The 66,147-nt window shown below is 46.6% G+C and overlaps 1 protein-coding gene across 3 annotated transcripts; it reads right to left on the bottom strand.

The window, feature by feature from the left end:
* Positions 1-13,320: 13,320 nt before the first annotated feature.
* LOC105498084 (ETS variant transcription factor 3) lies at positions 13,321-27,149 on the bottom strand. Of its 3 annotated transcripts, none has more exons than XM_011769926.2 (5): positions 26,919-27,147; positions 24,905-24,960; positions 24,067-24,304; positions 22,724-22,839; positions 13,321-14,936 (listed from the first exon to the last, which is right to left on the bottom strand). In XM_011769926.2, exons 2-5 carry the CDS (start codon positions 24,948-24,950, stop codon positions 13,801-13,803), a joined length of 1,536 nt encoding a protein of 511 aa, XP_011768228.2. In that variant the 5' UTR covers positions 24,951-24,960; positions 26,919-27,147; the 3' UTR covers positions 13,321-13,800. The 3 variants fall into 3 exon arrangements, with proteins under 3 accessions (XP_011768228.2, XP_011768227.2, XP_011768229.1); XM_011769925.2 differs by having other exon boundaries at positions 24,905-24,963; positions 26,919-27,146; XM_011769927.2 differs by lacking the exon at positions 13,321-14,936 and adding an exon at positions 21,993-22,369 and having other exon boundaries at positions 24,905-24,963; positions 26,919-27,149.
* Positions 27,150-66,147: the final 38,998 nt, after the last annotated feature.

Here is a 66,147-nt window from a genome sequence, read left to right as displayed (position 1 = left end):
TCCACTGGCTCCTCGACCTTCTGCCAGGGATCTGGCCTGGGCTCATGGCAGCCAGTGAAGTAAAGTTCAGGGGGGCCTGGCTGATTCCAGGAAGGTCTGTCTGGCCAGTCCAATAGTGTCAGAAGAATATCCACTCATAAGCACTCCTTGCCAGCTGTTGGAGAAAGAGGGCTCATTCTTTGCCATCCTGATGGGGTCCAATGCACCCCCATTAGAGGGGCAGGGGCCAAAGTGGTGACTGAACTCAGAGGGAGGGGAGGGAAGAGGGGCGCTCCTGCAGGGAGGGACTAGGCCCCAGGTGGCCAGAAAGGGGACAGGAAAGGAGGCGCCAGGTAAGCACTGGGAAGGAGGAAGAAATCTGATTTAAGGAGACAAAGAAGAAGAAGGAGAGGGGAAGATTAGAAGGAAGTGATGAGGCCGAGGGAAGAGGAGAGGGACCAGAGAGGGCAGGAGGAGGCCTGGCTGAGGCAGCCCTGGAATGCTGCATCTGGAGGGACGCAGGGGCTGGGGGAGGGCAGGGGAGGAGGCTGTGTGTGAGTGTGCGGAGCCGGTGGCTGCGGTGTCGGTGGAGACTCTTCATGTCCCATTAGCGGCAATGGAAGGTGACATGTGGGGATCGATACCAATCGAGGCAACAGACTCCCAGTAATAAACCCATTTCACTCACACTTCTCCACCCCTGCCAGCCCGACCCCGCAAGAGGGAGTGAGGGCTTCCCACCCCGACCCGCACCCCAGAGAGGCTGCGCTCAGAACCGTCCCCAGCCCTGGCACTGGGCAGGTTCTTGCTACCTGGCCCTGTGAGTCCCAGGTCCAGTTCTTCCTTCTTTCTAGGGGTGAGGAGGAGCTAGGGCCACCTCCCAAACCCTGGGGCTATTTCCAAGTCAGAACAGAGAAAAGCTCTGGAGTTTGTTGATCAGCTCACCCTGTGGGTGCAGGCGAAGGCGTCTTTGTACTCCTGGGTCTGTAGAAAGGCGTCTCTCCATGTGTGCCTCCGTGTGGGAGTCTGAATGCGTGTCTGTCTGTCTCTGTTAGCAGGTGTGCGTCTGTATGTCTCAGGATTCGTGTGTTCGTGGCTGGATGTCTCTGCAACCACGTATTTTTGTGCGTAGGTGTTTGTGTCAGTTTTTGTGTTTCCAGTGTGTGTTGGTGGGCAGTGTGTGCCTGTGTCCGTGCACACCTATCTCTGAGAATGTGGGTGTGTGAACCTGGGCTTGCTGTGTGTGAATCTGAGTGTGTGAGCCCATGTTTCTGGGGGTGTCTGCTCTGGGTGTGTGGGCTGTGCTTTGTTTCGGAGACTGTGCGGGGGTGTCTCTCTGTGTGTGTGTGGTGGGGGTTGTGACTGTCTTTGTCCCCTGTGCTTGTGGGAAAATGCTGTGGGCCTCTCAGTACTGGCACCAAAACCCTGCCCCAACCTGGTCCCTTGAGCTGGACCTCAAGCAATGTCCTACCTTCCAGGTGGGTGCTTCACTGTCCTGCTCTGCCTGGGACTGACAGGTTCCCCAGATGCAGTACTTTCAGTGCTAAAACTGGAACAGTCCCAGAAAAACAGGGCAATTGTTCCCCCTCTTTCCAGGCATGGACGTGAGAAGGCCAAAGTGAATGGCAGTGCGGGTGTCAGGGAAAGAAGGACGGAAGACCGGTAGGGTGAGGAGAGTGGAAGGAGTAGATGGAAAGATTGAGATATTTGAATGGAGGAGGAACTAGGGGAAGAAAAGGCTGTGAGAGCAGCAGGAGGAATGATAGTTAGATCAAAGTGGGAACTTCCCCAGGACACAGAGGGGAACTCTGGAAACTAACACAGGAAGGAAAAGAGATGGGTTGTCCCCGCCCTGCAAAACTCTAGAGGGAAGTCGTGCTGGGCTCTGCAGGGCACAGCAGCAGAGAGGGTGCCTGCCCGCCCGTGGCTGCTCATGACTCGTGCCTGCCTGCCCGTGGCTGGTGGGGTGCACCCAGACAGAGCACCTGTGGGGCTCCCACCCTCATCCACACCCCACGCTGCTCTCTCTGTCTTCTTACTGGATGGGAATGAGAGCATGGCTCAGAGATGGGACTCCCTCAGTGCCCAGTGTGAGGGTATCTGGCTTTGTGTCCTTCCCTCTCTCTGTTTGGTGGGCCACCTCCCTCAAAGACGACAGACTGGGCCCTGGATGGCCCTGGGTGATGGGCGTGGAGGTCAGGAGGCTTTGGGGAGGGAGAGCTTGGTTATGGTCTCCCAGAGTCTCTGAACTCCAGCAGGAGGGTTGGAGCCTTCTCCATCATGTTTACCATGGAATTCCCAATCCCATCTCAGTGCCTGGCACGTAATGGCCCCTCAGGAAATGTGTCTCGACTAAACTCATAGCTTTGCACCTGCTCCAGAGTGCTTTAGCCGTCCTCCTCTCCTGGAGTGAATGACAAACAGGCCCTTTTGGTTCTCTGGCTGTGCCTTCTCTCAGCCCCATCCCTCTAATCCTTCCTGCTCCTGTCTTCCCTGGGGTCTCCTGCACTGGGCCTTACAGGTGAGCACCTGCAGCTCTCATTCCTGCAGAAGCCTCTGGAAAGTCAGACACAAGCTGGCTCCAGCGGAGGGGCCTCCAGCCTCTGCTGTCCCTTGCTGTTTGGTCTCAAGGCAGCATCTTTCAAATTGCCCTGCCATTGCCCTTTGGAGCCTTTGAGGAGTTTGAGGGGTTGTCATAGCCATGAAGATTTGAACTTTGGAGGTCACACAAGGTTTTAAAAATCTGTTTTATAAACTGAGTTCTCAGTAGAAGTTTTGAAAACAGAGCTCCAGTACTAAAAATCTGTGCGGCCTGGCCTGCTCCTGACATTTGCAGGCGCCTATGCGGGAGTGAAAACAGAACACCGCTCCCGCTCAGGAGGATGTGCCCAGGACAGAGGCTCGTGCACTCCTGGATGGGGCTCCCGTCATTTGGACAGGGAATTGCAGGGTGCCAGAGACCCAGAGTGTGTGCTAGAAAGGAACGTGGCTCCAGGTGGGCCCATCTCCTTGGCCTTGAAGAGCCTCACCTGGGCTGGGGCACTGGCTGCCCTGGTCTCACTGTGGTACCCTTTGAGAATGACAATTTCAGTATGTACTTTCTGCCTCTCTGTGCTACTGGTCTGTGAGCTGGTCCAGGGCTGTGTTCTGGAAGACGGTGAGAGAACTGAATCTTGTCCAGGATCCCACCCTGTTGACTCTCCCTTGGGGACTTCCCATTTGATCTTTTGTGCAGTGCTCTTGGCTGGTCCTCAGATGGGTCTTGTCTCTTCCCTCAGACTGGGGGCTTCAGGGAGCCAGGAGCTGTTGCCTCTCAGATGACGAGCTTCCTGGAGGAACTGCATCTCCTTCTTTGGACTGGGGGGCCCTGGAGAAGGGGCTGAGTCCCCTTTCCTAGTCCTCCTTCCTCCAGGTGGAGGCCAGGTGTGTGGCCTGAGCACTAGGGGTTGGGAGCTCTTGGAGAATGGTAAGGGATGGGAGAGTGAGAGAGCTGGGTGGGAAGGATACATGCGCAGGGCTGCAGACAGGCAGAACCCAACGGGCATGGTGCTTAGTTCCAGGGGCCCCAAAAGAGCAGCAAGAGGGATGGATGCTCCTCAGACTTCATGAGGGCTGGCCAACAGCCAGGCATGGGAGCTGGGGGCACAGGATCGGGGCATGGTGAGAAGAGCACATAGAGGCTGAGGCTCTAGGCCTCTTGGGTTTGGGGTCAACCCTGGATTCCATTTCCCCTGTTCTTTTCCAGACCTCTGAGAAACTGGGATGGGCAGATATTTCCACTATCTGGAGCCAGGAAGGATTTCTTGGGAGAGGATAACTCAGGGGCTCCGAGGGGAGGCAGGTCTCTCCCTCCCTCCCACCCGCTTCCCCTTCCCCAAACACCAACCCAGGGCAGGCTAACCAAACTTTATATATATTCTGAGTTAAGGAGCCCTGTGTCAGGTTGATAGGAAAAAACAAGAGAGAGAGAAGGGGAAGCCAGGAGAATGCAGAGCTCAAATGAGAACCGAGATAAAGCAATTACCTGATCAATACGGGTGAAATTGAGTAATCTAGCAGATCAATACCACGGGCAGGAGGCTGGGGGGTGGCTGCTCCCTGCTCTCGGCCCTGCTCCCCTGCCCACCCCGGCTGCTGTCCCTCCTCCACTTGCTCCAGTCCCCTCCTTTGGGAATTCATCTCTAGGTCTGCCTTCCACCTCAGCCTCTGCAGTCCCATCCCCCAAGGTAACCCCCTGCTCCTCCCAGCCCCCAGTCTGTGCTCAGACTGCCACCCCTACTCAACTCCCACCTCAACTCCCCTCACTCATGTCCCTCTTCTTCCTTCCCAAACGGATCCCACTCTCTCAACAGCCCCACTGAATTGATGCCCCCTCTCCTGCTCCATACCCCAATACACACACTGGGGCTGCAGCTTATGCCAGCTGGAGAGCCAGCTGCCCACATCTGTGTCCTGGGGGCAGGTGTGGGGAGGTGGTCTCACTCCCTACACCAGGAAAAGAACTAGGTTTGCAGGGACCAAGTCTTCCCCCATCGGCCAGACCTGACTGGAAAGACAGCTGCACTTCTTATTTCACTTTGTTATCAGTAATACAACCTATCACGCCATTTATGAAGCATTGATGACATGCCAGGCATGGGCTGAGCTGGGCTCTGGGGGCGGGGAGCTGGGAGGAGGCCCCCGGTTCCTGCTGATGCAAAGGCGACAGTCCCCACAGTGAAAGGCACTTGTCCATCTGGGGACTGCTGGTGTTTGGAAGGGGATCTTGGGGCTGTGGCTTTTTCAGAAGGGGATTGGGGGAGAAGGACAACTTTCCCAGTATTGTGGGAACACCTGAGTTCCTGCTGGCTGAAGTGAGTACTGAAAATTCTTTGGCGACCAGAAAAGTGACAGCTTGCTTGGTGTTGAAAAGCAAGGCTGAAGCATGCGGAAAGAGCACAAAGTAGGATCACAGCCCCCGATTTACTCCATCCTCCGTCACTGCTGGACCGGAAGCTCCTGGCTGGTCAGGAGTGTGTTGATTTGACTTTATGAGTACAGAACTGGGCCTGGTATCCAGCAGGCACTCGGAAACGTTGGATGAATGAATGAATGACTATTGTTACCTGGCCGCAGTCTGCCTTGTATTTCAGTTCATTATATTGGTTTCTTGGCCCCAGGGAGCAGGGACCTCCCAGGTCTCCCAGCCACCGCCTGGCATCCAGCAGTCCTTCAGCAAATGTTTGCTTCCTGTAATGAATGACTGCCTGAACATATGTATGAGTCTCCGTCTCTGGGCCTTGAGATTGTTCCAGGGGAGCTCAAACCGGCAATGATTCCACAAAGTTCCTTAGAGAAATCAAGGGCCTCTTTAAAGCAGCTCAATCCCGACCCCCCCTTCCCGCTGTCTGTATTGCCACTGAGAGGCAGAGAGGTACCTGAGAAAAGACAGGAACTTTGGAGTCAGAAACACTCGGTGAGTCCTGGTTGGGTTACTCACTAGCTGTGTTGAATTTGGGCAATTCACTAAACCTCATCTGGAAAATGGGCATAATAATAGTACTCTCCACAGAAGGTGATTTTGTGGATCAAGTTAGTTCACACCAGTGACAAGAACATATAGATGTTCACTGTTACTTTTAACATGAGGGGAGGAGGAGTTGGTTAGCAGAGAGGCAACGTTTTTCAACACATGCAGATGAAGACTTCTTCCGGCTGGGCTACAAGTGGGAGAATAAAAACAAACTTTCCGTACCTGTTTTATTCTGAAGATAGATTGATGCCTACATACCTCAGTTTCCCCTTCACTTCCAGTTAGTTACGGAGGGGGCAAAAGTGATACAAAGAAGACACTTACATTCCGGAACACTCACCAGATTGACCACCCTGCCTGCCATCATCTGTTCATGCTTCTCTTTGAGAGACCCTGGGAAAAAACAGAAGGCAGGCTTAATGACTCTCTGTAACAGAGGGTCCCTCCCCTGCAGCCAGAATCTGGTGCTGACCTCTGCCCCCTGGAGAGAGGGGTCCTTCTGTCCTCCCCTCCCTGGTGATGCCCTGAAGGACACCAGGTGAGAGGCCAGTGGCTTCTCCCTTCACTGGCCCTTAGCTCTCTGGAACCCAGGTTGTAAGGCTTGGACTGTCTCCTAGACCAGGCTTTGGGCTGAAGGTGGGCTGGAGTTGACAACCTGATAGAACTGAGACAAGCTAGAAAGGCCTGCTGCCACCGGGTCCCAGACTGTCACTTCTTGTTTTGGCTGCCTCTGCAGGGCTCATGGCCCACTCTCCATTGTCTCTAGACCAGATCCCAGATACTAGAGCCAGGGGTCTGGAGACAGAGAGGGGGACCCCCACCCCCAATTCCGCCCTATCTCTGTATCAACCCGGGCCTAGCCTCCACTGTCAGTCACGGGGGAGCCAGGTGGGCTCACCTGCATTCCGGGAAGGCTTTGATCTTTGATCTTTCTCCTTCCTCTGTCAGTCCCCCTGGAGCCTGTTTGACCAGAGCTGAGGGGACCCTCCCCTGGGCCTGCTCACAGGTGTTTGTTCCCCCTCCTGCTGTGTTCTTGCCAGGGTGTCAACACTCCAGACTGGGACACGTGGCCTGACACCTGGAGAAACACTTAAGGTTGGGCCTTCCCCCTCCTCTTCCTATTCCGCATGTCTGATTCTTAGACGTTGCTTACAACTGTCCCCATCCTCGCCTCAGAGATTCAAAGCAGTGGGGAAAGTATGTGATCTGGAGTCAGGAGACCTCGGTTTGAATCATTAGGATAGGCCACCTGCTCTGGGCCTCACTTGTCTCATCTGTCAGACAGGGATGGTGGTACCAAAAAAAGCTGATGTGAAGTCACAAAGCCGTAGAGTCAAATAACCATGATGATGGAGTGGGACCTCACTTAAACATTGTGGTCACTTCACTAAATACTTTATGTGCATCATTTAATCCTTGAAACAGCCCTAAAACATAGGGAAACTGAGGCACAGAGAGGTTCCATAGCCCACCCGAGGCCTCACAGGCAGTAAGTGGCAGAGGTGGGACTATGGCATTTGAGCCAGTTCCAGAGCCTCTCCATTCCCCAGGGAGGCAGCACAGCCAGCCCGGGAGAGGAGAGGTGCAGGGACGTGTGGGAAACAGCAGGCCTCCTTGGGGTTTCCTGCTGTCCTCCTGCTCATCCTCTTTCTTTTTCTTTTTTTTGGGGGCGGGAACAAGAGGTGGGTGAGTGAAGTTGGAATTAGTGAGTCTGCCTGAATCCTAGGGAGGGGGCAGGAAGGGAAAGCCCAGGTGGGGTTCTTCAGGATTATAGGTGTCTTGGAAACTGGGAGGCCAGAGGAGCACCCTTAGTGGGAGGGTTCTCTATAATTTCAGTTCATTTTTCTCTGCACATTCTGCTTGAGTAGATCAATACCCTACAAATATATCCTGTGTGTATTCTGAGGGGAGGCAGGGTTGAAGGAAGGGAGGAGGGAGTACAGTTGCAGATAGAGGGGAGGAGAGAGGCTGAAGATAGAGGAGAGACAGGGAGCCATGGTAGATGCAGGGGCTGGGAGGGCGGAAGAAGGTTGTGATCGAACAGGGGCCTCAAGAGGCAGCTCCTCGGGCAGGCAGCCTCTACACTGGGGCTGGGAGCTTGACACTATACCCATGTCACTCTCCCCTCATCCCTTTGCCCATCTTTATTCCAAACCTGCATCTTCTATTCCAACAGTCACACCTCCTTCATACATCTCTTGTTATTCACTTGTTAAACATTTATCAAGCATCCTCAGGCTCCAGGCACTGGAGAAAGGCCGCTGAATTGAACCCTGCGCTGGCCTGCAGCTTCTTGACTGTTCTGTGAAAGGCCAGACAAGCAGGCAATGACAACACAGTGTGGTGAGGGCTGTGACAGGACACGCAGGAGTGCCACCTGACCTTCCAGGAAAGGCCATGGAGGCAATGACATCTGAGTTGGATGCCGCATGGTAAGATGTAATTGTCTGGTGAAGTGGGGGAAAGAAGGGTGTTCCAGGCGGAAGGGACAGAGCCAATGGGCAGTTTGTCAGCATGGCAGAGAGGCCTTGCGGCAGAGTGGTTATGAGCACAGGAACTGGGGCGTGAATCCTGGGCAAGCCGGTTAGCTCCTCTGATACTCAGTGTTCCCACAGTAAAATGGCAAGAAACACAGCTCCTACCTCAATGGGCTGTCATGAGGCTTAAATGAGTTGATATAAGTCGGTCCTGGCACAGGGCAACTGCTGTATCCGCACTGGGCGCAGCTTAGGCTTTGTGTAGTATGGGAGAGAGTGTATCCGCATGGGTGTGTGGTGAAGGATGAGGCTGGAAGGGAAATCAGGGGCCAGGTTATGAAGGGCCTGCTCAGCTGCTAAAGACTGTAACAGGGAAATCATGGTGAGTTGGTTATTTCCTAACTCACCATCAAGGGCTCTGAGGCTTACCTTTCCCCTTTGTCCTCACCCTCCAGGCCTCATCTCTTTCCTTACTTCTTTTCCAAATGCTGTCACTGTTTTCCTTCTTTGCTCAGAATTCAACTCATCACCATCCAATTCTAAGCACTGAGTGGCCAACTTAGGCTGGCAGAACCAGATGTCTGGGATTCTGATCTCAAAACTATGTGCAAGTTCATTCCTAAAACAGGTCTCCTTTTGCTTTCAGCAATGAGGAGGGAAGAGAAGCAGGAGGCTCTCCCAGCTGGAGGGTCTCATCCAAGCCCATACCCAGTTTCTTGACTTGGTTACTTCGGGGCGTCGACCAGTCAGCCCATCACTTTTCCTTTTTCTCGCCTAAATGAGTTGTCTTTTTGAGCAGATATACTGACAGGGTAGTTAGTTTCTTAGGGCAATGTCCTTCGATGGTCCTCCCTGGCTCAGCCCGCTCTTTTGTGAAATACCAAAGATGGCCATTGCTAGAATAAAATGCAATCCTTCCTAATCCATCCCAGTTGGCCTCTTCAGCCACATCCCTCACCATTCAATTCCAGCCTTCCCCAACTACTCACAGTGCCCTTTAATAGATGCCAAATTGAACACCTGGCATATTGGGACCTCCAGAAAGTCACTTTGCCTATCTCCCACGGGTGAAACGAGATTACTGTCTGGCACCATTTTTCTGAAAGTGTGTTATATGATATTCAGTACTCCACCATTATCCCCTCCTACCCCTCTGGATTCTTGTCATCTATTGGGAAATACTGTTTGCCTAGTACTGGCTTGCCCTTAAAAAAGGTGTTTTGTACTTAAACCCCAAAACACCCAGTGAAACCACCTTTACTGAGATATAATTTACATGCCACAAAATTCACCCTTTGAGTGATTGTCATTCAGTAGTTTTTGTTATATTCAAATAGTTGTCCAACTATCACTAAGTCCGAACATTTTCATCACCCTAAAAAGGAAATCTGACCTGTTAATGGTTACTCCCCACTTTACCCTGGCAACCACTAACGTGTGCTCAGTCTCTACAGATTTGCCCATTCTGGACACTTCATGTAAATGGAATCAGGCAATGTGTGGTCTTGTGTGTCTGGCTTTGACATGTACTCTTAAAGAATCTTCACAATAATCTTGAGATGGAAATTTCCACCTAACTTGGGTCTCTGGCTTCAGTTAGTTTTACCTGGTAGCAGCCATTCATTCAAGAAAATGGAAAATCTCCAGAACTGTTAAGAACCTATTTCCTTTTTATTATTATTATTATACTTTAAGTTCTAGGGTACATGTGCATAACGTGCAGGTTTGTTACATATGTATACTTGTGCCATGTTGCTGTGCTGCAGCCATCAACTCGTCAGCACCCATCAACTCGTCATTTACATCAGGTATAACTCCCAATGCAATCCCTCCCCCCTCCCCCCTCCCCATGATAGGCCCCGGTGTGTGATGTTCCCCTTCCTGAGTCCAAGTGATCTCATTGTTCAGTTCCCACCTATGAGTGAGAACATGCGGTGTTTGGTTTTGTGTTCTTGTGATAGTTTGCTAAGCATGATGGGTATAATAATAATTAAAAAAAAAAAAAAAGAAATGAATAAAGGATTCAGAATTAAAAAAAAAAAAAAAAAAAAAAGAACCTATTTCCTTACTATGTTGGTACCTGTACAATAGGAATAAAAAAGCATAAGGGTGGGTGAGCGAGGACAGACTTGGCAAATTCTCTGGCGTGACCACCCCAGCACAGTGTATGATGAACAACAAAACCAACTCTCAGCAAACATTACTTAAAAGTGTTTTCTTATTTAACTTTAATTTCTGAGGTAAAATACTTTTTTCTTTCAACTTCCATAACAAAATACAGAGCTATCAGATACCCCTGGAAAAAAATATGTATATTATACATATATTTCTATAACATTACATCATATATATAATATATATGCAAAAATTTGAAGACTTTATAGAAAGCGGAACATCTAAAAGGCACTGCACAATGGAGTTAAGATTACTTACATTTTATGTACATATACACACTTTACTCTGCTTAAGCAGGTAACTAGTGAAGTCACCGTTCACATGTAAATGTCTCATTCACAAATCCCTGCATCACAATTCTATAACTCAAAGAATGCTTAAATACCTCAAAACAAATTAACTGGTAACTTTTTTCCCCCTAAGAAGAAACCAAGAATGGAACAGTTCTTGAAAGACTGAATCAAAGTTGTCTTCTAAACAAAATAAAAATGTACGTTCCATTACTGTTTACCAAACAAAAAGCACAAACATTAATTATGGAATAAATAAAAAACAAGGGACAAACAGCCAACTGACTCTATCCACTTCGTGAGAAGTGATATACTTCAACTATTTTTTTAATGCTTCTGAAAGTTTCTTGGCCCACATAGGACTAGGGTGCAATCATTCCCTGTGTTAGTGAGTTGGGTTAAATGCAGCTTCAAAATTAGGGTGAAGGGACTTGGTGAAACGTTTATATTAAATATTTCACTCTTACCCATTCTTCAGGAAAAAAGGTGAGCTCAGCAAGGCTGGATGCCCTTAAGAGATACTTACTGTTTTCTTTTTCTATAGCTAAAAAAGCAAACTTTACACGAAGAAGCTCTTGATTAATGAAATTTCAATAGATTTATATTTGCAAAATTTTAAACATTTGGCACAGCAAAATGTGGAAAAAATGGGGGAGAAAAAAATATGTCTGGTTGTTTTCCCCCTTTTTCCACCTGCTGCTGGACAGTGATGAGATGCTCACAGAAGAGAAAGGCCTGGCTTTGCACCAGGCTGGCGACAGGTGCTACCAGGAGTGGGCTGAGGGGAGAAAAACTATCTCCCGCTCTTTTGTCCCAGGCAATGTCAATGACCTCCACATTCCCTGGTCCACTTCCTGAGCAACCCCAAGTTCGGCTCTGTATGAGGACCCTCCCCCACCAACCCCAACCCCAGTGTGCAGTGCAAATCAACCAACAATTTACTGGTGGAATGGCAATCAAAGGAAACAGTGAAACACCAAACAATTTCTTAAAGCCAAAAAATATTTTTCATGGAGTTGAACATTTTTCGAGTGTGTTGTTTTTCAAGTGTAAAAGCAGTGACGTTTTGTTCAAACAGAAGCAGCATCTAGGAATTAATTCTGGCACTTGGGTTCTAGGGGGTTACAGGTATGCATCATGGATTCTTCTCCCTCTTATTTAAAAAGGCCTCGTGTTTCTATTCCTGAGTTCATACCAACACCTGCTGGCTCTCCCCTCTAGTGGACAGTGGGTGGCCAGCCAGCCTCCCTGGTTAGATTGGGCAATGCCAAGCAGACATCCCTCATTCACCTGCTGGGCTTGCTTTCTGATTCAGAGGTAAGTCGACGTGCAGAGAAAAGGCAGCCTGAACGGGGAGCCCTGTGCAGCCTGAGTTGCTGGGGACCACCCTCTCAGTCCCGTTCCTGGGGAAAGGCAGGTCACTCCACGGAATTTGAATCAAACAAGGGGGAGGACACCTGCCAGAACAGTAGTATGATGGACTCAAGTCATCCCAGGCCATCTACTGTCTCCCTCACCACGTTAACCTTTTCTGAGTCCCTCCCCTCTCTTGTCTAAGCAATGTAGTCTAAAAAGGAAAAAACACCCCCCACCATTAAAAGACAACCCTCAAATATTACTCAGTATATAAAGTTTGCTTAGGCTAAGGTGGAGTCAGGAATGTCTCTAATTGCAGACACCATCCCTGTGCCACCCTTCCTCTCATCAGATATGGAGTGATTTCTTCTCTCCCTGCTGCTACGCAGATCTGAGCCACAGTCACGTACTGATGTACACAACATAGGCACATGTGCACACACATAGAAGGTTGGCTGCTGCTTCTTTCTCTCTGCCCCTAGTCCAGGCTCCTTTGCTTCACGTAAGATGAATACTTTCCCATTCCTCTGAAGTTGCTGGAAGGGAATTTCCCGGGAAGAAACAATTCCTCACTGCCTACAAACTGGAGTCTCATGTGGGATAGTCAATTGAACATGAGAATCAGAACGATCTGGGCAAATGGGTATGGCAAGAATGGGAACACCGCAACAGGACAGACGCCAACTCTTTCATTCATGCCAGGCCGTTTGGCATCTGGTTGCCTTCTGTGTCTTCTTTCCACCTCTTTCTTCAGTCTCAACAAACATCCACTTGTACCCCCAGCTACCTTCCATGTTTCCAGGTATCATCGGCTCTTAACTCCCACAAGCCTGCCTTTTGGCTACCCATCCCAACAATATCAAGAGGGAATGACTAAATATCAGCTAGAAACTTAGCCATGTCTCAACATTCCTGGATTACGTGAAAAGCTGTCCATGCCCTTTACAGGTTTATGGTGACAGACCCGTATCATCTTAAAGTATGTTCATAGTTAAGGCTTGACTTAAGAAAATAAGAGAACCAGACATAATGGAAAGACCTCTTCAATAATGTTGTCACGCCTCTCAGTGAATCTGCTCACAGTCACACTTTGGTTTGGCTCCCCAAACCCACAATAGAAAAGGAAAAATGAATACTTTTTTTCATTTGTTTTGTTTTTAAAGGCATTGGGTTACTTCCTCCTGCCCTCTTTTCTTCCCTGAACAAGAGTTTACAACTCCTCATGGCTTCTTAATAGGTGAAGTAGGTGAAAAGTCTGAGAAGCTCACAGCAGGGCTTGCTGTCTCAACTATGCAGCTGAGAGGCTGCCAGCTCCTGTGCCTTCCCAGTCCCACTATAACTGGCAGTACGTTTGTTCATGTTTCCTGAAAACATTTTCTTTAAAAAGGAAAAGAAAAAAAAGCCAACCACCACCAATCCAAAAAAACAAAAAAGGGAAGAAGAAAAAGAGTAACATCTGAACATTCCCCAAGCCCCACCCCAGTAAGTCTGAGATTATCTTATTCCTCCCCTGAAATAATATAAAGAAGCATTTCAGGCAAAATACTTAGTATTAATGGTGTCTTACTGCCCAACCTCCCAACCATGCCCTTTTCCCTTTTATGTATATCTCTTGGAGCAAAATAAATTCATTAATGGCTTTCCACATATAAATACAATAGAAAAGAAAGAAGTCTGGAACCTGAACTATCATGGGACCAAAAAGTATCTTGGCCTTTTGGGAGTTTCCTTGTCAGAAAGTGTAAGCCTCAACAGGAAATAGAGGCTCCTTCTCCTTTGAGTTCAATACCCTCCCTGTGTCCTACTCACCAGGAAAATAAGTGTGTTCATATCCCACCTAATTTACAACAGAAGATAACCCCATCCCATCCCCAAAACATAAAAATACAAGTCTATGCCCCCAGAATGATCAAACCAGTTTAACTCCCTCCCCCCTACCCTGAACTCTTGCTACATAAATACATGTATGTATTTGATTATAGTATAAACAGCTCCTAATCCACTTCCAGTTCTAAGCATCAGCTGCTGCTGTTGCCAAGCCCTGGGGTCCTGACCCATTCCAGAGGAACTTGCCACTCTTGCTCAGCTCCCGGGCTTCAGGGTCATCATTCCAGCGCCGCTTCAACCGAAGCTTGGGGGGCATCAGGGCATCTTCTTTCTTCTCAGGTGCACTGGGCTCTTTGCCAGGCCTGTCCTCACCATCTTCAGTCACCTCCAGAAGTTCTTCACCTGGGGTGCTAATGGGCACAGAGGGCCAGATGGGTGGTGCAGGACGGGCAAAGATGGTGCCTTTTTCTTCCTCAACGGTCCTGCTTGGCACAGTGCCCTCTTCTTGAGTGTGCTCCTCCTTCCCTCGTGCTGACTGCCTGAGGCTCTCAGGATCCTTTTCAGAGGCAGGTTCCACCTTGATTCTTGGGGGAATAGAAGCCATGGTGGGTGCGGTGACTGGTGCTGACTCCTCGCTGCTCTCAACCCTCTCCCGGTTCTTCCGCCCAACTGGTGGGGGCTGCAGCTTGATGGAGAACTGAGTTGACTCCTCAGGATGCATCTGGCACTGCAGTGGTGGAACCATGAGCCCCGGGTAACGGGGAAAAGTCCGAGGACTCAGATGGTAGTTGAACACAGAACAAGCTTGAGAATGAAGGTAGTGTTTCATTTCCTCAGGGTTGAAGGAGAAGCAGCTGCTGCTGGTGAAAGGACTCAGGCCTGGTGATGGGCTATAGGAGAAGATGGTGGGAGTCAGGGAGAGGGCTGGTGAAATGGGGACATTAAGGACACCTCCGCGGCCAGGGATTGGAGAGACAGCGAAGGGACTGTGGGGGTCAGGGTACATCCCTGGCCTAGCAAACAGAGGAAGCATTATGTCAGGCTTGCGTTTCTGATGGCCAATCCCTCCTCCGCCAATGGCATTCCTGGAGGACATGGGATCCACAGCCCGGCGCCAGTCAGCAGCTGAGCCATCCTCCAGCTCGGAAAGCTCAGCCTTTCTATCAGTACCATTACTGGACTCCTGGCCAGAAGCAGTTAGGGAGCTAGCAGAGAACCGTCCCGGCTGCACATCACTGGTTGGAGAATGGGTGTCCAGAGGTGGGAAATGGAACCGGGAAGAGGCTGTTGGCACTGGTGGCGCACTCTGAGGAACCACACCTGTGATGGTGGAAAATACAAAAGCCTCCATCAGAGGACTGCTCATTCATTATCATCACTTACGCTAACTAAGTGCAAAATATTTAGTAGTAATAGGAAACAATCATTCCAACTGGACTGAATCCCATAGTTCTCCAACTTCCTAGTAACTACTATTCAGCTGCTTCTACTAAATTTGTCATCCTTTTCTAGGCTCTTTACTGTCTTCACAGTACTCCTTACTGTCAAAAACATTGTAATTGCTTATCCATATTCTAAAACCTAAATTCCACATGGCAGGGACTTCCTATTGTTCACAACTGTACACCTCGCAGTTCGGGACTTAACAATTAAGAAGTACACAATAAATATTAAGTGGAAGGAATGAATGGGTACAACAGCCTTCTCTGCAACTCTAAATATTGTGTATATATTACCTGTTTCAACTTTTAGCTCTGCAAATAGTCTTTTCTTATTTCCGTAATTTTGGCCATATATATATATTCGTGTGTGTGTGTGACGAGGTAGAGGTTTACTGAAATATAAACATTCAAGAACATTTAAGATAGAAAATAATAACAACATATAGATACTCGCTACAAGAGGACTTCTGATGTTTACTCACTGCCTAGACTACTCACATGCTATCACATTTTTCCTTGTTGGAATAAAGATATATTTCAAGATGGGATGTGGGGAGGGGACAGAGCTGCTCTGGCTGACTGTACCTTCAAAGAAGCTCTGCTTGGGCCAAGGCCCCATTCCTGGATACACCGCTTGGCCACATATAAAAAGCAAGCAAACCAAACAAAACTGGAAATGACATGCATGTAAAGTAATGCCTTAAAAACTCAAAGACCCTGTACCTGACATACACAGACCATATTTTAGTAAAAACAGCTTAATTTTTAAAAAGGCTAAACATTTGTTAAGGTAAGTTCTTATTGCCAAGTGTTTTATCATTCCTGATATACAATCACTACTTCACAGAGATTCAAATATTTTTCAATCTCTCCGAATCCACATTCCTCTAACAAATTCTACTGAATGATCTCCATTTGCAACCTGCTTTTAAACATTAAAGAGGCTGGGAGAAAATCCAGGACCTACTATTCCTTCTTCCAAGTCTGCTTACTAAAATGTAAAGCTCTAAGTGATAACATACACTGTGCTATTTATGTCTAATTTTTTTTTTCTTCTCTTTTTTTTGAGACAGGATTTCGCTCTGTTGCCCAGGTTGGAGTGCACTGGCACCATCTTGGCTCAATGCAACCTCCACCTCCTGGGTTCAAGTGATTCTCGTGCCTCAGCCTCTGGAGCAGCTGGGATTACAGGCATGGGCCACCATGCCCAGCTAATTATTGTTGTTTTTAGTAAAGACCGGGTTTCACCATGTTGGCCAGGCTGATCTCAAACTCCCGGCCTCAAATGATCCACTCACTTCAGCCTCCCAAAGTGCTGGGATTACAGCTGTGAGCCACTGTGCCCAGCCCATGTCAACTTTAGTGGCTCATGGTTCTCAACTTCCCTCAGTGGTCCTCCTGATGACACATGAAAAAGGTATGCCATCTGAGGCCTCAGGAACCTGTGGGTTCCTGGGAAGTGTCAGCAGCTTCTAAAACAACATCAGCAGGGTTCTGAGGCAAAGATGAATAAGGAAGAAGGAAAAAGGGAGAAGAAAAAAATAGAAAAAAACCCCAAAATTTTAAGCAAAATATAGTGATCTAGAAATGGAAACAAAAAAGGCACACAGATATGGTATGGTTAGGAATTGCTTCCCATCAGCTGGTGCCTTCTCCTCTTGGTCTAGCATACTCTGGAGTCTGCTGGTATTTGTAAGACTGTAGCTTTCTAGGTACATGTGACTGAATAACACTATGACAGAGTCTCATTTCCCAAACTAATGTTCCACAGAAAACTGTTCTGCAGGCCTTTTTTTTTTTTTTTTTTTTTTTAAGCATCTGACTGAGAGGGCAGGATGTCTGGCTTCCTAGCAGGAACCCTCATAGTGTCAGTGATGAAAGAGAGAATTAAATACGGGTGATGTTGAGAAAGGCAAGAAGATTTGTGTTCAGAAGCGTGCCCAATGTCACACTGTGGAAAAGAGAGGCAAGCACGAGACTGGGCCTAATCTCCGTGTCTCTTTGGGTGGAAGACAGGCCAGGCCACTGGATTCTCTTACACAGATGCCAATAAGAACACTGATGGAGTATTTGGAGAATGCCAAAAAGTACATCCCTGCAACAAAAATGATCTTTGCCAACATTAAGAAGAGGCAGAAAAGGGTAGACTTGATAGCTTATCTCAAAAAAGCTACTAATGGGTAATAACGGGACACTGCCGTTATTTATTACAAAACAGAAGCCTCATGACTTTTTTATGTGTACCATAATTTAACAGATCTCAAAAACCAGAATCCACATCATGAATGACTGACAGAATTATTTTTGTTGGGCAGTCTTGATTTAATTAAGACTGATTTGAGGTTAGATGAGTATGTTTGGCTTTTGGAATTTTAATAGTAATTCCGATTTAGTAAATGCTCTCTATCACTGTTTACCCCTTCTAAATATATGACTGGACTTCATTAGTAATGTTCAACTTTTCACAAAGATGATGAATGCCATCTTAGAACCTATTGGAGAATGGGTTTTATATTTAGATTTACATAACTGGTTATGTGAATGTATTCAAATACTGGGGAAATTCCTTCACTGTCTCAGAACCAAGCAAGATTCACCAGTGTTTTATGTTCATTTGCCTCTTAAAGGCAAGGGATGAATATAAGGTAGCAATGTCTACTTTATATTTTTGGCCTTAACAATAGCCAATCTAATTAGAATTCTCTGTATCTAAAATGATTCCTTTTACTTATTGAAAGGCATTTTAGTGGGTTTATGTGTAATATCAAATAAAGATTTAACATTTCTCACATTTTATAGGTATTCTATAGGATCAGATGCTTATTAATTCTTTACTATCTAATTCAGACTAAGTTATAATTTGGGATTGTCTTTAAGCAGCCATTCAGAAACATAATACTGTAGAACTGCTATGTATTTGTGATTGGAAATGGTGCTTTTGCCAACTTAAAAGGAATTAAGTAGAGGAAATATACACAAATTTAAAAATTATGCATGATTATAAAACTTAAGATAATTAAAAACAAAATCACAGATTGAAAAAAAAAAAAAAAAGCCACTGATTTCATCTTAAAATTAGGAATAACAAAGGGATGACCTTGCAAATGATTTGAGTACAGCCAAGAGGGTCCCAGGCCAAATGTGTGCTTCTATTAGCCAATTATGGTGGCTACAATTCTACCCTTTTTGATTCTTTTGGATCTTGACTTTTAATTAAGAGTACATCTACTCAAAAGCAAAAAGCCACTTCTATGTACTCAGAAGAATGAAGTCTGTCCTGCCCCGATCCTGACAGTATCTTCTGTATCTTTCCAATGTGCAGGGAAAGGTCCTGTCTCCTAAGCAATTTAGAAATGCTTGATTCAATCCAGTTTTTTTTCGTTGTTTTGTTTTTTTGAGACAGAATCTTGCTCTGTCACCCAGGCTGGAGTGCAGTGGGGCAATCTTGGCTCACTGCAACCTCCAACTCCCAGGTTCAAGCAATTCTTCTGCCTCAGCCTCCCAAGTAGGTGGGACTACAGGTGCGCGCCACCGTGACTGGCCGGTTTTTGTATTTTTAGTAGAGATGGGGTTTCACCATATTGGTCAGGCTGGTCTCGAACACCTGACCTCGTGATCCGCCCACCTCTGCCTCCAAAGTGCAGGGATTACAGGCGTGAGCCACCGTGCCTGGCCCAAAATCTAGTTTTTTATTAAAATAATAATAACAATAATAAACTGGAGGAATCTCAGTCTTTACCTATGTTAAGGTATACTGCAAAGGAGACATAATAAGCAGTATTTTCCTAATGCATTTAGGTGGCGTAATGGGAGGTGAGACTAGAAGCAATACTGGGAAGGTAGCATTCTGGAACCCTTACCTCTGATTAACTGGAGTAGCCCTACTTTTATATGTTGATATATCAAACCTAAGGTTTTGCTTAGAAAGAAAGTTTGCTGCTAAAAAAGAAAGTTTGAATACCATTGCTTTATAAGACCACCTCCATGAAGTCACCATGAAATTCAAGTACTGCGGTTGAAAAAAACTGGCTCTGAATCTCAGTTCTGGTACCTTCTACCTTGTAGCTTAGTACAAGTAGCACACTGGAATCTTTGACCCCCTCTGGCAAAATGGAATTCATAAGGTCTTCGCCTAGGTTCAAATCTTGGTCCTACCACTTACTAGTTATGTGCCTCTGGACAGCTTACCTCTCTGTGTCTCAGTTTCCTTACCTGTAAAATAGGTCAGAACAGGGCCTATTGTTATGAGGATTAAGAGTTAATATTTGTAAAGCTCTTAGAATAGTACCAAGCATAGCAAATTGCATGTCATTGTTAAAATAATTTTTTTATTAGATAATCATGGTACAAAAATTAAACCATAAAAAGACAACTATCATTCAAATATGGACTATGTATTAGATAACAGCATTATATCAATGTTAAACATCCTGGGTGTGGTAATGTTATTGTGGTTACGGAGGAGAATGTCCTTGTTCCTGGGAAATACAAGCTGAAGTACACAGGGACGAAATGTCATGATGTCTGCAACTTAATCTCAAAAGATTTAAAAAGTATATATAAATAGAAAGAGATAAAGCAAATGTGGCTACAATATTAACCATTAGTGAAACTAGACAAAGGATATATGGGTGTTTACTGTCCTTTTTCCAATATTCCTATAGATTTGGAGTTTTCCGAAATAAAAAAAAAACAAAACTGGGGTTGGTGGGAGTAGAGAGGCATAGACTGAGAGGTATCAAGTCCATCCCTAACTGGTCTGTCCTGCCCCGATCCTGACAGTATCTTCTGTATCTTTCCAATGTTTCTTATGCAAATATAAGAAAATATTTTAATAATGTATTATATAGGATGCTTTTCATGATAAAATACACAGACCAGAATACCCCAGCTGTTATCAACCCACCTCGTAGACATGATCTCACTGGCCTCCAGGATCTAAATCCACACAGCTCTATTTAGAGTACTTATCACATTTCACATTGCATTAAACCCGGCATATCTTATCTCTCCTGCTAAATTCTAAGTTCCTTGAGGTAAAGAACTCCCATTATCTGTTGAACAAATGAATCACAATCTAGAGGAGGAATATATGATCTATTAAATAAGAGCTAGATTTCAATAGCTCAATCTCTCAGGAATTGTTTCCTGAGAAACTGTTCAATAGATAACTATTCAACCTACCCTGATCAGTCTTTAACTTTGCTGTTGTTTTCCTAATTTTATCGTTTGTAAAATGTGGATATCAAGACATTCACCTTACTGGGCCGAAGAGTTTAATGAGATAATTCACAAAACTACTAAGCAAAAGTACCTCCATAAAGTAGATGTTCAATAAATGTTATATTCCTTTGTTATCATAAAGTTAACCTTAAACAACATTTGGCCTTTCTGGTCAAAAAGTTCTTTATAAACTAATGACACTAGTTCTTTGGAGTTGTCTATATCTAGGATGTGAGCAACAAGGTAGTAGAGATAAATGTACTAAACGAAATGGACACAGTTTTGCTTTCCTTGTGGCTTTTTTGAGACCGAGTCTCGCTGTCGCCCAGGCTGGAGTATAGTGGCATGACCTCAGCCCACTGCAACCTCTACCTCCCGGGTTCAAGTGATTCTCCTGCCTTGGCCTCCTGAGTGGCTGGGACTATAGGTGACTGCCACCTGTATTTTTTGTATTTTTAGTAGAGATGGGGGTTTCACCACGTTGGCCCGGCTAGTCTTGAACTCCTGACCTCAAGTGATCCACTGGCCTTGGCCTCCCAGAGTGTTGGGACTATAGGAGTGAGCCACCTGGCCCAGCCCCTTGTGGCTTTTTGATTAGGATCTTGAGCTGGGGTTAAAGATCAAAGTTGGTTCAATTGCCTTCAGGCAGAACAGGTGTGCTGGGCCACTACTGTTAAGTTTCTAGATCGGATTCTTCCCAGAGTGAGGATCCAGGTTTCCTTACCCTGGAAAACCACATTACTTCCCAGGGCTGATGAATGCCCCATTCCAGGTTATCCAAGTGGCTGAAGTTCTGGATTTTCAATAGATAAAAAGGGTAAAAGACAGAAGAACAAGATGAATGAAACACTTTTTTGGGAGCGGGGTGAAGGGGTATAAAAACCAACAAATTCTTTAAAATTGTTGGTATATACATCTAGATTCCCAATTCCTCTAGGCATACAAGAAAGGGGCAAGAGTGAGAAATAGAGGAAGCAAGATTTGAGTGGCTAGAACAGGTCTGATTTCCTAACGCCTCTCCCTCAGGCACAAGGAAAGAAAACAGGTTGTAATTAGAGAGATGCATTCCAATACCCCCCCTTTTTTTTTTTTTTAAATGCATGCCCCAGGGACAGGAGGGAGTGGTTACAGAAGGAGATGAAACTGTAATGATAGCAGAGTCAAGCTAAAACTGCCCTAACTTGTTGTGTAGTAATTACATATCTGCAATGGATCTCAACATTATGTTCTCTCAGCCACACCCCCACTAATTTTTCAGGTTTCTTCCAGCTTTTCTGAGAAGTTGTATTACTGCATGATCAGCATTCTTTGCCTTAGCATACAAGGCCACAATGACAGAGTACTTACTGACGGACTGGTCAGAAAACAATTAAATACAATCTACAGTAGTCCTTTCTTATCTGAGGTTTTGCTTTCCACTGTTTTAGTTACCCAAAGAGGTCTGAAAACAGGTCTGTACAGTACACAAAGACATTTTGAGAAAGACCACATTCACATAATTTTATTACAGCATATTGTTATAATTTTTCTATTTTATTATTGTCATTAATCTCTTACTGTGCCTAATTTATAAATTCAACTTTATCACAGATACATACGAGCGGGGTTAAGGGAAGAAAAATCATATATAAGAATGGAGTTTGGTACTATCTGTGGTTTGAGAATCTACTAGGGGTCTTAGAACATATACTGCTCAGATAAAGGGGAACTACTGTATTTTCTTGGGCAGGAGTATGATTTGCATACGGAAAAAAATCACAAACAAAAAACCACACAACAACAAAGTCTTTTGAGAGACTGCTTTCAACATCAAGAGAGAATGTGGGGAGCTGTGATGGAAAGCTATAACCAGGAAAGTCAGGAGGGGAAGCCCTAGTGCACTTAACAGGAGAGAAGGTCAAGTAACCCCAGAATCTTGTTCTCTGAGGATTTGCTGGTGCAGATCAAAGACACTGCTTTTCACTGCAAACATGTGAACCTCCCCCTTCTCTGATCAAGGATGCTGTGGTTTTGATGATATTCACTTGATAAGGGAGAGCTTGCTAGTTTCACAGAAAATCGGAAGTGTTTGTAGAAACAGGTTCCCATCTATGAAAGAACCATTGGGCTGGGTGTTAAAACTGAGTCCTGAACTTAAAGATCATCACAAACCTATGAAACATCATTCCCAAACAAGACAGTGTAATAGTATCTAGGAGATTACAAACAATATGCAGAAAAGGGAACCAACTAAATAAACCAAAGAAATCTATCTTGATACTCACAGCCTATAACTCTCTTTATGAGTGAGACGACTTGAGCGAGAACACTGAGGTAATCCAAAGGATCACATTATTTTAGTGTTTCTAAAATCTTCCTAAACATGCTATGTCTTAGATTTGGAGTTTTAAAAATTCTTTTCAATTCGAAATTCATTCCCTACCAAGAGAGTTTGTATCTTACCACTTGACCGAATGTTGATGAACGGGTAGTTGGGCATCACCAGTTTGTTGAAATTAAATTTATAGGTAAATCTTTTCCCTTTTGTTTTATGAAGGATCCTCTTGTTGTAATAGTATCTGTAAAAACAGGAATGCATGTCAATTTGTCTTGTAGCTACTGACAGCTTTCAATACATTTAGGTAGCCACTGAGACCAACAATTCTTGCTCTAAGTATTACAAAAATCACTACCAATCTTTTGCAGCCTGGCCCTCCAGGTAGATCTAGGAGACCTAAGAGCTCAATTTTCAACTCAGCTCCAGTTTTTGCCGAGAGGTTTACAAAGACAACTTCACTTTAAGATTGTGAACACCTATCCTAGCCCCAAACATTTTCTTCTCCATCTCTCTACAATTTCAATTTTATAGTCCACTTCCTTCCGGTTGCACTGCATGTCACTAACTGCTTAGTTTCTCTTTTTGGTCTTGTCCAGGTGGGGGCAGACAAGTCACTAAGCGGACCTGATGTGGTTAGTCTGGAGGCCTAAGCTCAAAAGATAGACAAAGGAATGTAGAACTGTTTTATGGTGGCAGGTCAAACAATGGCATGCCCTGATCTGGAAAACAGCAGCTAGTGTGGCCTGCTTCACCTTCAAAGACTCAAAGGGATGTGAAAGAATACAGCAAAGCCACTGCACAGATTTTACATTTCAGGTCAGGAGAACTTCAATTATCTGGAACCTTTAGTCTTACATCTATGCAGTAGCAGAGGTCATAAACTGCCTTCTAGCCCCTTGAGGGCTAACGGGCTATGAAATTTAAGACTGACAAGGGGAAAAAAGAACCAGAGAAAACTTAGAGTGATCAATCTTTAGACATGTTGCAGCAGGCTATGGACAACTTGAGCTCACAGACATAGTTCCTGAATAGATAGGTCAGTATCATTGAATCTTCCTCCTGTAACTTGCTTCATCCTTTTCTAAGTTTCTTCCATGGGAGCCCAAAGAAAGAAATTCTGACAGATTCTAATAGAGAAGTCTAAACTAATCCTTTGGATTACAAATGAGCTCCAATCCATGTTTCACCATATACTCTCGCCCACTACAGAGCAGAATCGGCTGTCTGTCAGGATCCAGTGCCAGCCACATTGGAATTCCCTCCTACATATAACCAAAGATACGCCTTTTCTCCTCCTGTGCCTATGCTACTCACATTCAACAGCTCTTCTACTCCCACTTTAAAGTGACACATTATTCACTAAGATAGTGTAGTCTTTTATTACCTGATACCCTTTTATCTAGCATTCACTAAACAGCTTAGCCTCCTTCCAATCTGTTAACACAGATTTGAGAATCCTTTCCCTTACCTGAGGGCCCGGCTCAGCTTGTCATAATTCATCTGTGGTTTACATTTCCTGCGGCCCCAGAGGCGGGCCACCTCATCTGGATCCTTGATGACAAATTCCCCGTACTCTCCCTGCTGCCAGGCGATGACATGGCGGAACTCTTCCTTCTGCAGCAGCTCCAGGATGAAGTGCCACAGCTGGATCTGCCGGGAGCCTGGGGACGACTCTGTTTTGTAGGCCCAATCAGGAAACTGATACCCTTTCATGTGAGAAGGTCAAGATTAAGCTAGTTAAGAGCTAGGTACATACATACCAGCAACCCCAACTGCACATTCCACTGCTCTGAACCTAGAGTGCTTTGCAAACATGCTGGAAGTACTCTCAGTCAGCTGGGCCTAACCACAGTGGGGAGAGGAAAGCACAGAGAAGTCACCTATCCTTGTGGCAATCATTAAATCTGGTAAGAGTTGGGCAGCAGCAACCAGATGTCCTAATCTTACCATTTCATACATTACTAAATCTCACACCTACTTTCTATGAGGACATGAAAGTGCTAAAGGGAACAAACAGGAAAGATAAACTAATGTTTCAGGAAAATACAGCTGAAAATTCCTTTTCCCTAAGGTTGGAACTGTGTCTCTAATAGCAAAGAGACTCTAAAGCTTGGGATATGGGTGTGGTGACCAGACATGTTAAATATACATCCATAGGAAACAAGCCTACAACCATCCTGCCAGTATCCACCTAGCCAAGAGGCTGTCAGTCATGGTCTGACATTTGTGAACATAGCTCAAGTTGAGAGAACAGGAACCACTGAGGGACCTTCCAGGTACCTCAGAGATGATTAACTTCTGCTCACCTCCACCTCCTTCTGGCTTTTCCACGATGCTACAGCCGGCTTTCATTTTCACCCTCCTGCTGAGAGACACAAGCCACACAATTACTCTAAGATGCTATTTTATTTAGTATCCTGTCAAAGTTTTCTGGCAGTCTTTCCCCAAACTTCCTTTCCACTGTTCTTCTTTCCTTATGCAACTCTCTTTCTTTCAAACATGTCACCTCCAAACTGCTACTCCCCAAATTATCAAATGATGGGCCTCAGGTCATCAGCTTCAAAAGCCGTAATTATCTCTCACCTGACTTTAAACCACAAAGTGTAAACACTGTCTTTAATATTTGCTTTCCTCCTCCTGACCAACCCTTCAAATGTACAAAAATAAAAATAAAAAAGGAGGGTACAGTGAAATGGGTCCAAAAACGCAGCCAAAACAAGTCAAACAGTTTGTCTTCTCTTACTAGACAAGCCCACATGCCAAGATACACAAGCCTGAGTTCACCCAGATGTACCAGTTTAAAGGGTGAAAAAAACCCAAATCCATCTGATTCCTACTCAAGAATGAACATCTGATTTTGATTTATTTTGCTGAATTATGTGAGATGGGAGAAGGAAGATTCTTCCCAGCCAGAAACTGCTCCCTCCTCCTTGAAAAATACCCTGGGATACAGGAAGTAAACGTATCATATGTACAGTTACTCCATACAAAAAACACACACAAACTCCCAAAAAGTCTTTGAGAAAAATTATACATTTTCTCCATTTAACAGCAAGGGGTGAAAAGCAGGCATTTCTGAAGCCCTTCTGGCCAGTGAGTGGAGGGAGTCTTGCTGCGATTTGAATTCATTCCATCCAGATTTACAGTTCCTCAATAAATTTCCTGTTCCTCCCAGCAAGCAGCTGGTGTCAATCACTTAGCAAAAAGGAGGGAGGGGTGAAACTGCCAGAGGGACATGGAGGCAGGAGAGGGCAGATCTACCCTCGCTGTTCCCCACGGTGGATGACAGGCCCTTAGCATCCACATTAGCAGGAATCTGGAGAGAATGCAGGTGCCTAAGTGGCCCCCGGGTAGGGACAAATTCCTTATCTTGGAAATCTCACCTAACCTAGGATTCCTCTAGATCTTTTGAATATTTTTTCTCACCAAACACATTAAGGAGACCAGCAAGTGTCAGTCTACAAAACTACTAGCGGCCGAGGACAAGATAAACACCCCAAAGGAAGGAGAAGACAGACAGACAAGGAAAACACACACACACACACACACACACACACACACGAGATATACAATAACAAGGCACCAGGGCTGAGGCAGGAGCTTCCTCTTCCATCTTAGTGACAATGAGGGAGGAAAAACACGAATTTCCCCACTGCTCCAGGAAGCTGCCCTGGACTCTTAACTCCTAGGATGCGCTGTCGGATCGTGAGGCCTTTTACCCTGTCACAGAACTCCCTCCAACCATCACGACTCTGGGGTTCAAATCCCGTTGCAACGATGACCTGACAAGGAAGCCCTCTCTTGACACTCCAGCTCTCCAATTTTCCCCATAAAAGTCCCTTTCCCAGGAGCCCTGAGGCGCCTCTGCACGCCTTTCGCACATTCACTGCAAGGACACTTCATCCAAGCAGGGCCACTCCTCTCAACTCTGCAAACCACAGGACCCCTGCCCTTCCTCTGATCGCGACCACTCCCCGAAGAGTGAGGCATGCACAGTCTGGCGCTGCGGATTTCCCGCAGCAGCTCCGGGTCCTGGCTTCCACAGCCCCCAGAACCTCCTTGCCATTCACCTCCCGGGCTGGACCTCCCTTAACCGTGGCCTCAGGGCTGCGCGGGGCCACCGCATGAACGCTGACCTGGGTCCCTGTCGCCCCTCAGACAGACACGGGCTCCCACCCTCCCCCGCCCCCCGTACTGGGTGAGGCCCAGCTGGGTGGGTACGCGGCCCGGCGGCCGGCCCCGATCCCAGGGACGCCATCCCCGCCGGGATCCCGGATCCGACCCAGACGGCCCGGCGGCCGAGGCGAGGCCGGGACTCACCTCTTCCCGGCACGGTCCGTCTTCAGTCCGGTCTCCTCCGCGGCGTCTCCGGCTCCTCCTCATCCACCCCAGCAGGAAGTGACCTCCTCGGCTGCTTTCGTCACTTCCATCCTCAGCAGAAAGGGCGGGGGAGGAGGAGGCACCCTCCCGCCGGTTCCCAGCCTCACCTCGCCGCACCCAGCCGCGTCTCCCTTTCCTTTCTCCTTTCAGCAGACGCCGACTTCCGCCCGCACTCCGCCCCCTGCGCGCTCCTCCCGACACGCATCCCGCGCATCCGCCCCGGCGCGGCCCGTGCGTCACGCTGCGGGGGCACGTTACGCACGCTCGTGGCGGGCGGCCGGCCCGGCTCGCTGCTGGGCCAGGGTCCTGCAGGCGCTGAGGGATGACGCGGCGCGAGAGGGCGCTGGTCTGGTACATGCTTCCCCCGCGAGTTCCGCGCGGTGAGGCAGAACGGAATTTGCGGGGCGAGGCGCTGCCCCTGGGTCTCACTTCCCGAGGGGAGGGGACCTTGCAGACCCCACAGGAAGGCCCAGGCGCCGGGAAACAGTCTCTCCCACACAACAGAAAGGCGGCCAGTCTTTCTCCAGAAAAGGGCCCTGCGACCTCCCAGAGAGGGGATCCCTCACAATGGGAAGACAGGACCCGCAGACTTCAGACGCAGTTCCCTACTCTTTAAGAAAGGGCCCTTTCATATACGTATGAAAGAAACCGCAAAGCTTTCTCTGAAGCACGTCGCTTTGGCATTTCCTCCCCGGGAAGACTGGGGAGCATGACCGCTTCCCCGCTAGTTCCCACCCTACTGCATTTAGTCTTAATTCGTCCCAGTCTAAGCAGCTTGCAAGTCCTCTCCCTAAGTCATTAAAACTCGTGTCCCTTTTTTCTTTTACCTTTTGTTCCTGCTCGGGCAATTACAAATATCTGTCCAAAGCATGTTTTTTTTTCTTTCTTTCAAGGCTAATTAAGGATAAAGAATCTCAAGCAGTTCAGCTTTATCTCCAGTCCCACCCCCGTAAATCTGAGTGGTGTCCAGGCATAGTTTCACTCCAGAGGCAGAAGAAAGGGAGGAGTGAGGATCAGTAAAGGTTAAAGAATTTAGAATACGAGCGTGGGGGAGGTGAAGAAGAGAGATGGGATTGAAGGAGAATTGAAGATCAATTTTGATCAAATGGATCAAAACTTTGTTTTGTACCTCTGCTCTAGTAAGACCTTTGCACCATGTCTGCCACATGGGACTTGGAAATATTAGTTGTTACAAAAATTGCTTCCAATTTTGAATGTGCTACTAGTCATTGTCTAACTTTTGATAAATTAACTAGTAAATTGGCTCCCTCTGGCCTAAAATTACCTTACCTGATTTTTGAAAAAGATAGCATTGTTATATCTTTTCTAGTTGAAATTCCTGCGCTGTAGGTGAACAAAATAAGGAGTGGAACTTAAACACCATAGAGAGGGTTACCAATATCTGCAACTAGTCCATTAGCTCTTTGTAGGAACTGCCTATATATTCTTTGCATCTTCTGCATAGTACCTAGAACAGCAACTTACATGTAGATATCAGATGTTTGCTAGAACATTCCTTTAAAATAATGGAGTTTAGCTAAATGGAAATTAAGTCCTTGTGCCTTCATCTACTAGCTTTGTGACCTTAGTTAAGTGACTTCTCTGTGTCAGTTCCTCATCTATGTGAACATAATACCTATAGTATCTACTCGTGATTGTTATTAGATGTGTTAATACATGTAGAGTGGTTAGAACAGAGAATGGTATATTTTAAATATGGCAGATGAAAAATGGCAAAGATAATAATCATAAGAATCATTCTTATGAGAATTCTCAATTTCCCATACCACCCATGCAAATCTTAGTAATTGTTACAACTCAGAAACCAGGGTGATCGGGAATGAGTAGTTTCTTCTGAAAGTCTGAAATTGCTCATCTTTGGCTCATAGCTCAAGTGGTTATGGTTGGAGCCAGCACGGTTGACTCCAAGAATCCTGTGCTCTACAAAGGGCCGGGAGTCGGAGTATAGGGACTCTTTCTGCATATTTTTACTCAGGCCAGACTCCTAGGGTTCTCTGCTGCTGCCTTTCTAATTAACGTCACAAAAGATGTCTTGAGTAAATACAATTAACAGAGATAAACAAGTCTCTACCTGGCTGGAGTCTAAATTGATATATTGAGAAATGTTTATATTCCAGCAGAACTCAACAGTTTTTACGTTAAGAATCTAATCACTGGCCTGAAACTCAAAGAGGTGAATTTGGGTTTGATGAAGGAAACTGGAAATTCCTTAATAATTAGTGGGTATCAATAAATGAGTTGTGGCTGGGATCCTCTCCTGTGGTGGTAGGATCTGGGGACATTTGGATGGCTAGGGACTTCTGGCCCAGCATACCGAAGGCCCCTATCCACTGTTTCCTTCACCATGGCACTGCTGCCTTCTCCATCTGCTGCAGACAGGTTTTCAAAACGTGGAGACTTTTCATGTTCCTGAAATAGGGAGAGCATGAGCTTTCTGAAAAGCGTGGGGGTGGAAACACTTAAGACACTTAGCATGAAAGTCAAGACAGGTTGTAATCGCTCTTGAATTTCCACTTGCTCAAAGCTGTCTTTGTCCACTGACATTACCTTCCTACCCTCTTCCCACCCATCTTTACAATTGTTCCATATGTCTAGGATAAGTTTCTGTTCTAAATCTCATGCTCTCAATTCCCCTGTCACCACAACACAGCCATTTCATTGCTTCTTAAAAAAAGAGAAAGGAAATAATTTTTTAAAGTATTTTTCTTCGGAAAAACCCTTTCTGGATTGTTGTGTGTGAGTGTGTGTGTTTCTTCCCTGGCTTGTGCTGCTTTATTGCCCCCATTTTCATTTATATTCTCCACACCCTGAACTAATCTGGACATGTATATGATGTAAATGCTTTCCTCTCTACTCTTGTAGTAGATGACTGTCTTGTTCTACCATCTGTGTGTCACAGAAGTATTTGTTCTTCCTAGTGTGTTTGTCTTAGATTGCAGGCCCTCAGGGGTTGCAGCCACAGTCAGTAGGTCCCCACACTGCCCAGAGTAGTTCCCTGTCATCATTTGAGATATCTAATGATGATAATTTCCTTCTCTGCTATCATGTATGCTGATGTGCTGATGCTGATGAGACTAGCTTCTGTCTCCTCCCTCAGTCTTCACTAAGTCTCCCAGTTAAAGGCTGGTGACCTCTTTCCCCCAGTTTGTTTTCACTAAACTTGGATTCAGAAGACCTGAGTTTCAGTCCCAGTTCTGTCCTTTGCTAACTCTATTCTCTGACAAGTCACTGACCTCTGAGGTCCGGCCTTCTCATCTCTAAAAGGGAATGCTACTGGTGTCCCTGATAAGGACAGAAATGTAATGGCAGCTGTGGAGCACTTGTAAACTCTGAATCCCTTTACAAAGCTCAAGGATGCAGATTACGCTTGCTGCCATCCCAGACCTCGCACTATTCTTTAGTATCAACAATTCAAACTTTACAGCAATTTTCACCTCATTTCACAAACTTTGAGTGGGGATTTAATGTTTTAGATTTGGGTAAGACTCTAATTCTCAGGACAAAATTCTTTTTTATAATTTAGGTTCCGGAGTTTCTTATCTAGGCACTATTTTATGAAGCATAGCTTGAGGCGATACATTGTAAATCACTCTGTGCTTCAGTTTCGCCATCCAGAAAATGACCATAATAAGGATTTCCAGAAGGAAAAATAGTATAACATTGAAACATTATCGATGAAGTAAAAGAGTGAAGGGCAAATATGAAATTGATTTATTCTCACCCTTTGTGACTCAGTTTCCCCTTCAGTAAAGTGAAGATAAATTCTTACAAGAAAGAAAACTTTATTATTTGCATTTTACCACATGGGACTCCAGTAACTCATAAGATCTTGTGTTTTGGTTTATTTTTCCCATCAACTCAAGGTCGTTGTGAGGATAGAGGAATTAATGTCAGTAACATGATTGGGGATCCCCAGACTAAAGGTTAAGTGAGTCCAAAGCAGAAGTAACTTTGCCCAAAGTTACAGCTCAACCAGAAGGAGCAGAGAGTCTGGCTGTTTATGTAGCAGTGACTTGGGGACTCAAGGACTCTCCCCAATTCCACGTCCATGGTAGTCCACAAATACCCCTTCCTCTCACTTCCCTTTTTCAGGTGTTGGTTCCCCTCTCTCAAATCAGTGCAATGGAGAGGGTAGTGAAAGATCACGAAGGAACAGAATGGGAGACAGGATTAACATGAGGAAATGACCATTTAAGCTATTTTGCTGACCCTCCAACCCCCACCCCTGCCTTCCCGCTGGCAGCCCAGGAGAAAGATTCCCCTGACCAAATGTGACTGTCAGAATCTATATATTTCTGAAGGCTTGCTTATTCCAGGAAGCCTGCTAAGTTAATTGGAGCAGAGAGCTAGCTGCTTCTGGTCTTCACCTATCTAGGGTGTGTTTTCCAAGGCCTGGCATTTGTTCCCCACACTTAACAATACCAGAAACTTTGACCTGTTTACCACATAAACCTTTTTGCTTTCTTTTGTATTTATTCACTGTTCATATCCGGCTCTCATTGTGTTTTCTTTATGACTGTCCATATCGTTTGTCATCCTAAGAGGGCAGAGGCTGTGCCTATCATCATATAGTGACCAATAAAAATGATAATCACTGTGCTAGAGACATAGGGATCATAGTCTAACAAATGCCAGTGATGGTTGTAATGAACAATGGAGTGAGTCTTCAAATCAAGTTAATTAAGACTATCTCTCTAAGAATATTTTAGAATAACTTTGCTTTAATAATTACCCATGTATTTATGGACTTGTAGAATCTTAGAGATGGAGCAAATGTCAGAGGTCATCTATCTCATCCTGTCATGCAGTTGCCATCAGCCTTTCCTCGAAGTCTCATGATGATGTCGTTACTTTGCCCAGCAAACTAGTCAGTGTTTTTCATCATAAAATATATCTACAAAGAGTATATAAAAATGTATATGGATCAGTTGAAGGAAAATAATAAAACACTTCAGTACCTACTGCTCGGGCAAATAATCAAAATTAGCATGGCCCAAAATCTTCTTTTGCCTCTCTTGAATTTCATCCAAGTTCAATGCTTAGATCACCCTAATCTGAGAATGTTCTTATATGGAGCTGAAATGTGTTCCGTGGACTCTACACATGACTCCTGCTGTGGTGTTGTGATTAAATTTAATGTAATTAAATTTGATGTTTCTTCCATGTGACAATCCATCAACTATTTGAAGACAGGTATTATGCCAGAGTTGCCAGAAGAAGCATCCTCATCCTTAGTTCCTTTCCTCTTCTAATGTGGCTTCCATAGGCAAACACAATCCTCCACAGACCTGGTCTGACTAGCAAAGTATAGAGTGAAACTTTTCTCTCCTTGATCCAGACATTTTTTGTTTGTTTGTTTGTTTGTTTTTTGAAGATGGCCTTGGATAGGATTGACTGTTTCAGAGATGATAGTACACTGCCGAATTGATAGTCAAACTCCTCATGGTTTTCTTATAAGGACTATTAATCCAGGTCTCTTCTGTTAAGTAGTTTTTAAACCTAAATGCAAGACTTTACATCAATTACATTAATTCCTGTCAATTTTATTTTGTTTGTTTTGTCTGTTATTCACTCCAGCCTGTCTATATCATCTTAATTTATTACAATGTGTTATTGTATAATTTGATAGACTACTTGGAGCAAGCATGAAAACAACTTCTATGGAACACATTAAAACACCAGTGTTAAATTATCCCAAACGCAATCAAATATTTTCAGAATGTTTCAGAAGTCACTGCAGGATGGTGCAGTGCCTCATGCATTATTGTGCCTTTGATCTGTGGGATGCCAGTCACTCGTGTTGCAGGTAATGAGATTCCAAATAGCAGAGTGCTTAGTGCATGAAACTCTGGCAGAGAGTTAAAGCCACTGTGGAAAGCAGAGAACATCAAAGTAAGCTAGTCATTATGTTGGCAGTGGGGAGAGGGGAGTGGGAGTTCATGTACAGTAGTTGGAAGTCATAAGGAACTGGGAATCTATCATATTTTGGCATCAATTCAGAAGGCGGAACTTCTAGATACATGTATTGCCAGGATATATTTCTCTCAACAATAGATTATTGTAATGGGCTTGGCTAATGTGCTTGCATTAATGTGTGAGGACTGGGTTCATTGGCACAATTTTTAAAAACTCACCATCATGATAGCAACAGTTCTTGATTTCATAGCAAAAATTTGGGCTGCCAATACTTTAAGGAAAGAAGAAAAACTCAAAACTTGTGAGGAAAACGCCCTAGCATGCACCTCCTTCCCCTGACACTTAGGAAAGCACCTGGGGCACAGAGAACAGGCCCTGCAGAAGCACAAACACACACAAGTGCCATCTTGTCCAGCTTCTCCATTATGCAGATGCTGGTTGCAGACCAAGTCTTCTCCTGCCCCTGCATGCCAGTCTGGTCCAGAACAGCACTAGTTTCTCTTAAGTTCCTTCTGGAAAATATTTTGCCCTGAGACTGCTCCTAAAGCCTTGAAACACACGTTGAACCTGAATGTTTTAATTGAACCTCATTACTTGAACTGTGTGTGTGAGGCATGGGTCCCTTGGGTCTGAAATAAGGCAAGAGAAGACTCAACTCTCAGTTACACAGTTTATCTTATGGTGCCAAAATACACTGCCGCTGGGAACTCAGTTACTTGTGGGAACTCAGTTACTTGTGGTAACTGAATTTTTGCCTCCCCTGCTTCTCATTTACTCCACATAATTTGCACCTTATCTGCCTGAGTCCTCTCAACTTGATGCCAAGAGAGAAGTAGGAATTCAATGCAAATTATGAGAATCTCTAACATTAGGAGGGTAGCCAGAATCTGGGGAACAACCAACTCAGTTACTCGCCCTCAAAACCAGTGACACTAATTAGTTAGGTACTTGGTTCTTCCCTATTCTGTAGAACATGGAAGGTCAGATATGTGGGGTTTCGTGGAGCAAAAGTGACTCATACTAGAATCCAGCAGTGCTTTGTGTGGATTTGTGATTTGCTTCCTGAAATTCCACAGAACTGAAATCAAACACCATTTCAAACAGTTCAATCTTATAGTTACTCGTGTATCTTTATTTCTCAGTTGAAATTGCTCTGAGCATATCAGAGCATTATGGGTCTATTGGCCAAGTTCACTAAGATCATTCTTTTTTTTTTGGAGACAGGGTCTCACTCTGTTGCCTGAGCTCAGGCTGGAGTTCAGTGGCATGATCTCAGCTCACTGCAGCCTCGACATCCTGGGCTCAAGCCATCTTCCGGCCTCAGCCTTCTGAGTAGTTGGGACTACAGGCATGCACCACTCACAACTACACCTGGATATATATATATATATATATATATATTTTTTTTTTTTTTTTTGTAGAAATGAGATCTCACTGTGTTGTCCAGGCTGGTCTTAAACTTCTGGGCTCAAACAGTTCCCCCCTCCTTGACATCCTAAAGTGTTGGGATTATAGGTGTGAGCCACTGTGCCCAGCCAAAATTATTCTTTATTAGAATAGAAATGGCTTGGTAATATAAATACTTGCTGACATACCACCTTTGCTAGTACCAACAGAACAGAAGGGCTGCCCAGTTCTGAAAGATGTTTTTCTAGAAAATGCAATAACTCCTTAGATTTGTATAATTATATTTTTCAAAGTATTTTGAAAACTTTAATTATTAATTCATCCATTATTATTTATTCATTCCAGAAAAATTCATACAGCAGCTACTGTGTGCCATTCACTATGCCAGATTTTGGGGAGACAAAGCTTACAGAATTTGGTCTCCTCTTATTGTAATAATAGTTCTATTAGCAATACTCCCTGCAATCATTTAAGGTGTGAACCATAGCTTTAAATAAAGTTAAATATTAAAGGTGTTCATATATTATGCAAGCCAAACATATGAACAGAGTAAACATATGAACTGAGTTTAATGTAATCAAATATAACACAAACAGGTTCATCTAGTTCATTGAATTCTATTTGTGCATTCTTTTAACAGATATTGGTTGAGCACCTACTATGAATCAGGCACAGTGCTTTGCTGGGGGTACACAGATGATTTTAACACTGGTCTCCGCTTCAAAGAGCTAATGGGAGAGGTAGACGCATAAGCAGACAAATATGACCCAATGTGGGAGCAGAGGTTAACGGTTTGTTAACCTACCCAGTAGTCATTCCTAACCCTTTCTGGCTACCAGAGCCCTCTTCCCATTATAAAAGTGAGAATGCTTTCCTAGCTTTCCTTGTAACCAGGAAAAGGGCAGGTTACCAAATCTTGTTCAGTCTACTGGAAGGATTTTAGCAAAGATTTTTCACCTGAAAACAGAGAGGAACTCCTATCCCCGAATCTCCTTCTGTTATGGGCTGAATCGTATTCTCTTAGAATTCGTTATATTCAAGTCCTAACTCCCGGGACCTCGGAATATGACTGTATTTGGAAATAAGGTCTGTAAAGAGGTAATGAGGTTAAAATAAGGCCATTAGGGTGGACCCTAATCCAGTATGACTGGTGTTCTTATAGGAAGAGGACATTAGAATATGGACATTCAACAGAGGGAAGACCATGTTAGGACACAGTGAGAAGAGGCCATCTGTAAGCCAAGGTAAGAGGCATCCAAAGGAGCCAATCCTGCCAACACTTTGATCTTGTACTTCTAGCCTCTAGTATTGTGAGAAAATAAAATTCCTGTTGCTTAAGTCACCCACTCTAAGGTACTTTGTTATGGCAGCTTTAGCAAGTGAATATACCTTTCCTGGTTTTAAATGTTGTCACGTGAGTTGGAATGGCTGCAGCCATCCTGCAGAAGGGCCGAGAGAATTGCAGAGATGCTGACTTAGAACCCTGACATCACTAAGCCAACCCTCAAATCATCTACTTTCAGACTTCTTGTGAAGAGACAATAAGTCTGTATTGTTTCAGTTGCGTTAGGTGTGGGAGTTCTGTTACTCACAACCACAAGCATCCTAATTGATACAAGCAAGGATAGAGACATTGTGGTATTGCAGGGACACCAAGAAGAGGTGTCCAGATGAAAATTAAGCTTGGGTTTTTAAGATGTTCAGCAATTAATCAAATGAGGAACTGGACAAAGTGCATTTCAGGCGAAAGGGATAATAACAAGAGCAGAGAACACCAGATATGTGAGAGAAACTTAGTTACAAGCCTTTGGGTGCTATAGGAGTTCAAGTGTGGATTCAAAAGTGGCAAGAAATGAGGCTGCGAAGGTTGGCAGGAACTGGATAGTGGAGTGAGGCCTCAGTTGCTGCTAAGAAGCTGTGACTTTTTCCCTATTGGCTTGGTCAGAATTATGTGAACGGAAGATAAATTTAAGGGGTCAAAATTGGAGGCAGGATTCCAACCAGAAATTTTATGAGCATTCAAGAGAGAGGAGGGAACAGAATCAAGGCAGTAGAATAGAAAGAGAGAGAGGAATGACTGATACTAGAAAATTCACAAGGCATATTTTGAAGATGCTGCATATCAACATTATTGTGCTGTATGGCAATTAGGTATAAAAGGTAAAGGACTATAATTTATAATGTAACTGAGAACAGAAAGCTGAACTTTATCCTGAATGCCACACTATTTTTATAATTTTTAATGAAAACTTTACAAAAATGTACTATCCACTTCCTTGTTTTCTTCCACAGAGTTTACTAGACGTAAACTAACCTTTTCTTGATGACTCATGGTCATCATTATGAAAAAGGGAGGCATGATGGTGTAGAGGAAAGGGCAAAATCATGGTGTAGAGGAAAGGAGCTTGCATTAGACATCATGCAATCTGGGTTTATTCCCAGCTTTGCTACTCACTAATCTGTATGGTCATGAAAAAGTCACTGAGCCTCTCTGAGTATTTGTTTCCTCCTTGACTGCCTGTTTCACTGTGTGGGAAAGGGCTTGCTAAAGCACCGGGCACCATACAATAAGATGTTAGGATACTTTTTCTAAGATGAAGTGACATATAACACAATGCTTGTCTACTTTTGAATCCTAGTGTCCTTTGCTCCTAAAGCAAATCTTTGAGGTTGTCTGTCTCTTTGCTCTCAAAATTCTTCCTTCTCTAGAAGGCCTTTCACCCACACCCCACCTTGCTCATCAAGTGCCATGGGCTGGGAAGCCAGAGGTCAAACTTCTTAAATATTTTTTCCGATGTAACCCAGTAAGGCTCCGTGTGGAGGCTGAAGGACCTGGCTTTGGTTCAATTTGTGTCAGTTATTTTTGGTGCTTAAAGGCCTTTTTCACTTCCGGATTTGGTGCTGCATTCCACAGAATTGAGGGTGTCAGAGCTTAACTTATAGTTAAGCGGCTGTAACTACGGTGCTTTTATACTGCCAAATGGACTGTTCAGTTTTAATCTTTCCTGTCGAATTAGTTCCCTTTTATCTGTCTGTAACCAGTTTTCTATGATATCTTGGACAGATATATCCTCGCCACCACCCACACACCATGACATAAATTAAGACAAAAATCTTGACCATAAGTTTTCGACAGAGATTTCTTGCATTCCCTCTTTTAAGGATTTAGGGTCCCTGAGTTTCCTCCTCCCTTCCGCTGCAATCTAAATAAGTCCTTGACAGCATTTTGAGGGGCTTTCAGCCCCACCAACACTGTTTGTGGGAGCCTAGGATATAAGGCCCAGGCATAAGAACATGAGTAGTTCATTTAAATCATAGTAGATAATTACATGAGAAGATGTATAGCATCATGCTTAAAGCCTGGACTTTTGAATTGGACCACTTGAGCTTGGGTGTGTTGCATATCTCTCTGGGTCTCAGTTTCCTCTTCTGTAAAATAAGAGTAATACTTTCTGGCAAGGAGTCAATGTAATAGCGCATATAAAGCACTTAGCACAGACCCTGGTACAAAGTAAGTGCCCTTAAATGGAAGGTGACCATATTGGTTAGATAAACCAGCCATGGGAGATAGTAAAGCTTACGGGAGAAGGATCTGGATTCCTTCAGACAAAAGGAGAAGATGGAAGTTGTTTGGAGATGGAGAGTAGAGGATCTCAGAAGAAGGATAGGTGTTTGAGTAAAGTGGGTTCTAGACAACAAGCTAGATTTTGGATTATCCATTGAGGGCAATTTCTGGATTCTGACCAGGCCAAGTTAGGTCTGGGATGTGGAAAGGAGAGATACCTGGGAGACTGAGGTGTTCACTACCTTTTTTGGTGACCTCAGCCAAGTATGAAACTTCAGCCACCACATCAAGAAACTCTAGTCTTCATTACCCCAGGTATCCTCCTTTCTCTCTCACACATCTTTCCTTCTGAGTCCCCATGAAGTTACCTTGTGTGATAGGTTAAAGATGGCATAAATTCTTTGACATGCCTCCCTTGAGAGGTGGGATCTATATCCCCTTCTCCTGAATTTTGGCTGGCCTTTGACTGCTTTGGCCAGTAGAATACAGCAGAAGTGACATTGTATGAGTTCTGAGCCTAGACTTTAAGAGGATTTGCAGCTCCCACCTTGCTCTCTTGTAATTCTCTTGAGCTGCTAAGAAGTTTGATTTCCCTACTAGAGAAAGCACATACACAGACCCTGAGACTACATGGAAAGGGGAAAGTAACCAGCTAAGTCCAGCCTTCTCACCACTTCAGGTAAGGTGGAAGACATATAAGCAAAGCCATCTTGGGCTGTCCAGCCCAGCTGAGCCACCAACTGAATGCCACTGAGTTAGTCCAGTCAATGCCTCATGGAGCAGAAGAATCACCCAGCTGAGCCTTGTCCAAATTCCTGACCTACAAAATCATAATTTACAATAAACTTCTTCCTGTTTCAGGCAGCTAAAATTTGGGGCAGTTTATTATGTAGCTATAGATAATAGAGCAAAATGACAAAGTAAGGTTTATTTATAGTTTTTTGAGTGGGTACAAGGGAACTTCAGGGATAAAAAGGGCTCTCCATGATCTCCATCAAAATGTTTTCAGAGATAATTATTGGAATGAGGAGTACAGTCAATCACATCATTGTTACTAATGAAAGGCCCAACGTTCAATTGACCTGGGAAAGGCAATTGACTAAAACTTACCTCACTCCTGTAAGAATGGATTCTACCATTCAAATTATTTCATGTTTAAATGAAAAAATTTAGGAAAATATTTGGGGGGCCTCCTCCCACCAAATAATGGAAGAGGATAGAAGGAATCTGGGATAAAAGAATTGGAAAGAGGACTGCAGAACAGTTTCCAGAACTTGACAGTTTTGCTTAGAACAAGAGCTCCATTTTCCTTCAATCGTAAGTGGAAAAAAAAAAAAAAAATCTCTGCGCCAGGTATCTTGGAGGGGCCAGCCATACACAGAGCCTGGGGTGGGTAGGCAATATCCTCAAAACTCAGAAAAATTGAATTTGGAGAAGTTCCTTGCTCAGGAGCTGGAATTCAGATGCCGGCTCTCCTGGCTCATTTTCTGAGGGATTTTTCTATTGCATTGTGGTGTTTCCTTCACCTATGTTGCCAAAGACAGAAGTACTTTTAAATAGTAATTATCTTGTAGTTCTCTGGAACTCCAATTCTCAGAAGTTCAACCTTCTTCTCAGAGTGGTAACCTTCTGTCATTTTGAAAAGGTGAGAAAGGGCAGGCGTGTTCCATTATCTTTGATGAAGATGGAAACTAAACATGGAGACATGGGCTTGAACACAGCTCATGCTTCGGAGAGAGGCATACTGATGTGGTGGGCAGAATTTCAAAGGGTTCAGGTGTCTGGCTGCAGGCATTTACCTTCTAGATGGAGATATGGCATCTGCTTCCTCTAAGCAGGATCCGAGCAACTGCAATATAATGCTGCTCCAGAATCAAAGAGAGATGGGGTAGAGAAGGTACTAGCCAAATGTGGTCTTGCAGAGGAGGTGATAGGCATGAGCTGGGAAGGAGGAGTAAGGGAGGATATTCTAGGAGGAAATGCTTTGTGCAGAGTTTCAGAAGCAGAGACAAGCAATGTTCATGTTCAAAACGTGATAAGAAAATTGCCTGAGATATAGCGCAGGCCCTTGCTGAGGAGGTGGAGAGGTATGATTAGGAAATTGGAGGGAAAGAGTGATTAATCATGAAGGGAGGTCTGCACTCTTTGGGCCTGTTCCTTTCTGTGGATCTCTGGACCTCCAGTAAGAGTCCTTTGGTCTCAAGACTAAGCCTCCAGCTCTTCCCATTTCCATTTACATTCCTAACTCCCATCTGTATCTCCTGTCTCAGCACTGATCACCGTAGTACTCATAGTAGCCACCATTTGTGGAGTGCTAGGCACTGCACGAAACTCTTTCTCTACATTTCTCTTTTGACCCTCCTGGAAGCACTAAAAGGGGGTCTGCACTTTATAGATGAGGAATCGGTGAGACTGAGACAGAGCTGGGAGCAGGTTGAGAGAGATTTGGTAACTTGCCCCACGAATCCCTCATCACTCATAAGCGGCAGAGCCAGGAAGGAGCCCAGGCTGTTCAACATCAGGCTGTGTTTTCACAGTAATCTATGTGGGCTTTGGCTTTGTGGATATATGCAGGGCCAGCTACGTAATGTGTGGGTCCTAGTGCAAAATAAAAATCTGGGGTCCCTTGTTCAAAAATTATTAAGAATTTCAAGATGAAGACAGTAAGCACAGGTCTGAGTGCAGGACCTTGTATGATTGTATGGGTTGCTAGCACATGAGGCTGGGCCTGATTGTGTCGGTCACTGCAAGACGTGGGAGGGTCAGACACAGTGGGCTCAGTGCTGTCAGCAGCCCCTTATACCCCAGCCCCACTATCGGCTCCCCTCTCCTTCCTTCTGGTAAATCTCTCAGCACTCTCCTATATGGAGGATAGGAAGGAAGGAAGGCCAAGGAATGGGTACTGCCAGTGGGGAGGGGTGGGCACAGCAGCCCTTTGGCTGATCTGTCTTCAAAGGACCCTCAGTCCAAGAAGCCCAGCAGGGAGCTGCCTTCAGCTCATGTTTATGCTGCATTCACGGTAACGTATTGCATAGATATGCATCCATATAATAAGATATGAGCATGATTAATAATCTGGGAATTCCTGGCTCTGCAATGCCCTTTAAGTCTCTATTTATCTAAGGCGACTGAATGCTAGCACTCTGCTAAGTGTTGAGAGGAGGAGGCAAAATAACTAAAAGGAAAGTCAAGGTTCTTGCCCTCAAAGAATTTTTGCACTCTGACTGGGGACATGAGATTTCTAAACATTAAATAATTAGAAGATAAAGCCAAATAATACATAATTACACTGTCAATTAAATATGACCAAGTACCAAAATATATGTCACTTGCTGAGTGCTGTCTGAAGGAAGAGAAGCCAGGGTTGGCTTGAACAGCATGCAGGCAGGGATTTGTGAGAAGGTGGTATTTCAGCTGGGTCTTGAGCAGTGGGTAGAGTGGGTAGGAATTGGAAAGGGGGATGGGGCAGTTCAGAGGTGGTGTGTAGAGTGGGTGGGAGTTTTAACAAAGCAAGAAGGCAGAACACAGGGTGATTGCATGGATCTGGGAGGTGACTAGATGGGCTGAGCTAAGGGTGGATGCTGGGCAAAAGAGAACTCTGGAGTCAGATAGACTCAGGTTTAAGTCTGGCTCTGCAGGGAACTAGCTGCCCAACCTTTCACATTACTTAACCTTTCTGATCTTCAGTTTCCTCAAAATATAATAGTATTTGCCATTCAGGGTTGTTCTAAGGATTAAATGCAATTAAAGCAATCAACATAGAGCCAGGCACAAAGTATGTTAAAAAAGTTAGCTATTTACAATTATTTTGCAGATAAAATTCCACTGGTGAGTAGGATCAGATTATAAAACAACTATCTTGCATTAAATTCTGGCTCCAATCCTTATTAGGTGGGCTAGCTTGGACAACATATTTGACCTCTCTGAGCTTCAGCTTCTTCATCTGAAAATAAGGATGATAAGTCACCTCCACTGTGGGGGTTGTTGAAAAGATTAAATGACACCATACGTATAAAACATTTAGGACAGGGATTGGTACATAATGAGCTCTAATAAATGTTAGGTGTTATGACAGCCAATCCTCCCCAAATGCAGCAAAGATTTTTTTTTTTTTTTTTTTTTTTTAATCATTCCCATATTGTTGTTGAGGAAACAAAGGCTCAGAGGTTGAGGAACTTGTCCAAGGCCACCCAGCCAGTCCCCAGAGAGCCACAGCTCCATTCCTTCCACAAAGGAGAAACAGAAACAATCCAGCCTGCCTTCCTCAGCCTCCAAATTGAAATCCATCCCTCTGGTTGCCAGAGCCCTCTGTGCTTCTAGAATAGCGCTTATTACAGCCTGACTTATGCTCTGATGAGTCCCTCCAGGGCAAGGCTGGTGTCTTACTCATCTTTTGTGTATCAGCACCTGACATCAGCCAGCCCCTGGAAGGTGCTCGGAAATGTTTGTTGACTTGAAATGAAATGAGGTGATTGGGGTCAGAGCCCCGGCAAAGGCAGGGCTTGATATGAGCCTGTATCTGATGTGTCAGAGGAAAGAGTCAAAGATGTTTGCAAGGTTTCGAGTCTGGGTGACAGGAAAATGGTAGAGCTGTTAGCAGAGAATGGGAAGCTGGGAGAAGCAGATGGCCTGGGTTTGAGAAGAAAGTGGGGGGAGGGGTCATGCAAAGTTCAGATCCAGACAGGTTTTGATGGAGAGATGTAATCAGGATTCTGTACTGTAAACATCCACCTGGCAGTTCCCCACCCTGGCCTGTGTGTTGGCTTGTGACCTGACATTCAGGTCCCTGCCCTGGAGTTGCTCCTAATGGGAGAGACCTGAGCCACACCCAGGAAACCACAGTGCTTAGAACACTTACACAGCCACCTATCAACGCCCAGAACACAAAGAGTATTTGATTATGGCGGTGAGGATGAGGAGCCCTGGAGTGAGTTGTGGGGAGGGTCAGTCTAGGAGAGCTTCTTGGAGGAGGAAGAGAAGGAGGCTTGGCTTTGGCCAGGAAGGGAGAATTAGCAGCACAGGAACGGATGAGAATGAGGGAAGATGGGGCTTCCTGCCCTTGGCTGGGATTCTGGGCATGGTCCCCTAATCCATCAGCAGGAGTGCTGGAAGAGGAGTAGATCACAGCTGCTGCGAGGGGCCTGTGATGAGATCTCTAGGGAAACGAGGACAAGAATAACCATTCTAATGCCCAGGATGGCTCCATAGCTCAGCTGCCTTCTTATCTCCGTGCCATGTGGACACCTCGCACTCCCAGCCCCTTGTTCATCCATTTCCCTCCTTCCCACGCCCTCAGGCTGTGGGAGGAGAGCACTGCCACCTCCCAGCTGTGTGTGGGGGCAGTGGGCCTGGCCACCTGTCTCCTCCTTCACCTCGGCCCCATCAGGTTCCCTTCCTCCTGAGCTGGCAGGGCCCACTCTGTTCCTGACAGACAAATCAGCAGCCTTCCCTGTCTCCCACCACCCCTCTCCCTGTGCTCTGCCCCCAGCCCTCACCCTCTCCCCTGAGCTGACTGATAGCAGTAAAACCCTGATACTCAGGAAGAATGCAGGGGGTGAATGCCCTCTTGGGCTTCTGGCTCCCCTGTCTCATCCCCTGGTATCCCCCAGCCCCCTCCCTCACCTCCCAGCCCCTCCTCCTTGGTGGCCACAGCCCCAGTCCTTCCCTCAGGCCTGCCCTCCACCCCTACCCGCCTCTGCCTGCAGGAGGGCACAGCAGCACTCCTGCCCTGGCCTGGGCAGCCCTGTCCTTGGGGGCAGGGCAGCTCAGCTTTTGGGATTTCCCCAGCCTACAGCCAGAAGGAAGTCTGACTTGGAGAGGGGAAACCTTACTCTTTGGCCTCTGTCCAGCTCCTGACAAGACCAAAGTTCAGGGGCGGAGCTGGTTTCCCTGGTCAGCTGGGGACTCCCACTGACCTCTACTTATCAGGATTCAGGGTTTAGGTCTCTGAGCCTGGAGAGCAGGTCAGGGGCCGGGGATCGAGGGGGAGGAGAGTGAGAGCTGGAGGGCAGTGTGGTGAAGGAGCTGCTGTGCCAAGGACCCTGCCCATTTCCCCCAGGCCTGGCTTTTCCTGTCCCTGAACCCTGTTGAGTGGTGGGGCGGGCGCTCTCGGGACTGTCTCCCCCTCCTGAGCTGGGCATGTGTGCAGGCGGGCGTGGCCGGCTTCACAGTGTCTGCATCCTCAGGGCTGATAAGGGGCCTGCAGCAGCACCACCCTCTCCACCCTCTGGGGAACCCCAGTTGTGGCTCTGGAGAAGAGTGGGTTTGGGGCACAGTGCACCCGTGGTCTCATTTCGAGACATACAGGGGCGGGAAAGGAGGGTGGCTGGAAGTTGGTCTTCACTGGTGCCTCAGTTTCCCCTTCCCTGGGGCTATTCCTTTGGGAAAGTGATAAATCCTATGAATGGGGTGGTGGAGGAACGGCCTCCTTTTCCAGGGGCTCTGGCCCAGCAAAGGCTTCACAGTCAACACGAGCTCCTATGTCTCCTCGCTGAGTCTCTCCTCTGCCCTTACCCCTGGTTGCCCTGTTCACAGGCTCCAAATGGGCCCCTGGGGACCGCTCAGCAGCCAACACAACAGGGAACGAGCAAGAGCCGGCCTCCAGGGAGGACAGGCAGATAGCACCGGCGACTCTGCACATTCCACACCCCGCCCACCCTGCCCCCTGGCCACCTTTCCGTCCCCTGTCCCTCAGACCCAGAGGGAAGAAAGAGAAACTGAGGCAAAAGGGGGCAAGCCCGGGTGGGAAACACTGGGTGGACTGGAGTCAGGGTCCGAGTCGCGTAGGAGCAGCACTCCAGAGCCGAGGACCGGGAGTTTCTGGGGAGGGAGAAGCTGTGCAAGGGGCCAACGCCCCCTGGTGGAAAGTGTTGTAGCGACAGCCACCCCAAGCTGGGTCGCCCAGGCTGGCTGTTGTGGTCACGCGAGCTGTCTTTCCCGGACAGTTGGGAGTAGTATTAGTAGAGTCCAGAGGAAGGAGGAGTACAGCCCTGCACAGAGTCCAGGCAGGGTTCAGCTTAAAAATAAAAAGAAAAGAGTCAGATTTAAGAAGGACTGTCCAGGAGCCCTTTTCTATTCTGGTGCCCCTTAGGTAGTTTCCTCTACCCTGTGCATCTCATTTTCTTATCTGTCCAGCGAGTGGCAGGTTATCATGCCATCTCCAAGGCCCCTTCTGGCTCTGGCATCTCGCGGTTCTAGGTCAGGAAGGAGCTGACGGTTTACGTGACCTCTCTGGTATCGGAATTTCCTTCTGCCTTGCCTGTGCTCACATCTGCTTCAGCCACACTGGCCTCCTATTCCTGGAACACACCAGCATGTCCTGCCGGTGGGCCTTTACATAGGCTGATTTCTCTGCTTGGGAAGCTAGTCCTCAGATGCCTGTCCCCTCGTTTACTTCCTTTCAGTTTTTTCTCTACTCTCCTTCTTCATGGAGCCCGTTCTGACCATTTGATGTAAAATTGAAGCCACCCCTGGCTCCAGGTCCAGAACCTCACCACCATGTACCTTTTTCAAAGCCCTTGTCACATTCTAGCGTACTGCATCATTTCCTTATTTATTAATATTTTTAGAGATGAGGTCTTGCTATGTTGCCCAGGCTGGTCTCAAACACCTGGACTCAAGCAATCCTCCTGCCTCCACCTCCTGAAGTGCTGGGATTACAGGTGTGAGCCACCATGCCCACCTTCCTTATTTATTATGATTACAGTGAAGTTCTTTTCTCCTTCTAATAGGATGATCAGGGCAGGGAGTTTTGTAGGCTTCCTTTATAGATACATTCTAGGCACCTGGGACAGTGGCTGACACATAGTAGGAGCTCATTAATTATTTGTGGAGGGAATGAGTGTATCACTGAAGAGGGTCTGGGTTGCAGACAGACAGGCCCACCCTAATAGCTCATAGTTAGCGTGTAGGTATGATTGTGCTACTGTGACAAAAACGGGGTTTGATTGGAAGTGACCACATCGCTGATGAGGTAGGGCAAGTGAGAAGAAGGTGAGGGCATGTAGAGGAGAGCAGAGCAGAGGAGAGCAGAACATAGCTGGCTTCCGTCCTTTGCTCGGTAGACTGGCGCCCAGTTTACTGAGACATTCTCAGCCTGATGCCATGGACCATCAATTCTGAGAGATACTTCTTGAGAAAGGAGGAGAGGGGAAAGGTCAGATAAATTTGGAAAATGATACAGACCACATCCCTTCTGAAATATTCATAGTCTCTACTCCAGTAAGAAAATCAGCTTAAATTCTTTAATATGGTGTTTTGCAATACGTATGTCCACAAGATTCTACATTTCCACATTCCTTCCTTTCTTTTCTTTTTATTTTTAAGCTGAGCTCCTGCTAAATTAGTGTTCTGACTCATCAGATACTTTGGGAAATGCTGACTTACAAGATGAGGCTTAACTCCCAAGCATGGCATTCAAAGCCGTCGTGGTTTCTTCCAGTATCTCCAGACTAGTCTCAAACATGCCCGATGTTTTCCCCATCCCACACAGTTCCTATTTGTTCATGGTTCTTTCAGCAGCCCCCCGCAACTCCCACATTCCCCTCTCCAAAACTCCTTCCTGCCCCAGTTGGAATGCCCCTTTCCCAACCCTGCCTACGGGTATTGTCTACACCCCTCAGTGTGCTTTTCCCATCCCCCTGCTGGGTCCCAGTTGCTCTTTGTCCACCTTGGTTTGCTGCCTCCTGGAGCTGCTCCTCCCAGGCAGGTGTGAGGTCTGCTTACTCTGCTTCCCCAGGGCCCACCCCTTGAGTGGCTTCAGTGGATGCAGGACCCACGCAGCTCTGTGGCTGCAGAGAGGGAAGGGACACCAGCTCATTGCCTCTCACACTCCGGAAGGGGGCCTTGCTGATCCCTCTGTTAGCACTGACCTCTGAGTGTCTTTAGTATCTTCCTCTCTGTGGAGCCTTCTGTGCTTTCAAAAGTGCTGAGCAGTTGCCATCCTAAACATGACTGGATTTCCCCAACGGTCAAATAGTCAATGATATGTATAGATAATTAACAAAATTGAAATACAACTAGTTAAACTTTTGAGAAAATGTTCTAACTTACCAGTAGTCATGGAAATACAAATTACATTTGATGCAACATTGTCAATAATGTGTATCAAGAACTGTAAGAATATGCAAAGATGTGCCTCAGTTACCCTCAGTGTGAATAAATCCTAAGGAAGAAAACAAAAATATTGGAAACACAAGGCATTTTTAAAAGACCTTTTTAAATGTGAAAAATAACACATAGAAAAGTACATAATAAAACAAATGTAAAGCTTAACGAATTCTCATAAAGCAAATGCCCAACATAAGCACCACCACCTCACGAGATGGATGCCACCAGCCCTTGGGGCACTCTGTGTCTCTTGCCAATCACAAGGCCTCCCTGCCTCCACCCTGAGAGAAACACTGCTTGTTTTTGTTTAGAGTTTGACCCCTTTGGCACACATCATGAACACGATGATTTGACTTTGCGTGTATTTTGGGATTCACACATACGTGAAATCAAGTGTTTGTGTTCTTTTTGTTTCCAGTTTCTTTTACTCAACATTACAGGAGCCTTTTCCACAAATCCTGGGGTGCAGGTGTATTCTGCCAACGAAGTTAGGGGTTGAATCGCCAAGTCACAGGGATTATTAGTGATCATGTGTATAAGCCCCTAGCACAGTGCCCAGCAAGTGGTGGGCACTTACTATATGTTTCATTCTTTCCTCTCCCCTATGGAGGAGGGCCCATCTCCATCCCCGGAGCAGGCTCCTCCTGTTCCCATCCCCAGTACTGACTGGCTTACCTTCCTGCTTCCACCACTTCTTGCCGGCAACCTGGTATCCCGATCCTCTCTTCCTGGGTTGCTGAGAACAGGACTCCAGTCAGTGTTTCATCCTCTCTCCTGTGCACACAACTCAGCCACTCCTGCGAGGGCTCCTCAGGATTTGCTTTCAGGGACAAGAAAAAGCTGACCCAGGCTGTGCCCACTCCTGTGCCTCCCACCCCTCATTCTGCAGAGGCCCTTTGCAGCAGAGACAATGGCTACTTCAAATTTCAGTTTGTCTGTACAAACAAATGGGAACTGTTTAATATGTACTTCACGGGAAGAGGAATACTCAGGCTTTTTTTTTTTTTTTTTTTAATTTTGGAAAGGAGATGAGCCCAGATGAGCTGTCCAGGGATGGGAGATGTAGGGGTGAGAGGCATGGAAGCTGCCTGACTTGGGCAGGGGCAATGATGGGAAGGACGGGGCCTGAGAAACAGCCTTGGTGCATTAATCCCCTCTCTCTTTCATGCTCTGCCCTTTAAAAAAATAACCTTTTGTCTGCGATGCTCATTTTCAGTGTCTTGTGCCATTTTGCAAGGTGGGTCTTTTTGTGATCACCACTGTTGTGTCTCAGGTTCAGGAAGAATTCCTGAAAATTCATATGGACTAAGAAACAGGCTTTACTGGGGAGACTTACCAAGAGAGGTTGGTAAGAAGAAAAGAGGATTGTGACCCTGCTCCTGTCATCATGCCATGGAAAGGCTTGGCTGGGCCTTGGTGATTTGCTGGACACACAGACAGTGGGCTGGGTTCCAGAGGTGGGACCCTGTTCCCAGGTTGCTCTCCTTTCTTAGAGGGCCAACGTGAGAGTAGCCTGTAAGTGTGTTATCCTTTCTGTATGTTATTTTTCACATTTAAAAAGGTCTTTAAAAAATACTATGGGCTGGGCGCGGTGACTCACGCCTGTAATCCCAGCACTTTGGGAGGCCGAGGTGGGTGGATCACGAGGTCAGGAGATTGAGACCATCCTGGCTAACACGGTGAAACCTAGTCTCAACTGAAAATACAAAAAATTAGCTGGGTGTGGTGGCGGATGCCTATAGTCCCAGCTACTCAGGAGGCTGAGGCAGGAGAATGGCGTGAACGCAGGAGAATGGCGTGAACCCAGGAGGCGGAGCTTGCAGTGAGCCGAGATCGCGCCACTGCATTCCAGCCTGGGCGACAGAGTGAGACTCTATCTCAAACAAACAAACGAAAAACAAAAAAAATGTGATGTGTAACTTTTGAGCCTTGTGTTTCCAATATTTTTGTTTCCTTCCTTAGGATTTATTCACAGTGAGGGTAACTGAGGCACATTGTATGCATATTCTTACAGTTCTTGATACACATTATTGACAATGTTGCATCAAATGTAATTTGTATTTCTACGACTACTGGTAAGCTAGAACATTTTCTCAAATGTTTAACTAGCTGTATTTCAATTTTGTGAATTATCTATACATAATCATTGACTATTTGTCCACTGGGGAAATCCAGTCATGTTTAGGATGGCAACTACTCAGCAAAGGGACAGACAGCTCACTGACTCCAAGTGTTCAGGTTCAGTGCCAGCAACTAATAAGGTGTGTGGGAGAACCAGCTGCCCGGCACAAGGGACCTGGGGACCTGGGGGCATTTGTAAGTGCTCGGGCCTGGGGAATAGAACTGATTATCTCATGGAAAGTTGTCTGTGGGTGCAGACTCTCCCAGGAGAAAGAAGACGCCCTAAACACCAGTTGAGTGTGTCCATGAACCCCAGATTGAGCTCCAGACCCATTTGTGCCCAGTTCTGCTCCTGGCTCCCTGGGAGTGCTGGAGACGGGCAAGCATGTTTGCTGCATCTGTGGATGAGTCTGTGCACTCAGGTTTGAGGGGAACATCAGGACACGTGGCCTGCCGTCTCTGTCCCCAGGCCTGAACCTGCACCAGGTTCTCGGTCTCCATGTGTTGGGGCAGGTGCCTGGGAAGGTGCTGACAAGCTTAGGTTGGAGTGGCGGGAGGAACCTTCTCTGTGAGAGCCCAGCAGAAGTCGGGACCTCTGGGACCTGGGTGGTCAGAAGGCCGGGAGCAGAGTTCCAAGCAGCAGAAGCCTCTGAAGACAGACCGGAACCTGGAATTCTTTCTGAGAGAAAAGTAAACTCAGCCCCTTTGTCTGCAGCAATGCCCTGTGGGAGGGATTCTCCTTGTTTGAGGGGCTGTGTCACCCTCTGGTGAGCTTGGTTTCCAGAGGAGAATTGCGTCAATTCTACAGGCTTCCACCCTTAAAGCCTTTGGGGGCTGTGTCGTATCACCCCCTGTAAATGTTTATTTGGCATCTGCTACCCGAAGGGCCAGTAGGAAGCCTCGGACACAAAGTTGAAACGATTGTCATTGGCCTCAGGGACTTCATTTCCTATGGAGGCTACAGTCCCTGCCCCCAGCCCGATGGTCCAAAGTCGTGGTGGGAGGGGAGGTGTTAGTTTTGTGTTCTTTTGTATTTTTGTCCTGCTGATCTGACCTGTGACACTGGGCTTCTGTCCCCATCCCTGGATCCTGGCTGGCCTTAACCCCAGTATGCTTGGCTGTGGCTGTGCCTCCCTGTGTGGTGGGTGCACTTCTCTTCCCCATGCCCCTCCTTCCTGGCTTCATCTTGCTCTGAGTTGTCAATGAAAAGAATCAAACTCTGTAAAATATTGGAAGTGATTTATTCTGAGCCAAATATGAGGACCATGGCCTGTGACACAGCCCCAGGAGATCCTGAGACCAGTGCCCAAGGTGGTTGGGCTACAGCTTGGTTTTATATGTTTTAGGAAGACATAAGACATCGATCAATACATGTAAGATGTATACTGTTTCTGTCCAGAAAGGTGGGACAACTTGAAGCGGGGGCTTCTAGGTCATAGGTGGAGTCAAAGATTTTCTGATTGGCAATTGGTTGAAAGAGTTATTATTTAAAGACCTGGAATCAATAGGAAGGAATGTCTGGATTAAGACAAGAGATTTTGGAGACCAAGGTTTTATCATGAAGATGAAGCTTCCATAGAGCAGGCTTTAGAACTCTTATCAGACCTCAAAAGGTGCCAGACTCTTAGTTAATTCTCTCCTGGATCAGGGAAAAGACCTGGAGACGGAAGAGGATTCTCTACAGAATGGGAATTTTTGCCACAAGAGACAGCATTACAGGGCCATTTCAAAATATGTCAAAGAAATGTATTTTGGGGTAAAATATTTCAGTTTCCCTCAAGGCCTGCTATCTGTCACATGATGCTATACTAGAGTCAGGTTGGAATTTGGTGTCTTATTGCTACACAGAATCTGTTTTGTCAGTCTTAAGATCTCTGTTCGAATGTTAATGCTGGTCAGCTGTGCCTGAATTCCAAAGGGAGGAGGGTATAATGAGGCATGTCTAACCCCACCTCTTCCAATCATGGCCTGAACCAGATTTTCAGGTTTACTTTGGAATGCCCTTGGCTGAGAGGGGAATCCATCAGTTGGTTGGGGGCTTAGAGTTTTATTTTTGGGTTTCAGAGTGGATGCTGTACCAGAAACCTGCTGCTACTGCATTCTGCTCTCACCCTTGCCATTGGCTCCTGCTGCCAAACATCAGCCTCCTAGTGCCTGCCATGGGGCCCAGCAGCCCTCCCCCACCCACAGCAACCCTCGGGACACTGAGTCATGCAGCAGGAAGGGGGTGGTGGTGGGAGTCAGTTCTCCCCTCCTCAATCCTGTTTGCTTCCGTCTCCTGTGCTGAGACCCCCATCATTGTGAAGGTGGATCTGGGGACAACCTCAGGCCATGGGCTCACCCAATTACCTTTTGTCCTTCCCGCCCAGACTGTTATGCTACTGGTAAATTTTTAATGCATGAAAAGCTCATTCTGCTCTTTTTCTTTTTTTAAATTTATTGAGACAGAGTCTCACTCTGTTGGCCAGGCTGGAGTGCAGTGGTGCAATCTCGGCTCACTTCAACCTCTGTTCCTGGGCTCAAGCAATTCTCCTGCCTCAGCCTCCTGAGTAGCTGGGATTACAGGCATGTGCCACCATGCTCTGCTAATTTTTGTATTTTTAGTAGAGATGGGGTTTCACCATGTTGGCTAGGCTGGTTTCAAACTCCTGACCTCAGGTAATCCACCCGCCGCAGTCTTCCAAAGTGTTGGGATTACAGGTGTGAGCCACCGCTTCCGGCCTGCTCTTTTTGTTTTTAGAATAATTCCAAGGCCGTTGCTTTGGCCAGCCTCCAACAGCCCTCAGGACACTCAGGCACAGACTCAGGAGTGTTCATCCACACCCGTGGGATCGGCCCCTCCAGTTTACCTATGTCTTAGCCTCCACTGGGGCAGAAACCTGGACCTCATTCCTTCCCATTCCTGCAGCCCCTTCCCCTCCTGGTGACCTGTGGGCTGCATCTGCCTCCTGCAGGTGATCCTGCTCTCCTCCTCCAAGATGCTTCCTGTTTTATCATTTCAGTTTTCACATGGGCTGCTGTCACTCCCTGACAAAAGAAAATGCTTCTTAAGGGCCTCTGTACTGTAGCACTCACACCTGGCACTGACATTTCTGCTTCCACGTTCCCACTAGCCCCCGGGGTCTTTTCAAGGGCAATGACTGTGCATCTCGGTCTTTGCATCCTAGCGATGCTGGTACACAGTAGGCGCTCATCACACGTTGGTCCTTTGCTAACCTGATGGCCAAAGGCCTCCTTGCAGGAAATTCCTAGCGGCAGTTTGGTCTTTAGCCACCAGGTGGCACTAGTGCACAAGTGCAGGATTGGAAGTGGCTTTGAGGGAGGTTTGGGCCGGGGGTGCAGCAGTGCTGAGGGGTGGTGGAGTCTCTCCCTTTCTCTTTAGAGTGACCACAGGGCAGATAGGAGCGGTTAGAGTCAGAGAAACTGGGAGCGGGTGGCAGGTGGAAGGCTGAGGCAGCCGTCCCGGTGTAAACATGTGACTCCGAATTCAGTGGTTGGGAGCCAATTTCCAGGGCGGCATGAGTTCAGGTGAGATCACGGGTGGGATCCCGTTGTAGGAGGGATCTAGGTTCAGGATTAGGGTGGTGCTCCAGAGGTTCACGTCTGAGATTGGGTTGGGTGAGAATTATTTTAGGTTGGGAGTGGGTGGATTATCACTGGTGGGGTGAGTGGGGTACCCTTGAGGGGGTCTGTGCCTCAAATTTGAGTTCTTGAGGTAAAATAGCCTGAAAGAGGAGAAGGGGGCAGCCTTGCTCACCCTCACCCCCAAGACCGACTCTGGGAAGTGGGGGCAGATTGCCTAGGGGAGGGAGGATGGAAGACAGGTGTTTTCCTGGGTCTGGGAGGCTCATTCAGGGAAAATGCGCAGCCCTGGGGAGGATTTTCAGTCCCTGGATGCGGGGCTCGCTTTGAAGGACTGAGAAAGGATGCCCAAACCAACAGCAAAGCCGGCTCCCCCAGTTTTGTCTGCGGCACCCTTTCCACCCTCACTTCCACACCCCTCGGAGCTGGCGTTCTTTTCTGTAAAGTGGGCATGGTCGTCCCTGCCTCTCAGCCTGAGATGGTGGACGTGCTGCACTTTTGAACCTGGAGGGACTTCTTGCCTGGCGGCTGCCTGCTGGGATTAGAATCTTGGCTTCCCCTACCTGTCTGTATGACCCTGGGTAAATCAGCTAATCTCTCTCTTCCTCAGATTTCTTCCAAGCCCAAGGAGGTTAGTAACAGCATGGACCTGAACAAGCCTCAACAAAGAATAGCCATTTAAAAAACAATCTAACATTTATTAGTTTAAATCTCAAAAAATTAATGACACAAAGAAAACAAATTGTGCCAAGTATCTCTGGCTGTTAACTCCTGATTACAAAAATCATGTAATACACATATGATTATAAAATTCAGACATGGTCCAGATATGGTGGCTCACACCTGTAATCCTAGCAATTTGGGAGGCCGAGGCGGGTGGGTTGCTTGAACTCAGGAGTTTGAGACCAGCCTGGGCAACATGGTGAAACCCTGTCTCTACAAAAATACAAAAGAATTATCCAGGCATAGTGGTGCACACCTGTGGTCCCAGCTACTTAAGGGGCTGAGGTGGGAGGATCACTTGAACCTGAGGAAGTCGAGGCTGCAGTGAGCGAGACTGAGCTACTACACTCCAGCGGGGGGCGGCAGAGCGAGACCCTGTCTAAAAAAAAAAAAAAAAAAAAAAAAAAAAAAAAATTCAGACACATGTTCACTCACTGCAATGGAAGTTTCCCTTCACTCTTTTTTTTTTTTTTTTTTGAGACGGAGTCTTGCTCTGTCGCCCAGGCTGGAGTGCAGTGGCGCGATCTCGGCTCACTGCAAGCTCCGCCTCCCGGGTTCACGCCATTCTCCTGCCTCAGCCTCCCGAGTAGCTGGGACTACAGGCGCCCACAACCGCGCCCGGCTAATTTTTTGTATTTTTAGTAGAGACGGGGTTTCACCGTGGTCTCGATCTCCTGACCTTGTGATCCGCCCGCCTCGGCCTCCCAAAGTGCTGGGATTACAGGCGTGAGCCACCGCGCCCGGCCTCCCTTCACTCTTGTTTCCCATGGTCCCCCTCCTCGAGGATAACCTCTCTCTCTCTCTTTTTTTTCCACAATTAATAGAAATGACTGCATTTTATCAAATCTAGCATGTACCCTTGACATTATGTGATAAAATGGCACTACATCTCTGTTGTCTTTAAAAAACACAAACCATAGTCCAATCATGAGAGAAACATCAGACAAATCCCAATTGAGGGACATATTCCGAAAGACCCGACCAGTACTCCTCAAAACTGTCAAGGTGATCAAAAACTCAAAAACTACGAAAGTCTGAGAAACTGTCACCACCAAGGGAGCCTCAAGAGGCTCAATGTAATATGGCTTCCTGAATGGGATCCTAGAACAGAAACAGGACATTAGGTTAAAACTAAGGACATCTGGATAAAGTATGGGCTTTAGTTAATAGTAATGTATCAATATTGGTTCATTAATTCTGATGATTGTACCATAATAATATACTAATTGAGAAACTTCATTTTTCTGTAAATCTAAAACTGTGCTAGCTAGCAAGTCCATTAAATTTTTTTATTCTTTAAATTAAAAAAAATTTTTTTCTATTCCATTACCACCTACAAAGGTCTGTTAAGATTAATGAAAGATTTATAACCTAAAGTTGCAAAATGCTTCCACAAAATGAAAGACAAAGTAACTGGATGCAGAGTAGACACTGTGGGTGAACCCTGGGTTTCAGGCCCTTTGGCCTCAGCCTGGCTGGGGTGGGCATTCCTAGCAGGAGCGAGCCTGTGGGGTGGACCCACTCACGATTCTCAGGTGTGTTCAGCCTGGGTGAGGTTTAGAGCAAATCAGGAGAGACCTGTGTGGAGAGAAGACAACTTCCTTGAGGCCTCTCCATCCCCCATCCTCATCCTCTACCTCTGTTCCTCCCACACATCCTGCATCCCCTACCATACTCTTTCTTATGAGCAGCAGCCTTCAATATATACATAGAGATTCTGATTGTAAAAATATTTGCCTGCCTGGATCCAGGGACGCTCCAGTCGACCCCAAGTACCACAGATATGAAGGGGACCAGGGCTTCTTCCCACCAGAAATGGTTCTATTCACAGGGAAAGTATCAGACACCTTTTAAGTGGCCCTTCAAGATGGACTTCATAGACTGCTTTCACTTCAACGTGTCTGATGTTGTTCTTCTGGGATGTTAGACTATGACAAGTGTGCATAGGTGGGGATACCAGTCAGCATCATCTTTACCACTCGGAGAAATTACATTTGAAAGAAATGTCCTGGAAGGTATGATTACCTTGACCAGACAAGGCCATGGAACACATTCAACCTCATGAGAAACACTCGCTAACTGGTGTTGGATTTAGCGTTAGGGGACTCCAGGGTCTACTACACAGAGGCCTCTGATGTTGCCCAGATTCTACTTTAACCACCGATTCCTGCAGGCTAGTGGCAATGTTTTTCAAGTCATTAGAGCTGAGGTTCTTTCCTCTGGCATGATGCCAGCAGACAGTGGCATGGAGCAGACGACCAGGAAATTGATTAGCATCATTGAAACCCCCCTTGGCAATAACTCTTCAAATTCCCTAAAACATATTCTGGAAGAATTGCCCTCCAGAAAATAAAAAGGTGAGATCCACAGTTGGAACTGAACCCCCAGGAATCTTCAAAGTGTGCGGGCAGGCCTGGCACTGCAGGAGCTTGGCTGCAGCTTGGGGGCTTCTAAGGGAGCTGGTGTGAGAGGTATTGTCCTTTTTTTAGGGCAAAACAAAACAAAGCAGTCAAACAAGGCTCTTTCCACCTCTTTGCTGTGCTGTGATATCTGTCTCCCATCATGACTTCAATGGACTGGGATCCCAGAAGCACTTGCTTGCCATGGTTTCTTTTGTTTCTAGGTTAGATGGGACCCATGGCCTCCCCCCTGCCTATTAGCATCTCAGTGCACCCATTTTTACCTTTGGGACAAGCCTCAGTTCTTTATAAAGAGCCCTAGCTTCTATCAGAACAGACCATCCCACCCTGTGGGCTGTCCAGCAGGTAGGTCTGCTACTGCCCACTGGTTGTTAAGTGTTCAGGGGGATCTTCGATTGGGAAAGGCCTGAAGCTGGCCTCAGCGGCACAGTAGCTGGAGGCTCCCAGCAGCTGTGCAGACAATGCTGCACATTCCAGGGCAAGATACTTCATAGGAGCCTCCTCCTCTTGAAGCCGTGACACGTGCCTGTCTTGTGGGCCAACAGCTCCCCTGCCTCACTGCACACATTCCCTGACCACCGCTTGCTATCCTCCTGCAAAATGTGGCTTCCCCACACAGTTCCCCATACAGCTGAGCACCACAAAAGCAACAGGGTCCTGCTAGTCCCTGGGGAGAAGTAGATGCTTAAGACAGAGGCACTGTGCCACCTGATGCATGTCCTTCCCACACATCCTCATCACCTGGCCCACCGTAAGCTCAAAGTCAGCTTGCTAGAGCCATTCAAAGTCCCTGATGGGGGGGATGAGGAAGGGAATAAACAAAGAAAAGAGTGTTCTGAACTCATAGGGCAGACAGCTAATTTCTAATATACCAAAGCTCTTACGAATGAATAAGGAAAAGATTAACAGCGCACTAGAAAAATGGGGAAAGACTGAAGACTCAAGAAATACAAATGGCCGTTTAATATATAAGACAATTGAAAGTTTGCTAATTGCCGTAGACCGAGTGTTTGTATCCTCCCTTCTTTCACAGGTTGAAACCGAATCCCTGATGAGATAGTTTTTGGAGGCACCTTTGGGAGGTGATTAGGTCATGAGGGCAGAGCCTCATGGATGGAATTAGGGTCCTTAGGAAACACAACCCAGAGAACTCCCTTGGCCCTTCCCCGTTTCCTTGTTCCTTGCCTCTCCCGCACTTGACCACACATGGTGTAGGCAGGAGCACTCATGCTGTGCTCTTCCTGGTCCCCTGGCTGTGCCTGGCACACAGGCTGTGCTCAGTGAGTATCTCAGGAATGGATGTGGAGTCAGCCCCCGTGAACCGGGACTCCAAACAGAGCCCAACCAGTTTTCAGTTCTGCTTTTGTAGAGTCAGCAGTGGGAGCAGGGTTTTATTTGGAACATGAGCTCCTGGGTAAGAGAGGGGAGAAGCCTCGCACACAGACCTGGCCGGCTTCTGTGGAAATGATGTCTGGACATGCCTGAGTATCTGTCACGAACTGTGGTAACAAGAAGGAACATGGGCCTAGGAGTGGCAGCACTTTAAATAAAATAAACTTTATATTTTATAAAAGTTTTACATTACAGAAAAATTAGGCAGGTAGTGCTGAGAGTCCCACAGACTCCACACCTAGTTTCACCTTTTATCAACATCTTATGCTATTAACATCCGTTACCATTAATGAACTGATAAGGATACATTCTTATGAACTCAAGTCCGTACTTTCTTCAGACGTCCTTAGTTTTTACCTGATGTCCTTTTCTGTTCCCAGATCCCACCCTACACACCTCCTTAGGCTCCTCTGGGCTGTGACAGCTACTCAGACTTTCCTTGTTTTCATTGACATTCGTGAGGGGTACTGGTCAGGTGTTTTGAAGAATGTTCCTCAACTGGGATTTGCCTGATGTTTCTCTCATAATGAGACTTGGAATTTGGGTCTTGGTTTTTGGGAGGAAGACCACAGAAGAAACACCATTTTCATCGCGTTTTATCAGGGTACATACTATCAACAATCTGATGTTGATGTTGATCACCTGTCAAAGATCGTGTTTGGCAGGTTCATCCACTGTCAATTTACCCTTTCCCCTTCCTTTCCATATTTTATGCCTTGGAAAAAGTCACTCCATGGAGGCCACACTGCAGGAGTGAGAGTTAGGTGTCGCCTTCTTGAGGGTGGAGTATCTTCATATAGGGTTGGAATTATTCTCCACAGGAGATTGTTTCTTCTTTTCCAATTATTGATTCATTTAATTATGCATTGATATCAGTAAGAACTCATTGATATTTATTTTATATTTTGGGTTATTCATCAATACTACTTTATTTTGTGGCTCAAATAGTTTCTCGTTTTGGCCATTGGCTGCTCCGTAGCAGGCCCCTGTGTGCTTTTGACACACCTCCTTGTTGTGCCTTTTTGTTGTTGTTCAGCACTTCCTTATGTTCTGGTTCTGGCACTACAAGACACTCTGAGCTCACATTGTATATTTTGTTTCAGTCCTGGAATCAACAATCAGCCATTTCTCCAAAGAGGTCTAGTTCTTTTTGCGGGGATTGGCTTTAGAAACCAAGATCTAGACACAAAGTGTGCTTGTTTTCGAGCAGTAGGAGTGGAGAGAGGGATTTCCCACCTACAGACACAGATGCCACCTAAGTCCATAAGGTCTTATCATTTGCCTGCTTTGTTGGACATGAGCAGACTTTAAGGGCACAGATGGGTCAGAAATTCATCACAAACATCTTCAGAAGGGAATGAGACTGGCTGAAGTAAAAGCCCCTGAAGGAAATGTTATTTGGTTCTCCCAAAATATGAAAAAGTTAATGTATTCAGCAAAGAAAACATAGAGTCTGTTGTTTGCTACTGGACAAGCTCAGCAACAGTTGTCCTAGCGCAGAAGTTATTGTAAAGGTGTGTTGAGAAAAGCGATCAAGATTGTATTGGGAGTGTAAGACAAGAACAAGTGCTTTGGGGCCAGACTGACCTAGGTTTGAATCCTTACTGTTATTTATCTGCCTAGGACATTGGACAAATCACTGCTTCTTTAAGCCTCACTTTCTCACCTGTAAGGTAGACATAATGATCATAATGTTCAGGGTTTTCTATGTAGCAGAGCAGCTCCCTTGCTGCAATCTATTGAAAGTCAGCCCTTGACACAAGGGTTTGTAAAACAAAAAAGAAGAAAAAAAATAGAGTTGTTTGAGGATTCATGAGATGCATATCAAGTGTGTAGCCTCAGGCCCTGGCACATAGTAAGTGCTTAATAAATCCCAATTCTCTGATACATGGCAGGGGGCCCCTAGGCCAGGAAACACCTAAGCAGATGTCTGAAGCCCATAAGGCCTGTTGGACACCCACACATATTATGTTAGAAGAGCAGATTTTGGCTTTTGGTGGAGACTGCTTTAGGAGATGGCTCAAAACTAATTTAAGCCCAAATATAGAACACCCAGGCAGAGCAGTTAGCAGTAGATATTTTTCCTAGATTGGGGTGGGGATGCTGCTCTACTGCTTAGATTCTGATAATGGGCCCTCCTGCATCTGCCCACCCTACAGGGAATGGGGACAGTGGACTTCCCTCCTTTCCTCTGCACATTCCCTGGGCAGAAGGTCCAGGGGAAAGAAGACATGGACAGACAGCAGAGTGGTTACATGGGTGTGATGAGCAGAGGCCAGATCTTTCTCCAGGTCATGAAGAGCCTCAGGGCAGATCTCAGTAGGTGGAAGGGTTCAGCCTAGGGGAGAGCCATCTCTCCATGCAAGAGGTTCTTCCATCTCCTGTGTAGGGAGTTTTTGAGGACTTTGGCAATAACAGCCAACATTATTTACAGGGTCTGATGGTCTCTGAAGGTCGGTGAGGGAGAAAACATCCACTCCTTCATGGAGCTGGCACCGAGTGAGGGTCCTGGCAAGAACGGGGCTGTGCTGCGCTCTCCAAAGAAGTCCCAGACAGGAGGGAGGGTCCCTGCCTCCTTATTAGCCTGGTCTTATCTTTGATTGGTATTTTGGTTGGTGAGGAGCTTGGGATTATGCCATACACTTGAACTCCATCCCAGATTTTCCTAATGTTCATTGAAATAGTTGCCTTTTTTTTTTTTTGAGATAGAGTCTCGCTCTGTCACCCAGGCTGGAGTACAGTGACGCAATCTCGGTTCACTGCAACCTCCGCCTCCCAGGTTCACGCCATTCTCCTGCCTCAGCCTCCCGAGTAGCTGGGACTACAGGCGCCCGCCACCATGCCCGACTGATTTTTTGTGTTTTTAGTAGAGACAGGGTTTCACCGTGGTCTTAATCTCCTGACCTCATAATCTGCCCGCCTCGGCCTCCCAAAGTGCTGGGATTACAAGCGTGAGCCACCGCGCCCAGCCTGAAATAGTTGCCTTTTTAAATGACCCGTTTGTTCCCATCTTTTAGATAGAAATATACAATTTACTCTGCTTATCCATTTGCTTAGGTTTAATGACATTTCATTCTGATAAGTGAAGAGTCTACTGTGATTACAGGGAAAAATGCCTTATAGATATACATTTACATTTTCCTTTCATTGTAAATGGGTTTTAGTGGCTCATATTTTAAAATACAAAAGTGAGTTGGCTGAGAAATTAGTGGGGGTATCTCTCCTCAGGTGTCTCCTATCCTCAAGGAGAGAATTTTTTTTCTTTTTTTTTCTAATTTTAAAAATTTTAGTAAGGACAGAGTCTCGCTATGTTGCTATGTTTCCCAGGCTGGTCTTGAACTCCTGGCCTCACGCAGTCCTCCTGCCTCTGCCTCCTAAAGTGCTGGAATTACAGGTGTGAGCCACAGAGCCGGCCAATAATTTTATTTTGAAATAAACACTGGAAAATGCAGAGCCACGAGGGGGCGCCCTGGACTCTGGTCTGGTGGTAAAGCCAGCCCTTCATAAAGGAGGAAGGATCTCCTGGATGCGGGGTTCTGAATGAAATAAGAGTATTGGCTGAATATCTGCTGGGGACCTCACTGGGCAAGCACAGGACCTCACTTACTAAATGCAGACACTTCCTGAAGTGGGTGCTTGTGCTGAACAGGCTCAGGCAAGTTCAGCAATCTGTCCAGGGTCACTCAGGTAATAAGTGGAAAATGAGATTCAGACCTAATTCTGTAGAGTTCTAAAGCCCAGGCTTTCCCAGGCCAGCTGACTAAGGCTTCGGTCCGTCTGGGGAGGGCTTGATACCTGGAAGGCTGGAAGGTGCTGGTCAGCGCGGAAGCGAGGCTGGTGGGCGCGTGTCCTCGGGACGAGGGTCACAGGCATGTGCCCACCAGGGAGGTGTTTGCAGCTGGGGTTAGGGAGTCTCAGGATGTTCCTGAATGTGGGAGAAACAGTCTTTCACCCTGACCGTCTCAGAGTCTGTGTCCAGCAACAGCCCTTGTGGTTGGGAAGAGACTTTGTTAGTGGGAAGAGGGTGTCCTGATTCTCTAGCTTGGTACCTGTCCCCAGAGATGGGTGACTTTTATTGTAAATGAAGGACTTGGCATTCCGCTTCGTATATAATCTCAACTTAATTTTGTCACCATGAGTGTGTCACTAGGAATTATTAAATTTTGTAAGAATGTAAAGTTTTTGAGCCTCAAGTAATGAGGATAAGATGGTGGACTTTGAAAATCTCTCTCTGAGAGGTAAGTGTCTTGGGGGAATTAGTCAGTGCTCCTGAAAACAGGGATGAGAAGCTGTGGCCCTGGGGAGCTACTGAGGGGGTCAGGAACCAGGAAGATGATGTTTATCAGGATGGGGAGACGGAGCTGGAAGAGGCTCAGGAGCAAGATAAGGACAACAAACACTTTCCAAGCATTAATCTAATGAGGTTAAAATTATTGTCTCCATTGTACACGTGATGAAACTGATGCTTAGAGAAGTTACATAACTTGATTACGGTCAAACAGCTAATGCTTGGCAAGGCTGGAACCTGAACCTGGTTTTCCGGATGCCAGTGCCCAGTCACTTTCCATAATGCCAAATGGCTTCTCAGAAACCCAGCACCTCTTCTCTAAGTGCTTTCCCTGTTTTCCTCAAATCCAGGAACTGTTGGTCTTTTGGACAATTCTGAGCACAGCCACTAAGCGGCAACATTGCCCAACTATGGATCAGCCCTGTCTCTCCTGGGAAGAATGGGGGAAGGGAGGGAGTAGGAGTTGCCCTGTTGTGCGTTGCACTGTGCGTGGGGTTTTCTTCTATCTGTTTAGTTCTCCCAGCAACCCTGCAGAGGAGGTATTATCCCATTTTCCAGATGAGGCCATTGGGGATCTGCTGGGTGACAGAACTTACGGCAGAAGCAGGAATGGAATCAACGTCCAGCTGGATTCCAAGTCCTGCCTCCAAGCATGCTGGGCTCCCAAAGGAAAAGCCTTTCTGTGCCCTCAGACTACACCGTCTTGTGGGAAAGCGGACAGTGGGGACCCCACGTGAGTTTAGGCTGGGATAGCCTAGTAGTGAAGGAGGAGGCTGGGTGAGGAGTAACCAAGCCTTAGCTTTGGTGATTGATGGGAAGAATTGGGTTCTGAGGTGGAAATCAATTACAGTTACAATCCCCCGTGTGGGTCCCCTAGAGTGCTGCTCTACTGGAGACCAACATTCCATCCCTCAGCAAGTTTCTCCTTCTGCTTTGGAAGAGGCTGTGTTTTCTTCCCGATGAAACGGTTGGCTGGTGTTGAGGGGCCATGCTATATGAAAAATGTGTCCTGCATATTTAATTATTAGATCCACCTGCAGACAGTGTGTGCTGGAGCCAGCTGGAGCTGGCTTGTGAGCTGGTTTTGTGCATCTCCTCCCAACGCTATGTTCACAGTCATGATGTTGGTGGTTGGAATTAGACAGAGTGAGAATATTTGCACCATGGAAATTGGCAATCACTAGAAACCAGGGCTTTTTCCTCCTGTAGAGCCAGTGGTTAAACTGCTACCTTCTCATCACTGCCCACCAGGCAGCAGAAAGTGCACATCTGAGAGGCAGGTGAGAGCAGAGAGATGGACCAGGGGCGCCAGGGATTTGCGGCTCCCATGTCATACTCACTTTGGGATCCGAGTAGGACTGCTGCACATTTAAACGGTATTTTTCCCCCCTCATATTTTTTTGCTGAGGGCAAATAACTGCATTTGAGAACTTCAACCTGCGTTTGAGGCTTCTCCCCTGGCAAGCAAGATGGCTGACACTGGAGTGTGTCTGGGGCCAACCCTGAGCTGGAGCCCTGCTGGCTCCTAAGGAGGTGGGCACCACAGTGCCAGGGTGGGCTGTGCTGTCAGCTATGGAACAACAGCGCACACCTGACTGCTCAGGGTCGCCTGATGTCATTTAAGGGAGAGGAGCTCTCTTTCATTTTACCACAGAACACGTAGCTTGGGCCCCTTGTGGGCTGAGGTGACTGTCAGAAGGGGAGGTGCTGGGTGAGGCTGTGCTCTCTGTGAAGCCACCTAGGGGCTCAGTGACAGCAGCAGATGGTGACTGGACAGGAAGGGAAGTCTCCTCCAGTACCAGGCTCAGGTGTGCTCAGTAAATATGTGCTGCATGACAAGCAGTCCAGGCTGCTGCCTGTAGCCTGGGTAGAAGCTGCTTGTCTTGTTCCAGACCATACATGACACCCTCACGGTCTTCATGGAGAACAGCTAAGAGTCCTGGGAAAGCCCAGAGCCCCTAATTCACCTGGGGCGGGTCGGGGCCGGCTCCCCAGGGCCATGTGAGCTGCATGTGGAAAGGGCAGCAGACATTTGACGGGGGATGACAGGGAAGGCTCTTACGCAGGGACTGGGTGCAGGTGGGCAGGCTGGAGGCTGACGGGGCGTCCTTCTGTGGTCCATAAGGAATGGGGCTGACCCCTGTAAATGAGGAGTTGTTTTCCCAATGAACAGCTCCTGCTGGGCTCTCCCTCCCCTCTATGGCCCATCAAGATGGGGCTCAAAGGCCTGTGGGCACATTCTGGGGTTGCAGTTGGGATCTGCAGAGACCACAGGCTTCCCTGGGGGGTGAAGCAGCTGTGGCCTGAGTCCCTCGTGGGTTTGGAGGTTGGACTAGGTGACGTGGCCTGTCCTCCTCTGCTGGATGAAAGAGAGATTCTGGAAACCAAGAACCGAGAGGGAACTCTTGAGATAAAGGAAGTCCTGCAGAAACGCACCTGTCTGCTGTGGTCAGAGTGCAAATGTCACCAACACGCTGACGTTGGGTGGGAGCTGACCCTACCATAGGCCCAAGCTGTCTCTTCATCAGTGGGGCCTTTCCCAGGTTCAAAAGGTAACATAGTTGGCATGATTGAGGTGGTGAAGACTAGGATGAAAACACCTTGTGAAACCAGACCATGAGCCCTGAGGGAGGAGGGCAGGGCTGGCCACCTCCACCTTAGAGTGTGAGGGCCCCCAGTGAGACCACTGAGGCTTCTCAGGCCAGCATGTGTGCAGGGCTGTGCTGGGCGTGAGGCAGTACAGGCTTGTTTGTGACTGGCAGAGTGTAGAGGGAGGTGACTGTGGTTGGTCCGGGGCTGCCTTGGGGCCCAGAGGCTCCAGAGATGCAGCCACAGGCCTTGGTTCCTCTGCCTGTGGGTGGTTTGAGGGAGGCGAGCTGCTGCCTGGGACAGGCCTGGCCTCCCTCTCCCTTGGCGTGGCTTCTCAAGGTTTGAAGCCATCCTAGTGTGGGAGACTCACTTCACTGAAAGGGGACTTGAATTTGGAAAGACCATTGGTGTGGGAGGCCAGGGACCTGGTCCTAGGCCTGGCTCTGCCAGTTACTCACTTTCCACACCTTGGGTTTACCAGTTCATCTCTTTGGAACCTCAGTTTCCTCATCTGTAAAATGAGAAGGTGATCATAGTGATACCCATGTGCCCCTCACAGGTGACGTGCCTCCACGTGTCCATGGGTCAGACTCCTCCCAGCCTCACCCCATGGAACTTAGTTCAGGGCAGGCACCTGTCTCATTGCCATGGGCACAGGGGCCCAGTTCAGTGACCTGAGGATAGGACCTCTCATCAGCCGCCTTTGGGGTCCCCTGACCCCCAGAATATTTTTATCTGGTTGCTCAGCTTCACAAAGTGAAGGTAGTTTCCAATTGTCTCACAAAGAATGGCGAGGCTTTTGACATTTTCTCTTTTTTATTATAGTAAATAAGTTACATAAGATAGATTAGTTCCTTATGGCCTTCATACCAACACAGGTCAGATAGAGAATTTCATATTCCATTTTCCATTAGATCTTCTTCCCAGCAACTATCTTGGATATTATTTATTGTGTTTTCAAAGGTTTTAGTGGCAGACGACAGCATCCTCTTTAGCTTTTTTCTTTAAGAGAAAATGTATTATGAAAACATACATTTTCGTTCCATGATTTTTTGGTAGAATGAAAGAAACAAACTCATGCCAGAGATTCCAGAAATGGTGTCCAGAGCCACACTGCAGAATTGGGCTGTGGAGAGAGCTGCCGCCTGTGCCATGGACAGAAAGAAAACTGCAAGGTCAGGGCTGGGCGTAGTGGCTCATGCCCATTATCCCAGCACTTTGGAATGCTGAGGCAGATGGGTCCCCTGAAGTCAGGCGTTTGAGACTAGCCTGACTAACATGGTAAAACCCTGCCTCTACTAAAAATACAAAAATTAGCCAGGTGTGGTGGCGGGCACCTGTAATCCCAGCTATTCAGGAGACTGAGGCAGGAGAATTGCTTGAACCCAGGAGGCAGAAGTTACAGTAAGCTGAGATCGCATCATTGCACTCCAACCTGGGCAGCAGAGTGAGGTCAGGAGCTGCTGGTTGTGACCATACCATTGCTGCCAGCCTTCCTTGCCCAAAACATGGCCTGCAGCTTGCCTCCACCCCCATGTAACTCAGTCTCAATAAAAGTTCTGTGTGTGTGAAATGACCTGTGGGAACTCAGCTGAAATGTGTCTGAAAAATGTAGTTTTGAACTTTTCATCTCCTGCAGTACAGGAAGGCATCCTAGGTCAGGGGCATAATGGGCGTTGGATGAGCCTGTTTAGGGAATGTGCCAGTTTGCCCTCAGAGATCTGCCTGAGCTTGCTTTGATCCCTGGCCAGGGCTTGACACAATGAAGCCTCCCTATGCTTCTGAAAATGTCCAACTTTACTGTCTCGTAGTCCCCCACTTTCTTTCCCTCCCAGTCTAACCCTTCACACATGCACCCACACCTGCTGTCTTGGCTCTGTTCTGCCCTGGTTTCCAAAAAAAAAAAAAAACCCAGTGGCTCCAAGAAGGTCCTTGGTTATTGACTTCCCTACAGCTCTGGGTCTATCTCAGGGAGGCATCAGATCTCATTGGCCATAGACAGGCTTCCCCTCTTTGCTGTCACTTTCATATCTGCCT

Source organism: Macaca nemestrina, chromosome 1 (genome assembly GCF_043159975.1).
Source record: "Macaca nemestrina isolate mMacNem1 chromosome 1, mMacNem.hap1, whole genome shotgun sequence".
In the NCBI taxonomy this organism is placed as follows: domain Eukaryota; kingdom Metazoa; phylum Chordata; class Mammalia; order Primates; family Cercopithecidae; genus Macaca; species Macaca nemestrina.
The sequence above is the reverse complement of the archived record's forward strand: the minus strand, read 5'-3'. Positions and strand labels throughout refer to the sequence as shown.

Coding starts and splice junctions, on each gene's coding strand:
- LOC105498084 (XM_011769926.2), bottom strand. CDS start 24,950: ATGAAAGCCGGCTGTAGCATCGTGGAAAAGCCAGAAGGAGGTGGAG. Junction 22,840..24,066: donor AAGCTGAGCCGGGCCCTCAG/GTAAGGGAAAGG, acceptor CTGTTTTTACAG/ATACTATTACAACAAGAGGA. Junction 14,937..22,723: donor CATCAACATTCGGTCAAGTG/GTAAGATACAAA, acceptor CCACCATCACAG/GTGTGGTTCCTCAGAGTGCG.